The sequence below is a fragment of the Chiloscyllium punctatum genome, chromosome 20 (genome assembly GCF_047496795.1).
Source record: "Chiloscyllium punctatum isolate Juve2018m chromosome 20, sChiPun1.3, whole genome shotgun sequence".
Taxonomy (NCBI): Eukaryota; Metazoa; Chordata; class Chondrichthyes; order Orectolobiformes; family Hemiscylliidae; genus Chiloscyllium; species Chiloscyllium punctatum.
In genome coordinates, this window is record NC_092758.1 from 61,963,495 (window position 1) to 62,024,534 (window position 61,040).

At 42.1% G+C, this 61,040-nt stretch overlaps 2 protein-coding genes across 6 annotated transcripts; both read left to right on the plus strand.

The window, feature by feature from the left end:
• The first annotated feature begins 30,068 nt into the window (after positions 1 to 30,068).
• pttg1 (PTTG1 regulator of sister chromatid separation, securin) lies at positions 30,069 to 37,377 on the plus strand. 5 transcript variants are annotated; one of them, XM_072591002.1, is made up of 7 exons: positions 30,129 to 30,193; positions 31,012 to 31,065; positions 31,281 to 31,380; positions 32,938 to 33,143; positions 35,388 to 35,484; positions 36,382 to 36,540; positions 37,077 to 37,377. In XM_072591002.1, exons 3-7 carry the CDS (start codon positions 31,296 to 31,298, stop codon positions 37,157 to 37,159), a joined length of 630 nt encoding a protein of 209 aa, XP_072447103.1. In that variant the 5' UTR covers positions 30,129 to 30,193; positions 31,012 to 31,065; positions 31,281 to 31,295; the 3' UTR covers positions 37,160 to 37,377. The 5 variants fall into 5 exon arrangements, with proteins under 5 accessions (XP_072447102.1, XP_072447103.1, XP_072447108.1 ...); XM_072591001.1 differs by lacking the exon at positions 31,012 to 31,065 and having other exon boundaries at positions 30,069 to 30,193; XM_072591007.1 differs by lacking the exons at positions 30,129 to 30,193; positions 31,012 to 31,065 and adding an exon at positions 30,203 to 30,221.
• A 3,863-nt stretch (positions 37,378 to 41,240) lies between these two features.
• On the plus strand, positions 41,241 to 49,517 carry rpl26 (ribosomal protein L26). The gene is made up of 4 exons (XM_072591008.1): positions 41,241 to 41,352; positions 41,735 to 41,907; positions 44,078 to 44,218; positions 49,339 to 49,517. The coding sequence occupies exons 2-4, from the start codon at positions 41,740 to 41,742 to the stop codon at positions 49,465 to 49,467; spliced, it is 438 nt and encodes a 145-aa protein (XP_072447109.1). The 5' UTR covers positions 41,241 to 41,352; positions 41,735 to 41,739; the 3' UTR covers positions 49,468 to 49,517.
• The last annotated feature ends 11,523 nt before the right edge of the window (positions 49,518 to 61,040 follow it).

A 61,040-nucleotide genomic window follows, 5' to 3' on the forward strand; every position in this document is an offset into this window, starting at 1 on the left:
CATGCCTAAATAAGGTACTTTGAGGTCTGCAATCTTATCCAAATACATGGAACACAATCAAAGTTTTCATGCTATATTATAGGAATAGATTCTGCCAGTGAGCCAACACGACGGCCCTACACCACAAAGACCATCTTGCGCATCACAAAGTATGTTTCCGAATACTTACAGTTCAATGTAAAAATATGAAAGATTAGGTGAGGTTTTAAAATGAGTTCGCCTGATTGCATTTACTCAGCTGACAATTAGCGTTCACAATATAGTAGTCTTGATTGCATGAAACATTAATTCTGCATGTGTATTGTTTGACAAGTAGCTGATGAACCACAAACTGAAGGCAGATGGATGGCATTACTAAGTCACTGCAGTTGTGATTTTTGCAACTGCCACTAGGAGGGCAAATTCTAAACATCAACACCTGAAGACAAAAAAAACCTTTATATTTGCAAACTTTTAAATAAATTTCACACACATCACCTGCAGCATCAGCCAGTTTATGCAGTTATTGCACAGTTGACTTCAGGATCAAGATGGCAAAGTTCCAACTGTACCCTTTTATGAGTGATTTGTAGACTCTGTCTGAGGCTTAAGATGATCCCATCATACTTCATATTCCCTTTTGTGTTGCTGTGCCTGTGGCCTTTATACTCTTTCAGCTTTTCCATGTTTCTATGAATTGTGTTTCTACAGATATTAATGTCCCCAGTCAACATCAGATTCCATGATTTTGCAAATTTCTGTTTGCTTATTGGCCCCTACAGCGTATGCCCACATACAGACTAGTGACCAGAACTTGTGAAAACTTGTTCTCCCAGCCCCCAATAATCTAGAGAGGTCGGAACTCCTAGAATAGCCCTATTCACTGTAATCACTCCCTCAGCAACCTAATGCAATTGATCCCATCTCCAAACTTTAGTTGCCTGCATTCCCCAGGACTACCCCCTGACATTATTGACCATAGCTTCTGATTAGCCTGTGGCGGTGCGGTATCAAAGCACAGCCCAGCCTATGGAATGTTACTTCCACAGCACCTTGACTGTAGTGACCTTGGTGATTGGTTCTATCACCAAATTGCTGGACCTTGGGAAAAAAAAATCACCTGACCAACCAAGACCAACCCATTGGACTAGAATTAGACAAGTACCTTCTTGATTGAGGGCCAGCCCTGAATAGACACAGTCTTCTTAAGCCCAATGATTGCTCCTCTTTCGTTTCCAGACATGAGCATTTTGGTTCAACCACATGCAGTGCATTTGCCCATAAACTGCTGGCACATGCTGCAGGTGACATTGATGGAGGCCACAGGCATATAGTGACATGACCAGGCTCCTCGGATGCTGCCTGAACTGCTGTGCTTTTCCAGCACCACTAATCCACAATCTGGTTTCCAGCATCTGTAGTCATTGTTTTTACCATGCTCTTGCCCGTTCAGTGCTCTCCCTCTGCAGTAAAATAAGAGAGAATGGTACATGTGTGAAACAAGCTGCCAGTGGAAGTGAAGGTGGGCAAAATTACAACATTTAAAAGATATCTGAATGGGTATGAATAGGACAGGCTTAGGGAGATTTTGGTCAAATGCTGACAAATGGGCCGAGAATAATTGGGATGTCTGGTCTTTGTGGACAAGTTGGACCAAAGGATATGCTGTATCACTATGACTCTATAACTGAGCATTTATGAAACTTTACTCTAAAAAGCAATACCATCCAGAAAGGCAGCAGTTTCCATTTAATTGCAAAATGATTGAATGCTAAGAGCCATCAGGTGCATATTGTGTATATGCATGAAATGTGTGCACGCCTGTGTATAACTAGCAGAAATATGCATGCCATAAGTGCCCTGAACTCCAAAGTATAATGTTAAAGGGCCAAAGTGGCACGTGTCAATGTAACGGCAGGCATAATGTGCTGAACTTGTTCATCTGCCACTGCCAATGGGTTAAAAAAGATGATGGCATTAACATGCAGAGAAACAGCAGTGAATACACAGCTGAATTATTGCCAGGCCAAACAACCAACAAGATGTACCCAATGTGACTTATGTGCCAGCAATTTGCACCACCTAGTTTCTCAGAGAATGTGAGGACAAATGGAAGTGGCATAGAAACAAGATGAATTGAGCTAATAATGAGATGCAAATATGTGGAAATAAAGTAATTGACACTCAATATATTTTGAAGTCACAGCTTAAAGCGAAAACACAATAATGTTCTTGCTGTCGAGATTCTGACTTTTTCTACTCTTTCCACAGTGGACCAGGGCAGGAAAATTCTGCCCACCATTGACAAATAAGTTGGCTACTAAACAAGAGCGAAAACATTACCACAACCCACAGTGGCATAGTTACATACATTTGCTGGTAATCTCCTCGTGGGAGTCCATTAATCTTCCATTCAAAGTACTGCAACTAATTGCCTCAAAAATCTCTATCCACCCACAGAAGTTTTAATTGATTATTCTAAAAACTACAAATGTTAAGGTTTATGATACAATTTATGTTTAATGATTCTGAAATGGCATTAAATTCAGAGTCTGAATCACAAATACATAGACAACTTTATCTGAACCTACTTCAGCAAACTCTTCAATCAGTGAAAAGAATTATATGTAATGTCAATATATTTTGCTTGCATGGATGGTTAAGTTGAACATTTAATTGCAAACGTTTTAGGGATTCAAAGATATTAAGTTCAACACATACCAAACCTTTCTTCTTCTTGTCTTTGCTTTTTGCAGCATTGCTGTTAGCTGGTAAAGGAAACTTGAAGACATCATGGTTTTCTGCAGTGTATAAACACAAATATACCTAAAATTACTATTTAAGTGTTTTAGGCATTAACAATATTTGGTGTCTTCAATCCTTAAAATTCTACAATTAGCAAATACGCTATGCTGGATCAGGAATTGTATAACCAAAACAGTTACAGCTTACTGGAATGATTTTCTGCTGGTATTGTTACTGTACTGCAACATCTTGGAAACCACGGGGGGAAAAAAAAGTGTGTAAATGTACGTATTAGGAATTCTCCTCGACCTATTTAAAAATATTAGGTTATACTGGTATTTTCTCAGTTATAAATGGCAGAACATTGGTCTCTAACACTGATAGTAAAATTAAATAAGGACGAATCGTATTCTTACCAAAAATAGATACTAAATCATTTCCCTATAATCCGTTATACAATGTTAAACTCTGTTAAAAATCCACAACACCTGATATAGGTTCAGCGCTCTGAAAGCTATTGCTTCCAAATAAACCTGGACTATAACCTGATATGTGATTTTTAACTTTGTCCATCCCAGTCCAACACCTACAACTCCAAATCATGAATCCCAAACTCATACACAGTGAGTGAATTTCGTTATTACTTTGCACGATGTGAAATGAGATACGTCCAATGATGGTCTGCAGAACTATTTGTTCCACGATATTGTCGGTATCCGCATATCCACTGAAGCAGCCACCTTGAGAGAGAAAAAAAAACCTGTAGAGGTAGGAGACGTGTGAAAAATCATGATTTATAATTTCATGGATAAGTTATGACAGGAAACCAACCGTTATTTTGAGTCAATGCTCCTGCGTGAGTTTGTTCAAGCGATAACTCTGCTTGTTTCGTGTGCTTTGGCGGAGTGAAGGTGGCTTTTTTCTTGTATCTGCGACTTTTCAAACCCACATCCAAGCTCGCTGGGTCATTGAGGGGACACGTACTTCCAGCAGGTGAACACACAACACCCCGTTCCTGCAGCTTCTGCTCCTTGGCAGCGTTGTGCCCGAACCTGATCGCCGTGCCGGATAAATGTCTACCGAAACGGTTCACATACACGGCGCTGAGGAAGCCTTTCTTTCCCCAGGGTTTCGCCTTGCCGCCTTCTTCCCGCGCCATTTCGACAGTCTGCCGCGAAACGAAGCGTCAATACACACTTACAGATTCTGTTACCTCCAGTTCAATTAACGAACTCGATCGGACATAAACACGACCGTCCGAAGCACGCGCACCGCTTCCCGCCCAAAGCGGGATTGTGCTGTGATTGGCTGAAACGGCCCGCAGGGATCCCGGGGCTTAATAAAAACCCGAATGAACTTCAGACGTCGTAAATTATGAACAAAAAACAGCAATTATTGGAAAAGCTGAGCAGGTCTGACAGCATCCGTGCAAAGAAATCGAAGTCGACTTTTCAGGTCCGGTGACCCTTCCTCAGGCCACCGGACCTGAAGCGTTGACTTCGATTTCTCAGCAACGATACTGCCAAACCGTCAGAGCTTTTCCACCAACTTGAGTTTTCAATCCTCCTCCCCGCGCTCGGTGGGATGGGAATGAGTTGAGCTTTGATTAGTTGGCAGGCCCGGCCGGACTCACAACCCACGCTCTGATTGGTTTATACTCCCACAGAGTGTCCCACATTGTTTTGTTATTGGTCAATTCACCCCGCGTGCGCCGACACCTCAGCCAGAGTTCGCGCCATGGTATTCAAATAAAGCCACCATTGCGAGCAAGGCAATGCAGCAGCTTTTTAATTGTTTTTGAAAAGTTGAAAGGCTTCATTTAAGAAGCAACAATTGACATTAATTCCAGAAAAGATTAGGTTTTAATATCTCTCCTACTCCATAATCTGTAGTGAAGGGTAATTAGACTACTGTTTTCTCTCTTTCCAGATGCTGCCAGACAGGCGAAGCATTTCCAATTTCGTCCTGTTAATTCTGTTATTTTGTATGTTTGACTAATTCCGTAGTCCATTCAGGTTCAATTATCAGTCTGGATTGCGACAGTGGGAGAACTGATTTAAAACATTTTAGCAAAACTATCTTTGTCAGTAGCAGTGTTTTTTTTTATATAAGATCACTTAAGTTTAACATGCTGTCATGGGACTACTTATTCTGTTTGTTTCTTGTTTGTGACCAGAATGCCTTGCTACACAAGGACTTGATGAACTCCGACCAACCTTGCACTTGTGTCTCGGAACTGTATATCACTGAGTATAAATAGTGTGTGTGAAGTTAGCATATTCTACACCAGATGAGCATGAACGTAAGAAACTACAAGTCAGGGTTTGACATGTCTATGTTTACTAAGTAGCAGCATTTAGTATTAACGTACAATAAATAGTGCTACTTTGAAGTCTAAGCCCGAAGACCATTCTTGAGATTGTCTTCACCTCAACAAGTCTGTCTTGAACACAAACTCCATCGTATGTCACAAACCACACAATGAAAAAGGTGTGACTACCTCAACTCCCAGTGAGACATGCAAGAACAAAAGAGCAGGTCCAAATATTACAAACAGAAAATGCCATAAATACACTAACTTACCCTACACTGGAAAGCTGCTGCATTAGCCGCTGTGGTGAACTATGTGTTAGTAGACTCAGATTTTCTGGGGTGCAGGTTTTACATACATCATTCCTCGGAATCTGGCTCAATATTAGAATTTATCACATGTACTGAAGATGATCACTGTTCCTACAATCTAGACTACCTCTCCCATCTGAGCAGGAAACCAGTGGATGTTGGAAAGCATCCCCTTAATCTTCTGTTACTTTTCTATTAAAAATCCTGTAAAAACTTAAGCCTGAGAAATCTAGCGTGACTGGGTTCTTAACGGTTATTGAAACTGTTGCTAATCAAAATGGCATAAAATTGAAAGAACATATAATATGGTAAGGAATAGTGGTAAACTACAGGATTGGGAAAGTTTTTTTTCAAAAAAATCAAAAAGAGAGAAAAATAAACTTTGAGGGTAAATTTGCAAGTGATATCAAGATGGACAGCAAGAGCTTCTGTAAATACATAATAATGAAGCTAGAAACCGAAGTAAACGTAGGCTCCTGAGAGAATGAGGCAGGGGAAATAATGGGGAACCAAGAATTGGCAGAGAAGTTGAATAAATATCTTGCACTGACTTGACAGAAGAATACACTAACAGCATTCAAAATTACTAAATAATCAAGGGGCAAAAGGAGGGAGGAAATAAATACAATGAATATCAGTAGAGAAAAAGTACTGCTGAAAGTAATGAGGTTAAAGACTGATAGATCTCCTGATGGGACATATCCAAGGATATTAAAAGAGGTGGCTACTGCAATAGCAGATGCACTTTGGCTGGAAGATTACAGCGGAATATTATTTGAATGAAGGAAGACTATAGAAAGCTACAGATCAGAAGGATTTGGGAGTCCCTGTCCATGAATCACAGAAAGATGGCATCCAAATTCAGCAGGAAATAAGAAAGACAAAAATGATGTTGGCCTTTATTTCAAAGGGAATAGAGTATAAAAGCTGGGAGGTTTTGCTGAGACTATAATAAGCACTAGTCCAGTAAAGACTATACAGTCAGGGGAGGGGGGGCAGGCTTGGTGGCTCAGTGGTTAGCACTGCTGCCTCACAGCACCCAGGGTCCCAGGTTTGATTGGAGTGGAGTTTGCATATTCTCCCCGTGTCTGCGTGGGTTTCCTCCCACAGTCCAAAGATGTGCAGGTCAGGTGAATTGGCCATGCTAAATTGTCCATAGTGCTAGGTCAGTTCGTCAGTGGGGAAATGGGTCTGGGTGGGTTACTCTTCAGAAGGTCGGTATGGACTGATTGGGCCAAAGGGCCTGTTTCCACACTGTAGGGAATCTATTCTTATCAACACAGCCAAGAGAAGATTGAAATTGGTGGATATGATGTTGTGAGCATCACAGATGTAGCTCCAAAGGAATCAGGGAACCAAATATCCAAAGATAGATGGGCAGATGGAGTAGAATTCCTTCGTTATTAAGAAATGAAATGAAATTGATAACAAAAAATAATATAGTGTCAGAAGGCCTAGAACCTGTTTGTGTAGAGTTGAGGAATTACAAAGGGAAAAAGACCTGGATAGGAGTTATTTACAGGCCTCCGAGCAGTAGTCAGGATGTGGGCTAGAAAATAAATCAAAAGATAGAAAAGGCCCTGTAAAAACATTCATGGGGAATTAAGTGTGCAGGTGGATTGGAAAAATCAGATTCCTAGTAGATTCCAAGAAAGAGAATTTGTGAAATGTCTATGAGATGTTTTTTTTGGAGCAGCTTCTGGTATTGACCACAAGGAAACAGGCAATTCTAGATTATGGGGTATATAATAAGGCAGATTTGATTAGTATGCTTAAGGTGAAGGAACCCTTAGGGGGCAGTGACTATAATGTGATAGAGTTCACCCAGCAGTTTGAGAAGAAGAAATTTGAATCCAATGTAATGGTATTACAATTGAGTTAAAAGTAACTACCAAGACGTGAAGAGCTGACCAGAGTTGATTGGAAGGGGGTGCTAGCATAGAAGATGGTGGAGAAGCAATGGCAGAAGTTTCCAGGGGTAATTCAGGAGGCACAGCAAAAATGCATCCCAAGGAAGAAGAAGCATACTAAGGAGAGGATGAGGCAATTGAGACTGATAAGGGAAAATGACGACAGTATAAAAGCAAAAGAAAAAGTGTAAAATGTGGTGAAAATTAATGTGGGAAGCCAGAGGCTTGGGAAGCTTTAAAAATACACCAGAGGACAACTAAAAAAGCAATACGGGGATAAGTGTGAGGGTAAGCTAGCTATTAATATAAAAGAAGATTGTTAGAGTTTGGTTTAGACAAATAGAAGGTAAGACAGAGGCAAGAGTGGACCTTAGACTGCTGGAAAATGTGGCTAGAGAAGTTCCAAAGGGGAACAAAGAAATGCAGAGAATTAGGCACTTTGCATCAGTCTTCATGATGGAAAACACCAGGAGATTAACAATACCTGAAGAAAGATAGAGGCAGGGATGGTTGTAATGACAATCACTTAGGAGAAGGTGCTGGGGAAGCTGAAAGGTCGGAAGTTGAATAAATCATCCAAGTGGATGGACTACATCCCAGGGTTCTAAAAGAAATAACTGAGGAGATTGTGGAGGCATTTGTGGTGATCTTTTTGGAATTGGGGGAGGGTTTCAGAGGACTTGAAAGTGGCTAATGTAATAGCCCTGTTTAAGAAGATAGTAAGGCAGAAGATGGGAAACGACAGGTCAATTAACCAGACCTCAGTCATTGGTAAGATTTTTTGAGTCCATGATCTAGGATGAGATTGTGGAGTACCTGAAAGTGTATGGTCTCAGGATGGCTCCCTCAAGGGGACATCATGCCTGACAAATCTGTTCAAATTCTTTGAGGAGGTAATAAGCAAATTAGAAAAAGGAGAGCCAGTGGACATGTTGTATTTGGATCTCCTGCAGCCCTTTAACAAGGTATTGCATGAGAGGCTGCTAAATAAGATGAGCCCTTGCTGTTAAGGGCAAAGTACTGGCATGAATAGAGGATTGACTGACTGGCAGAAGACAGAGAGTGGTGGTATAGGGGATTTCACAGAGTAGATGCAGAAAGATTGATTCCCATTGTGGGAGAGTCCACAACTAGAGGGCATAATCTCAGAATAAGAAATCACAATTAAGATAGAGAGGAGGAGGAAATTCAGCTCTCATTTGGTAGCCAATTTGTGCAATTCCTTTCCACAGATGGCTGCTGAATCTGGGTCATTAAGTATACTCAAAGCTGAGAAAATACAGATTTTTAATCAGTAAGGGAATCTCAATAGTTAAAAGGAATATGAAAAGTGGAGTTGAGGATTATTAGATCAGCCATGAGCTCATTGAGTCTGTTCCTCCATTCAATGTGTGAATGGCTTACTCTGCTCCTATGTCTTATCATCTTATTCCTGGGCAGAAATACATAACTTTATGTTTGTGAAAATTGTCCAATGTCTGCATTATGATTTGTTAGTAGTTTTCAAAACACTTTTGAAAATAATATTTATGTTATTTCAATTCTACCTTCATGCAGTATGTATATTTCAATCTTTATTTTCTTCTAGTAAACTCAGAAAAATGATTTGATTTTTAATGCTTTTCTTTTCCTGGTTGTTTGCCAATGAGAATTGTTTAATATGATTGGCAGCTTCAAGAGCTTGACATAATTGCATGCAACCCCATACAGGAAATCCCATTCAAAAACACTACAAGCCATTGTATGCCAAGAGGACATAAAGCTGCCACCACATAAATTGGAGAAAGTGAGGACTGCAGATGCTGGAGAGCTGAAAGAAAGGCTCATGCCCGAAACGTCGATTCTCCTGCTCCTTGGATGCTGCCTGACCTGCTGCGCTTTTCCAGCAACACATTTTCACCACATAAATTGCTCAGTCTCTCAGCAAGGCTTTCTTTGAGATCAGCAGCAAGTACCCTTGATTTGCATTGACCACTAAATCCAAGCCACAGAGGAAGCCATTAGTATCCATTGTACCACAAATTTTATTCACAAACTTAAGTCAAAAGGTGGGAAAATAACTTCATTTTGAGTGCATTTTGATCAGCTACTTCATAACACTTACAAACTCCAGGTAGCTTGAGAGGGTCATAGAGATATACAGCACAGAAACAGACCCATCAGTCCAACTTGTCCATGCCAAGCAGATACTCAACATTAGTCTAATCCCATTTGTCAGCTATTACCAAATATCCTTCTAAACCCTTCCTATACCATCCAGATGCCCATTTAATGCTGTAATTCCATATACACACCACTCTGCATGAAAACGTTGACCCTCAAGTCCATTTTAAATCTTTCCCCTCTCACCTTAAACCTATGCTGTCTAGTTTTGGGCTTTCCTATCCTGGGGAAAAGGCCTTGACTATTCACCCTCTCCTTGCCTTTCTTGTTTTTATAAACTTCTGTAAAGTTACCCCTCATCCTCCCATGTTCCAAGGAAAATAGCCCCAACCTATTCAGTCTATCGCTATCGCTCAAACCCTCCAACCCTGGCAATATGCTTGTAAATCTTTTCTGAACCCTTACAAATTTCACAACATCTTTCCTATCCCAATTTTGATTGATGTGACAGATGTTTAAAAGTATATTTGACGCTTTCATTCACTCGTACTACATTTTCCTTTCATCATAGTTTTAAGTTTTTCCAGACCAATGTGAATGATGAGCAAACAATAAAATCAGAAATTAGCTACACTGGTAAGATATTTTATAATATGAAAGGGCAATACTAAACATCTTATCAAACTAAGAATGAAGAGAACTTCTGAACAGAGGCAAAAGGCAGGCCACATCTTTTAATATGGCGTTTTAAGCACAAAAAAAATTTAAAATACTGAAATCATTCAGAACCAGAATTGATAAAATATAATTCATGACTACGTCATGACCAAGTACATTGAGCCATTATGAGAGAAGATGAACATCCTGACAAAATACTAACAAATGACCCAGAGAGCAAACAAATCATGGAAGTGATATTTTGAATGACAGTGGCCACAATATGATCAAGTTCAATACAATCTTGGTTCAATAACAGAGAATTGGCAGGCAGGTATGTAAAACATCAACTTTATTGGAAATACAGGTGATTTACTATTGCTGGTTATTAGATGAAAAAAATACTATCGGTGATTTGGTTTTGGGAATAAAAAGCATTCAGTTGTGTGTTAAAGTACTTCTGAATATAACAAAAAAAGGCCAACTTAAGGAAATAAGTAAAATGTTTAATAAGTTAATTTAGGAAGTTTATTTAATAGCGCTTGACAATGAGTCAGAAAAAGTGGAAGATTCTTCAACATTTTTTCTCAGCCTAGTTGCAAAGGGTGCAAAGCATAATTTCAAAGTTACACTGTGAGCTATGTATGCTCTATTAATCAGAAAAGTGTTCATGTCTACATGCAGACTTTTTATTGCCAGGTGGCTGGGAAGATTGGTACACAAAGAAACAGTTGTGACTGCTTCAAACAAACTTGCATACAGTTATCTGTGGTGACAAACAAGCTGGATGACTTCAAAATGGAATCCAAAAGATTTCTGGATAGTGAAAAGGAACATGTTTAGAATCAGAACTAGGTTTTATTGACAGCTGTACTCAAGTACAAGGGCAGTGAAAAGTACACAATGTCACCATTCCTGATGCCATCTTAGATACAAAGGTAACTAGTTACAAAATCTTAGGTACAAAGTAGAAAAAAAATAAAGAAAGAAAGTTAAAAGTTCAGCATTACATTCCTTTTTTAGCCACAGGCCTGTAGATGCTCCACAGTGGGCTTTCCCTGTGAGGGCTTGCACTCTCCTCCATGCTGGGATCATCCTTGCACCCCCACTGGTCTTGATCTCTCCCCCCCCCACTGGATAGGCTCAACTCCCCCACACCCCCAGGCTCAATGCTGTCTGTGCTGCTGTCTCGTTGCCAACTGCAAACCAAGCTCACCAGCCGCCTCACTGTCAACTGCTATCCGGACCCACCAGGTGCCTTGCCACTGACCATTCCAGACCTTGATGGTGCCGCAATGCCACTGAACATTCATGTTCTGCCTGACTGACCATTTGCTGAGCACCAAGACTTTAGCCACTGCCACGCTCCAGGCCCAATGCTGTTGTCTCCAAAACCAAGCTCTCTCTCCAGTAGGTAACTTTAAAAAAAAACTAACTAAAAATTAAGAAAAGAAGTGGATGAGCCCTGGGCTCAGAGCCTGGACACTGCCTACTCTGCCACCCCCATCTTGCTATATGTCAGCAGTCAGGTCATCAATGTAGATTTAAAATATCATCTTGGATCTTTGATGTGGAGGAGCCGATTTTGGACGGGGGTAGACAAAGTTAAAAATTACACAGGTTATAGTCCAACAAGTTTATTTGGAAGCACTAACTTTCTGAGTGCTGCTCCTTCATCAGGTAACTGTGGAACAGGACCATAAGACATAGAATTTATAGCTAAAGGTTAGTGTTATGCAACTGTTGTAGATAAATGCTTTAAACATTGTGAACTTGCTCACCAGCTTGTGTCACTCACACCATACATTAAATTCTGGCCCAGATCACTTTCACAGAAGGGTCTTAGAGCATATAAATTCAGACAAAAAATTACAGTGAGACTTTTTCATTTCAGATTAGTTATGGGGGAAAGGGGTGAAACCGAATCTGTCCCTGGTCACATTTCGCAGCCACCCACATATTGGACTCTTAGGTACAGGTACTACCAAACTGAATCTTTAATCTTTTGTTTAAAAGGAAACATCTAAAAATGTACAGAAAATGGAATTCAGATAGATGGGTCCAGTACAAACACTAGGAACTGCACATTCTCAGTGGTTAACACTTCTGCCTCAGTGCCAGTCACCTGGGTTTGAATTCATCCTCGGACAACCGCCTGTGCAGAGTTTGTACATTCTCCCCATGACTGTATGGGTTTCCTCCAGGTGATCTGGTTTCCACCCAAAGTCCAAAGATGTGCGGGTTTGGTGGATTAGCTATGCTAAATTGCCTCATAGTGTCCAGGGTTGTGCAAGCAAGGTGGATTAGCCATCGTAAATTCAGGGTTACGGTGTTAGGGTGGAGAACTGTGTCTGGATGGAATGCTCTTCAGAGGGTTGGTGTGGACTCAATGGGCCGAATGGCCTGCTTTCACACTGTGAGGATTTTATGATTCTAAGGACCATTTGTGCTCTAATTACTATAAATATGCTATCACCTTCAATAAACATACTCCTTTGGTACATTTTGATCATTTTCATAGTCAGGGAGTTCTGTTTATGTCCTAAAGGACATATCTGCGAGACTGGATCTGCATTGGTGGTGAGGGAATCAACAAGAATGTAAAGCACACTTGTCCTCATCCTTACCAATCAGCTGGCTGCAGACACATCTGTCCTTGACAGTATCAGTAAGAGTGACCACCACACAGTCTTTGTGGAGACAAATTCCCACCTTCACATTTTGAATACCCTTCATTGTGTTGTATGGCACTGTCACCATGCTAAATGGAACAGACTTTGAACAGGTCTCGTAGCTCAAGACTGGGCATCCATAAAGACGCTGTTAGCCATCAACATCAGCAGAATTGTACTCCAGCACAATCTGCAACATCATAGCCCAGCATATGCCCTGCTCAACTATTACTGTCAAGCCAGGAGATCGACTTGGTTCAATGGAGAGTACAGGAGGGCATGCCAAGAATAGCACGAGGAATACTTAAAAATTATGTGTCAACCTGGTGAATCTATCAAACATGACTACTTATATACCAAGCAGCACAAGCAACAAGCAATTAGCAGAAATAAGCAATCCCACAACCAACAGATCAGATCTTAGCTCTGCAGTCCTGCGAGTCATGAATGGTAGTAGACAATTAGACAACTCACTGGAGGAGAAGCCTTCACAAAAATCTCTATCCTCAATGATGGAAAAGCCCCACATTTCAATGCAAAAAATAAGACTGAAGCATTCACAGCAATCTTCAGCCAGCAGTACTGAGTAGATGATCCATCTCAGCTTCCGCCACTGGTCCCCAGCATCACAGATACATCTTCAACCAAAAGAGAAAATGCTGGAAACTCTCAGCAGGTCTGGCAGCATCTGTAAGGAGAGAAAAGAGCTGACGTTTCGAGTCTAACTGACCCTTTGTCAAATCTTTGACAAAGGGTCAGTTAGACTTGAAACGTCAGCTCTTTTCTCTCCTTACAGATGCTGCCAGATCTGCTGAAATTTTCCAGCATTTTCTCTTTTGGTTTCAGATTCCAGCATCCACAGTAATTTGCTTTTATCCATCTTCAACCAATTTGATTCACTCCCTGTGATATGGTTGAAGGCACTGGAGAGTACTAAGTCTATTGCACCTGACAACATTCTGGTAATGGTTCTGAAGACTTACGTTTCAGAATTTGCTGCTGCCCTAACCAATTCCTCAGGTTCAGTTACAACACTAGCATTTAGCCCCCAATGTGAAAAGTTACCCATGTATTTCCTGTATAGAAAGCAGGATAAATCCAACTGGGCCAATTTCTTCCCCTTAGTTTACCCTCGATTATCAGTAAAGTGATGGTAGGTGTCACCAGCAGTGCTAACAAGCGCCACCTGGTCAGCAACAACTTGTTCAGAGACACCCAGCCTGGCTTTCAGAGGTGAGGAACAGCATTTGACATCAAGGCCTCACTCAACCAAATGTGGCAGCAAGGAGCCCTAGCGAAACTGGAATCAGGGGGCAAACTCCCCACTGGTTGAAGTCATGCCTGGCACACAGGAACATGGTTGTGGTTGTTGGGAATCAATAATCTCAGCTCCACGACACCTCTATAGGAGTTCCTTAGGGTAGTGTCCTAGGCTGAACCACCTTCAGCTGCTTCATCAACAACCTTTCAGAACTGGGAATGTTCATTGATCGCACAATGCACAACACACATGAAGCAGTCCATGTTTAAATGCAGCAATATCTTGACAATATCCAAGCTTGGACTGACAAATAACATTTGTGTCACACAAATGCCAGGCAATGACAATCTTGGGACTGTCCCTTAAAATTCAATGGAGTTACCATCACTGAATTCCCCCACTGTCAACATTCTTGGGGTTAGTATCAACCTGAAACTCAATGGTCTCGCCACATAAACACTGTGGCTATAATGAGCAGCTCAGAGGCTAGGAATACTTCAGTAAGTAAGTCATCTTCTGACTCTTCAGAGCCTGTCCATCAACAACAAAGCAGAAGTCAAGAGGGTGATGGAATACTTCCAACTTGCCTGGATGGGTTCTCCTCCAGCAACACTCAAGAAGCTTGACACTGTCCAGTTCAAAGTAGCTCGCTTGATTGACACCACATCCACAAACATCCACTCCCTGCACCACCGATGCTCAGTTGCAACAGTGTGTACTAGCTACAAGATGCAGTCAGAAATTCACCAAAAATCTTTAGATAGCACCTTTCAAACCCACAACCACTTCCACCTAGAAGGTCAAGGACAACAGAAACATGGGAACACTGCCACCTGCAAGTTCCTCTCCAAGCTACTCACTATTCTGACTTGGAAATGTATCACCATTCCTTCACTGTCGCTGGGTCAAAACCCTGGAATTCCCTCCTAAGGTCACTATTGGTCAGCCACAGCACATGGGCTGCAGGGATTCAAGAAGACCACCTTTGCAAGGGGAACTAGGATCAGGCAGCAACACCCACATTCCTATGAATGAATTTAAAAAATTAAACATGACAAAAGAAAGTAAGGTGATGCATTTTTAAAATTCAGTTTTAACTTATTTGAATGAAAGTTATTATTTTGGAATGTTGACAGTTAATGCTTGCAGGATTCCTAGAGGAAAATCTTTTGTCTCTAATTTACTGCTTAGTCTATTTTTGTTCTATTAAAATTTAGGTTTTGAAGTAGTTACATTTATTTTAAACTCTGATGTCATTTTCAGTGACAAAGACACTTAGCAGTTCAAGACATTTAAGAAAGAGATCAGACACAAAGACTGATCAAAGAAATGAGCCTAAGCGAAAAGGGAACAAGAGGAGTTAAATGAGATTCAGATAAATAGGAAACAGGAAAGATGATAATCAGGGAGAAAGGAATCTTTAAGGAGTGGATTGAAGGGGAAAAATTAGATTGGCATCAGGAATGGAAATACATTGACAAATGCTGATGAGGTAACACTGTCCTCATAGAGGTGACGTCAGAGCACTTTCCAAGCTTTATGCAATGTAAGCCAACACATGGTCTCAATCATGTGACTGGTAGCAAACCTGAAAAATGGTGTGTATTTCCTTCATTCCTCTCAGTTTCTGTACTCTTGTGCAACTGATTTTGGGTGGTACGTTTCCTCATTTGTGTACATAATTATGTGGAATAAAGCACAAGGAAAATGAAGAGATATGTTATTTTCTGACAAAACTTAATAATTACACTGAAACACTGACACCAACAGGATAGGCAGTGTAATAGCTAACAGAACAATGACAGAAAATAGTGGATATTTATCAGAATAGAGTCATTGAAATGTACAGCATGGAAACAGACCCTTCGGTCCAACCCGTCCATGCTGACCAGATATTCCAACCCAATCTAGTCCCATCTGCCAGCACCCAGCCCATATCCCTCCAAATCCTTCCCATTCATATACCCATCCAAATGCCTTTTAAATGTTGCAATTGTACTAGCCTCCACCACTTCCTCTGGCAGCTCATTCCATATATGTACCACCCTCTGCATGAAAATGTTGCCCCTTAGGTCTCTATTATGTCTTTGCCCTCTCACCCTAAATCTATGCCCTCCAGTTCTGGACTCCCCTACCACAGGGAAAAGACTTTGTCTATTTATCCTATCTATGCCCCTCATGATTTTGTAAACCTCTATAAGGTCACCCCTCAGCCTCCAACGCTCCAGGGAAAAAAAGCCCCAGCCTGTTCAGCCTCTCCCGAGAGCTCAAAGCCTCCCAACCCTGGCAACATCCTTGTAAATCTTTTCTGAACCCTTTCAAGTTTCACAACATCTTTCCGATAGGACAGAGACCAGAATTGCATGCAATATTCTAACAATGGCCTAACCAATGTCCTGTACAGCCGCAACATGACCTTCCAATTCCTGTACTCAGTACTCTGACCAATAAAGGAAAGCATACCAAATGTATTCTTCACGATCCTATCTACCTGCAACTCCACTTTCAAGGAGCTATGAACCTGCACTCCAAGGTCTATTTGTCCAGCAACACTCCCTAGGACCTTACCATTAAGTGTCACAACCATTATTGTTCAAATTTAAAAATCACACAACACCAGGTTATAGTCCAACAGGTTTAATTGGAAGCACACTAGCTTTCGGAGCGACGCTCCTTCGTCAGGTGATAGTGGAGGGCTCGATCATAACACAGAATTTATAGCAAAAATTTACAGTGTGATGTAACTGAAATTATACATTGAAAAATTGATTGTCTGTTAAATCTTTCATCTGTTAGAATACAGTGATAGTTTCACTTCTTTCATGTGTAAATCACAAAACCTTTTTTTAAAAGTTGCGTTCTCGGGTTAACTGTTAACAATGGTGATAGCTGGACAATATATTGAAGGTGTTGGCCGCCTGTGTTCTCTGTCTATGCCATACACACCCTTATAGACACACACACTCCCACACTCACACATGCACCCCCTCTCAGACTTAAAACACTCTGCACTCACTACACACACACACACCTTCTCACACTCACAGCCCCCACTCTAGACAGACACACACACACAGACAAAGACCCACATGCAGACATATATTTTGTGGGGTGAATTTGTACTTGCAGAGTTACATTGTACAGCACCACACTCTACCGCAAACCCACAGACAACCTCACAGTGCTACACTTCTCCAGCTTCCACCCAAAACATATTAAAACAGCCATTCCCTACGGACAAGCCCTACGCATACACCAGATCTGCTCAGATGAAGAGGAACGTGACGGACACCTGGAAGTACTCAAGGATGCCCTCACAAGAATGGGGTATGATGCTCAACTCATCAACCGCCAGTTCTGACATGCCACAGCAAGGAACCGTAATGACCTCCTCAGGAGACAGACACGTGCTGCAACTGACAGGGTACCCTTCGTTGTTCAGTACTTCCCAGGGGCTGAAAAATTACGCCATGTTTTTCATGACCTGCAATACATTATCAATGAGGATGAGCACCTCACCAAGACCTTCCCCACACCTCCACTACTTGCCTTTAAACAACCGCCAAACCTCAAACAGATCATTGTTCGTAGCAAACTGCCCGGCTCTTAGGACAACTCCATACAACACTGTCACGGTGGACGCTGCAGGATGTGTCAGATTGTGGACATAGATACCACTATTATGTGTGGGAACACCTCCCACCTTGTACATGGCAGGTACTCATGTGACTCAGCCAACATTGTCTATCTTATACGTTGCAGGCAAGGATGCCCGGAGGCATGGTACATTGGGGAAACCGAGCAAAGGCTACGACAAAGGATGAATGGGTACCGTACAACAATCAACAGACAGGAGGGTTCCCTCCCAGTTGGGGAACACTTCAATGGTCCAGGACATTCAGCCTCGGACCTTCGGGTGACCATTCTCCAAGGTGGACTTCGGGACAGGCAGCAGAGGAAAGTGGCCGAGCAGAGGCTGATAGCTGAGTTCGGTACCCAAAGGAAGGGCCTCAACCAGGACCTTGGGTTCATGTCACATTACAGGTGATCACCATTGCACTACACACACATACTCTCACATACCCACGGACACAGGTACACACAGACACCCACACACACCCTTATAGACACACACACTCCCACACTCACACATGCATCCCCTCACCAACCTAAGACACTCTGCAATCACTACACACACACACACTTTCTCACACTCACAACCCCCACCCCAGACAGACACACACACACAGACAGACAAAGACCCACATGCACACATATATTTTGTGGGGTGAATTTGTACTTGCAGAGTTACATTGCACTTTGCTCAAAAACTGCATACATTCATGTAGAACTCTGAGCTCAAAAACTGCATGAATTTATGTAAAACTCTGTTATCTCACTTTTTAGATTAGAATCAATCTAAACATCAGGTCATAGACAGAGGACACAGGGGGCTAACACCTTCAACATATTCGAGGAGAACGTGAGGACTGTAGATGCTGGAGATCAGAGCTGAAAATGTTGCTGGAAAAGCGCAGCAGGTCAGGCAGCACCCAAGGAACAGTAGAATCGACATTTCGGGCATAAGCCCTTCTTCAGGATGAGGAAAGTGTGTCCAGCAGGCTAAGATAAAAGGTAGGGAGGAGGGACTTGGCGGGGGGGTGTTGGAAATGCGATAGGTGGAAGGAGGTCACGGTGAGGGTGATAGGCCGGAGTGGGGGTAGGGGCGGAGAGGTCAGGAAGAAGATTGCAGGTTAGGAAGGCAGTGCTGAGTTCGAGGGATTTGACTGAGACAAGGTGGGGGGAGGGGAAATGGGGAAACTGGAGAAATCTGAGTTCATCCCTTGTAGTTGGAGGGTTCCTAGGAGGAAGATGAGGCCCTCTTCCTCCAACCGTCGTGTTGCTATGGTCTGGCGATGGAGGAGTCCAAGGACCTGCATGTCCTTGGTGGAGTGGGAAGGGGGAGTTGAAGTGTTGAGCCACGGGGTGGTTGGGTTGGTTGGTCCGGGTGTCCCAGAGGTGTTCTCTGAAACGTTCTGCAAGTAGGCGCCTGTCTCCCCAATATAGAGGAGGCCACATCGGGTGCAGCGGATGCAATAAATGATGTGTGTGGAGGTGCAGGTGAATTTATGGCGGATATGGAAGTATCCCTTGGGGCCTTGGAGGGAAGTAAGGGGGGAGGTGTGGGCGCAAGTTTTGCATTTCTTGCGGTTGCAGGGGAAGGTGCCGGGAGTGGAGGTTGGGTTGGTGGGGGGTGTGGACCTGACGAGGGAGTCACGGAGGGAGTGGTCTTTTCGGAATGCTGATAGGGGAGGGGAGGGAAATATATCCCTGGTGGTGGGGTCCGTTTGGAGGTGGCGAAAATGACGGCAGATGATACGCTGTAAATGGAGGTTGGTGGGGTGGTAGGTGAGGACCAGTGGGGTTCTGTCCTGGTGGCGGTTGGAGGGGCGGGGCTCAAGGGCGGAGGAGCAGGAAGTGGAGGAGATGCGGTGGAGGGCATCGTCGACCACGTCTGGGGGGAAATTGCGGTCTTTGAAGAAGACCTTCAACATATTGTCTAGCTATCACCATTGTTAACAGCTAACCTGAGAATGCAACTTTTAAAAAAAGGTTTTGTGATTTACACATGAAAGAAGTGAAACTATCACTGTATTCTAACAGATGAAAGGCTTAACAGACAATCAATTTTTCAATGTATAATTTCAGTTATATCACACTGCAAATTTTTGCTATAAATTCTGTGTTATGATCAAGCCCTCCATTATCACCTGATGAAGGAGCGTCGCTCCGAAAGCTAGTGTGCTTCCAATTAAACCTGTTGGACTATAACCTGGTGTTGTGTGATTTTTAACTCTGTGATCGTGGTGAGTGAAACACATAATTACCAATCTGCCTGCTGTAGATACCTATATCAGTGACAGTATCATTAGGACTGATCACCACATAGTATTTGTGGCAGTGAAGTCCCATCTTCCCATTGAGGATACTTTCTATTATGCTGTAGGATATTACCACCATGCTAAATAAGATAGATTTCTAACAGATCAACTGGGAGAAAGTGAGGACTGCAGATGCTGGAAATCAGTCAAAATGTGTGGTGCAGGGAAAGCACAGCCGATCAGGCAGTATCCAAGGAACAGGAGATTCATCATTTCGAGCATAAGCTCTTCAAGTTTATGCTCGAAACGTCAACTCTCCTGCTCCTTAGATGCTGCCTGACCAGCTGTGCTTTTCCAGCACCACACTTTTTGACTTCAAACAGATCAAGTAATTTCTGACTAGGTAACCTTGTCTGGATAATACTTTGAACCATCAGCAGAAGCAGAATTGTACTCCAACACAGGAATGATTTTATTAGCTACCAAAATGTGAGAAAATAAAATGCAACACAAATATACATGTATTAGAAATGAGAGGCAAGTCTAAAAATGTAGAATCTTTAAACAAAGAATATGTGAGTCATTCTTTCTCTTGTCTGTGACTAACCAATTGTAAAACATTGTGCCCATTAAGTTTTTGATTCCAGAAATGCTGACTTTGACAGTTAAGTAGTTATGTGGAGATTCTTGGTTCTGCTGTTAGCTGACAGTTGGGTATCTTGTTTCCTTAAACAATGACTAGTGACTTGACTTTTTCCAGCAATCAGGGGACTTTATTTCTTTTGCTGAAAATGTGTTGCTGGAAAAGGTCCTGAAGAAGGGCTCATGTCTGAAACGTCAATTCTCCTGTTCCTTGGATGCTGCCTGACCTGCTGCGCTTTTCCAGCAATACATTTTCAGCTCTGATCTCCAGCATCTGCAGTCCTCACTTTCTCCTATTTTATTTGTTTTGAGCTGTACACATAGGTATGGCTTGTGGAAATTCTTCACTGCTTCCCTTCACAGCACATTGGGACTCAAACCCGAAGCTAACACATACAAGCACTCTAATATATAGACACCAGGGGTTGCCATTGGTTTATAGTCCCTTTCTTTTTGTATTCTTGGAAGAGTAAAACACAAACTGTTTTTTTTACAGTTTGATTTGATTTATTGTAGTCACATGTACCTAACTACAGTGAAAAGATTTGATTTACAACATCTTTCCGATAGGAAGGAGAAGAGAATTGCACCAATATTCAAACAGTGGCCTAACCAATGTCCTGTACAGCTGAAACATGACCTCCCAACTCCTGTACTCAATACTCTGACCAATAAGAGAAAGCATACCAAACGCCTTCTTCACTATGCTATCTACCTGTGATTCCACTTTCAAGGAGTTATGAACCTGCACTCTTTGTTCAGCAACACTCTTTGGGACCTTACCATTAAGTGTATAAGTCCTGCTAAGATTTTCTTTCCCAAAATGCAGCACCTCGCATTTATCTGAATTAAACTCCATCTGCCACTTCTCAGCCCATTGGCCCATCTGGTCCAGATCCTGTTGTAATCTGAGGTAACCCACTTTGCTGTTCACTACACCTCCAATTTTGGTGTCAATCGCAAACTTATTAACTGTACCTCTTATGCTCGCATCCAATCATTTATGTAAATGACAAAAAGTAGCGGGCCCAAAACCGATCCTTGTAGCACTCCACTGGTCACAGGCCTCCAGTCTGAAAAACAACCCTCCACCACCACTCTCTGTCTTCTACCTTTGAGCCAGTTCTGTATCCAAATGGCTAGTTCTCCCTGTATTCCATGAGATCTAACCTTGCTATTCAGTCTCCCATGGGGAACCTTGTCATATGCCTTACTGAAGTCCATATAGATCACATCTACTGCTCTGCCCTCATCATGTTCACGCTTCTATATCCTCTGCCTGATGGAAGAATTTGGAATTAGAATTAGAATCCCTACAGTGTAGAATCAACCTCTTCAGCCCAAGAAGTTGTGTGAGAGCACCACTAGGATGGTAAGGGTCTTTGATTAGATTAGATTAGATTACTTACTAGATTAGATTACTTACAGTGTAGAAACAGGCCCTTCGGCCCAACAAGTCCACACCGCCCCGCCGAAGCGCAACCCACCCGGGCAATTTAGCATGGCCAATTCACCTGACCTGCACATCTTTGGACTGTGGGAGGAAACCGGAGCACCCGGAGGAAACCCATGCAGACACGGGGAGAATGTGCAAACTCCACAGTCAGTCGCCTGAGGCGGGAATTGAACCCGGGTCTCTGGTGCTGTGAGGCAGCAGTGCTTACCACTGTGCCACCGTGCCGCCCATGATGTTGGCAGCCTTTCCACAGCAACGAGAAGTGTAAATGAGGTTGACTTTCGTGATGGTCTGGGTAGTGCACATAACCTCATGTACTTTCTTACAGTCCTTGGCAAAGCAGTTGCCATAACAGACCATTATGCATTAGGATAGAATGCTTTCTACAGTGCATCTGTAAAAGTTGGTGAGGGTCTTAATGGACATGCTGAATTTCCTGAGCCGCCTGAGGAAGAAAAGGCATTGTTGTGCCTTTATGGCCATCGCATCTATGTGGGAAGTCCAGACAGATTGTCAATTATCATCACTCCAAGGATCTTGATACTCTCAACCTTCTCCATCTCAGCACCATTGATTTAGATGGGGGCATGTTGTTCTTCCTTCTGCCTGAAGTCAATAATCAATTCTTTTGTTTTACGACATTGAGAGAGAGGTTGTTATTATTGCATCACAACACCAAGCTCTCAATCTCCCTTCTGTATTCTGATTTATTGTTGTTAGATGTCCATCCTACCACAGTGGTATCATCAGCAAACTTGTAAATGGCATGCATTTGGAATTTGGCTACACTGTTGTGGGTGTACAGGGAATACAGCAGGGCACTGAAAGCACATCTTTGGGGCTCCAGTGTTGAGGGTTATCAGGAGGAGGTGCAGTTGTCCATCTTCACCGATTGTGGTCTGTGTGCAGAGGGTGGAGCTGTGACCGAGGTCTCAGAATTTTGAGATTAATCTGGAGGGGATTATGGGGTTTTGAAGATGGAGCTATAGTCAATGAATAAGAATCTTACATAGGTGTCCTTCTTATCCAGATGTTCTATGGATGAGTTTACAGGTAGAGAAATGGCATCTGCTGTGGACCTGTTTCATCAGTTAGCAAATTGCAGGGGATCGAGCCCACTTGCTTCCTCTCTGCAATCTGGGACACAACCCACATAAAATGGTATCCTACTACAAGGGTGGGTCATCAGCCCCTCAATATCTCTGAAGCCACAACAGATCTTATTTCATTTCTTTGAATGGTATCTTTCAGTACAAAGTGTTGCCATCTGAAGATTCCTTAAAACTCTGGGTACAATGTTACATGCTTTCTTTCCTCAGTGTATTCCATACAGTGATTGGCTAACATGGATGGGATTGTCCTTTAAAAAATAAATATAAACTGTATTTAAAACTTCAATGTATTTGCAAGTAATCTGGGTTATGATCCATTGTTATGACAATATCAAGAACCAATTGATCACACTGGAGCAGCTAATTCTATGGAATCTGACAACTTCCTATTTCTTGTTCTGAGGAATTTTCTCCAGAACTGGCTGTGCCTCTAACCAAGTTTAGTACCAACACTGACATTACCCAACAAACTGGAAAAATGTTTTGGTAAATCCTGTCCACAAAAAGGATAAATTAATCAATGACTGCCTTCATGTCATCAGCAAAATGATTTAAGATCCAAAAACATTGCTATCAAGCAAATCCCACTCATTAATAACCTTGTCAATACTCATTTCATCAGAAAGTACCACTTAGCTACAACCTCATCATAACATTGGTACAAATATGATCAAAATTCCAAAGATGAGGTAAAACTGCAAAATTGGAGTCATTGGGGATAAGGGAACGTTTCTTGGTTGTGTCAACCAGCACAAAGGAAGAAATTTGTGATTGAAAGATTGAAGATCAGCCTAGGACATCAGTGCAGTAGTTTCTCAGGTAGCATCCTTGACCCAATCATCCTCAACTGCTTCATCAATGACCATCACTTAATCAAGATCAAAAGTACAATGTTCACAATGTCCAGACATATTTGTAAGTTTTCAGATAATGAAGCAGTCTCTGCCTGCATGCAAAAACCTGGACAACATTCTGGTTTGGGTTAATGTTGGCATTTCACACTGGTGCCATACAAATGACAAAATGATCAGCAACAACACAGAATTACAGCACGAAAACAGACCCTTTAGTCCAACTCCATGCCAACCAAATATCCTAAATTAATCTAGTCCCATTTGTCAGAATTTGGTCCAAATCCCTCTAAACCCTTCCTATTCATATACCTATCCAGATGCCTTTTAAATGTTGTTATTGTAGTAGCTTCCACCACATCCCCTGGCAACTCATTCCATACATGCACCATTCCCTGCGTGAAAAGTTGCCCCTTAGATCCCTTTTTAATTCTTGCCCCCCCCCACCTTAAATCTATGTCCTCTACTTTTAGACACCCCTACCCAAGGGAAAACACCTTGGCTATTCACCCTATCCATGCCACTCATGATCTTATAAACCATTATAAGGTCACCCCTCAACCTCTAACTCTCCAGGGAAAATAACCTTAGCCTATTTCGCCTCTCCCTACAGTTCAAACCCTCCAACTCTGGCAACATCCCTGTAAATCTTCCTTCCTGTAGCAGGAAGACCAGAATTGCTTGCAATATACCAATAGCGGCCTAACCAATGTCCTGTACAGCCGCAACATGATCTTCCAACTCCTATATTCAATGCACTGACGAATGAAGGCAAGTATTACAAACACCTTCTTCACTATTCTACTACCTGTGACTCTGCTTTCCAGGAACTATGAACCTGCACTCCAGGGTCTCTTTGTTCAGCAACATGCCCCAGGACCTTACCATTAGTGTATAAATCCAGCCCTGATTTATCTTTCCAAAATGTAGCTTCTCACATTTATCTAAATTAAACTCCATCTACCACTCTTCTGTCCATTGTCCCAGCTGAATAAGATCCCATTGTACTCAGAGGTAACCTTCTTCGCTGTACTGCAGCGTTCCCTTCTTGAACTAAATATTTTTAATTCCATGACCTTCTCGCACAGGAGACTTCTAGTGCCTTCCAAAGATACACAAAGTCAAAACACCTGTATGTCCCAATACATCAGGCAATGGGACCCTGTGTGAGAACTTCTCTGGCCATGTTCAGGGCATCTTGAAACCCATTGTGCAAGGAACCTCCAGCTTCTGTCATGACACTACAGATTTTTTACAGAAACCCAGCACTCACAAACCAGTTGAACCAGAAACATTCCTTGTCACAATGAACATTTCGCTACTCTACACCGCATCCCCAAAGAGGACACCATCACGGCAACATCCTCACTACTCAATACCAAAACTGCCAATTTCCAGATGCCATCCTACAACTCATCTGCTTCATCCTCCATCACAATGTCTTCAACAACCAGTTATTTATCCAAATATACGGACAGCCAGACAGACCAATTTTGCACCCCAATATGCCAATAGTTTTATGTGCAAGTTCAAGCAGGACCTCGGAACAATGCTACACACCAGGTATATTGATGACATTTTCTTCCTTTGGAATCATGATGAGGAATCACCAAAATGACTACATTGCAATATCAACAAGTTTTATCCCATCTATTACAGGCCACACCCCATCAAACATTTTAAGAAGGTAACCCAGAACCTTTCCAATTGTTTTATGCAGATGTAAGGTGAATATTTCAGGAGCGGCGCAGCTAGTCAAACCACTCTGTTTCAAGCAAAACAGAATTTATTTACAAACGAACAAAGGAAAACCAAATTTAGAATAACATAACTATTTGAAAACGCAACTTAACAAAGAACTGTTCCAATTTCCTGCAACATTCCATGAACACACCCCTCAGCAAAAAGGTAACTTCAAACACAGGTTCTTACACGAGAGAGATGTCAGAGAGAGCAGATCAGCATGAATCTGTTTCTTTGTGTCCCCAGTAAAACACACCCAAACTTAGAAAAAAAACCCTGAACTCGGAGGACTGGCAACTCCCCTTTCATAGCACAAGTGTTTTTTTAAAAAAACTGAAAGCCTTTTCTGATTGTTGACTTAGGTAGCATCTATTTAAAGTTTATTAAAGTAGCCAATTCAGACATTTCAGCACCTCTGCCTTTATGACCCCTCTTGAAAAAAATCAAGGACAGAATAACCTCATTAAATCAGCAGCATCATCACACACCATCAGACTTGCCATGGACTACTCTTTTGAATCAGTCTCATTCTTGGGCACTTGCATCTCCATCAAGGATGGACATCTCAGTACTTTACTGATAACCTCACAATGCTGCACTTCTCTAGCTTCCAACCTAAACATATTAAAGAAGCCATCCCCACTGACAAGCCCTGTGCACACACAGGATCTGCTCAGATGAGGAGGAATCTGATGGATACATAAAGATTTTGAAGGACCCCCTCATAAGAATGGGATATATTGCTCAACTCGGTAAAAACAAGGACTGCAGATGCTGGAAACCAGAGTCTAGATTAGACTGGTGCTGGAAATGCACAGCAGGTCAGGCAGCATCTGAGAAGCAGGAAAATCAATGTTTTGGGCAAAAGCCCTTCATCAGGAATAGAGGCAGGGTGCCTGCAGAGCAGAGAGATAAATGAGAGGGGGGTGGGCATGGGGAGAAAATAGCATAGAGTACAATAGGTGAATGGGGGTGGGGATGGAGGTGATAGGTTAGAGAGGAGGGTGGGGGAAGGTAACAAAGCGTACAATGGATGAATGGGGTTGGGGATGAAGATGATAGGTCAGAGAGGATGGTGGAGTGGATAGGTGGAAAGGAAGTTAGGACAGGTCATGGGGACGGTGCTGAGCTGGAAGTTTGGAGCTGGAGTGAAGGGGGGGAAGGGGAAATGAGGAAACTGGTGAAGTCCACATTGATGCCCTGGGGTTGAAGTGTTCCAAGGTGGAAGATGAGGCATTCTTCCTCCAAGCATCGGGTGGTGAGAGAGTGGTGGTGGAGGAGGCCCAGGACTTGCATGTCCTCGGCAGAGTGGGAGGGGGAGTTGAAATATTGGGCCAGAGGGTGGTGGGGTTGATTGATGCGGGTGTCCCGGAGATGTTCCCTAAAGCACTCTGCTAGGAGGCGTCTAGTCTCCCAAATGTAGAGGAGACCGCATCGGGAGCAACAGATGCAATAAATGATATTAGTGGATGTGCGGGTAAAACTTTGATGGATGTGGAAGGCTCCTTTGGGGCCTTGGATGGAGGTGAGGGAGGAGGTGTGGGCGCAGGTTTTGCAATTCCTGCAGTGGCAGGGGAGGGTGCCAGGAAGGGAGGGTGGGTTGTTGGGGGGGGCGTGGACCTGACCAGGTAGTCACGGAGGAAACAGTCTCCGCAGAAAGAGGAAATAGGTGGGGAGGGAAATATATCCCTGGTGGTGGGGTCCATTTGGAGGTGGCGGAAATGTCATTGGATGATGTGGTTTATGCAAAGGTTGGTAGGGTGGAAGATGAGTACCAGGGGAGTTATGTCCTTGTTACAGTTGGAGGAGTGGGGTTTCAGGGCAGAGGGGTAGGATGTGGACGAGATGCGTTGGAGGGCATCTTTAACCACTTGGGAAGGGAAATTGTGGTCTCTAAAGAAGGAGGCTCTCTGGTGTGTTCTGTGGTGGAATTGGTCCTCTTGGGAGCAGATACGGCGGAGGCAGAGGAATTGGGAATACAGGATGGATTTTTGCAGGAGATAGGATGGAAAGAGGTGTAATCCAGGTAGCTGTGGGAGTTGGTGGGTTTGTAAAAGATGTCAGTGTTAAGTCATTAATGGAGATGGCAAGGTCCAGGAAGGGGAGGGAAGTGTCAGAGATGGTCCAGGTGAATTTAAAGTTGGGGTGGAATGTATTGGTGACGTTGATGAATTGCTCAACCTCCTCGCAGAAGCACGAGGTGGCACCAATGTAGTCATCAATGTAGCGGAGGAAGAGGTGGGGAGTGGTGCCGGTGTAACTACGAAAGATGGACTGTTCTACGTAGCCAACAAAGAGACAGGCATAGCTGCGGCCCATACGGGTGCCCATGGTTACCCCCTTTGGAGGAAGTGGGAGGATATGAAGGAGAAGTTGTTAAGGGTGAGGACCAGTTCAGCCAAACGAATGAGAGTGTCGGTGGAAGGGTACTGTTGGGGACATCAGGAGAGGAAGAAACGGAGGGCTTGGAGGCCCTGTCATGGCGGATGAAGTTGTAGAGGGATTGGATATCCATGGTGAAGATGAGGCGTTGGAGGCCGGGGAAACGGAAGTCTTGGAGGAGGTGGAGGGCATGGGTGGTGTCTCGAATGTATGTGGGGAGTTCCTGGACTAGGAGGGATAGGACAGTGTTGAGGTAGGTAGAGTTGAGTTCAGTGGGGCAGGAGCATGCTGAGACAATGGGTCGGCCAGGGTGGTCAGGCTTGTGGATCTTGGGAAAGAGGTAGAATCGGGCGGTGCAGAGTTCCCAGACTATGAGGTTAGAAGCTGTGGGTGGGAGATTTCCTGAGGTGATGAGGTTCTGTATGGTCTGGGAGGTGACAGTTTGGTGATGAGGGGTGGGGTCGTGGTTGAGGGGGTGGCAGGAGGAGGTGTCTTTGAGTTGGCGTCTGGCTTCAGCGGTGTAGAGGTCAGTGCACCAAACTCCCGCTGCACCCCCTTTATCTGGTGTTTTGATGGTGAGGTTGGGATTTCCAAATTATCACTGCACCACTCACTGATCACCAGTTCCAACATGCCACAGCGAAAACCTGCATCGGCCTCCTTAGAACCCAGACCCAGTATATGACCAATACACTACCCTTCATCTTCTAATACTTCAGCAGAGAGATATACCATGCTCTTTGCAGCCTTCAACATGCCATCGATGATGATGAACGTCTCACCTTCAAACAACCACCAAACCTGAAACAGACCATCATTCTGTATAACTACCCAGCCTTCAGGACAACATCGACCACAACACCACACTACCCTGCCATGGCAACCTCTCCAAGTTATGTCAGATTGATATGGATACTACCATCACGGGAGGAACACTACCCATCCGTACATGGCAGATAATCAGGTGACTCAGCCAGTGTTGTTGAACTCATACACTGCAGGCAAGGATGCCCTGAGACATGGTATATTGGTGAGAGCAAACAGACACTACGACAACAGGGTGAATGGACACTGTGCAACAATTGCCAGTCAGGAAGATTCCCTCCCAGTTGGAGAACACTTCAACGTTCAAGGACATTCAGCTTCTGATCTTTGGGAAGCATCCTCCAAGGCAGCCTTCAAGATTCACAACAATGCAGAATCACCGAGCAGAAACTGATAGCCAACTTCCATATCTATGAAGATGGCCTAAAATGTGACATTAGGTTCATTTCGCGTGACATGTTGACCCCACCACACTTTTGTATCTGTAAAATTTTCCATTCTGTCCTGTTTTGACATCATCGCTTTGATAAATTGTTATGATCTCTCTACCTTAGTTAGTTTGTACAGTTTTGGATTACTTTTCATTTTGGTTATTTCGGCATGGGACTCTTATCCATATCATGTTATTCCAGTCAAATAAAAACCAAAAGAACTGCGGATATTGTAAATTAGGAGCAAGGGGAGGGTTTGCTGGGGGCAAGGGTGGGGGCTCAGCAGATCTGGAAGCAATTGATATCAGAATTAATGTTTCGGGTCCTGCTGGGCTTTTTCAGCATCTTCCATTTTTGTTCCACGTTATTCCAGTCATTTGGTTTGTCTCCAACACCACTTTGTTTTTTTTTTCTAATTATCTCTCTGCTTCATTTAATCAGGTTACAGGTCATTTGGTTGTTATTCAGCTACAGACACTTTACTCACATCCTCTAACATCTTTGGCCATGTGCAGTGACTTATTATTTGACACTCCACTCAACACCATTTGTATGATCTTTTGACCTCTCTGCCCATAAGTTCTATGTGCTTCCCTCTCACTTCACCTGAAGAAGGGGCTACCCTCCTAGAGCTAGTGCCTCCAAATCAACCTGTTGGACTATAGCCTGGTGTCGTGTGATTTTTGACTTTGTCCACCCCAGCGGAACCCAGGCGTCTCCACATCATGGTCTCTTTGATTGTTTTGATGAGTTGTTCTTCAATCCTCCAAACTGCAGGGGTCGCCGAACTGAGCTGAGCATTAATTTAGTCGTTTAATTTAGTCCAATCAAACGACAGTTTAACGCTGCGTATCTTTTTAAAAATTGCGGTGGCAGTACGGAGTTGTTTCGTTAGTGATTGAGTGTTATTTATTTTTGTCGTAAGTCTGATAACTTGAATTTTAGAATGTGAGCGACTTGATCGAGCATATGTTTAAGTTTAGAAGGTTTTGTATTTTAGACCGCTTAATATTGTTTGAATTCAAGTAATTGGTAGTTGAGGGACAAACAATAGTTCGAGTGGTACATTATCGTGGTTGACATACTTTTTGTTTTTGTAACACTTTTACCAGCGATTAATTTGAGATTAATAACTTATTGAGCAGTATACCAAAAGTTCTAATGTAGATTCATTAAATTAAATTATATTCCTATTCTACTCCGGCTAAGTGAAAGCAGATAGTCACATGACTGAAATTCCTATGTTACCGGAAAACTCGAAGATGAGTTGCGATCGGTACCGTAAGTGAATAGAATTGTCATAAACGAGAAGTATCTTTCAACTTAATACGACTTGGGCTGATTTTTTTCGGTTGAATATCTTCTAAGGTGTACAACTCTATGGCTCTGTAAATGGACTCCTTGAGGAAAAGTCCATTGAACCTTCCTCTACTGAAGTAGTTGCATCAGAATTATGGCAAAATGACGCTGTTTTGCATGTCCCGCCAATAAGATAATGTTGATTCTTAACCAGTGAAGTTTAGTGTAGGGCTTCTTTCCCCTCTCCTCTTTTCTTCTCTCTCTCTTCCCCCTCCCTCCCCAGTTTTTGATTTGTTTTCACCCACATATTGAAACTTCCTCCTCTATTTTGTAATAGTAACCCCTTTCTTATGAAGCTACTTTACTGTTGCTTCGGTGTTGAGTTCTGACGTTTTTTCTCATATCCTTATCATTCGTCTTGTACGACAATGGCTTACAGTTTGGATTAGCCCGTGAACTAAGCGAAGGACCATCGCGAATCATAGCTGCTAGCGTAAGTAGCTAGTCTTCTCGACGCAGTCTCTTGCCTTGAATGTTACCAGTTATTTAGTATGGACGTATTTCACCAATATTTGCAAGTCTCTAAACTTGCAACGTAATGCTCAAGTTTAAATGTTTAATATACAACGAAGCTTACATTTCTGGGCTACATAGTTATCAATTATTATTTTTACAAAAACTTGATGAAAGCACTTTGTTTCGTTTTAGTGATCTGTAATTGATATGGCGGTGAGAATATTTGTCGAGAAGGAAAACGAGTTACTTAGTAACCATGCAAAGAACCATCCAAAGTTATTTTCTGGTTCAGGTAAATATGTCTAATTCAAACTTGTTTTTTTAATTGTTCACTTCAAGGTTTCATTAACTTCCTGTTAGATCATTAAAGCTGTAACCTAATGTAATTTTTGTACTTCAATTAGTGTATTAGGAGAGACATCGATCTTCACTTCCAACTCAAAATGTGTCCCAAGTTAGGGTGACTTTTTTTCTTGTGATGTGATAGTGTCCTTACCCCTGGACTAAAAGACTAGGCTTCAAGTCTTACCAGCTCCAGAGGCCTGTGACCAGTGGAGTGCCACAAGGATCAGTGCTGGGTCTGCTACTTTTTGTCACTTACTTAAATGATTTGGATGTGAGCATAAGAGGTCCAGTTAGTAAGTTGGCAGGTGATGCCAAAATTGGAGGTGTAGTGAACAGCGAAGAGGGTTACCTCCGATTACAACAGGATCTTTGTTAGGTGGGCCAGTGGGCTGAGAAGAGGCAGATGGAGTTTAATTTGGATAAATGTGAGGTGCTGTATTTTGAGAAAGCAAATCTTAGCAGGACTTATACACTTAATGGTAAGGTCCTAGGGAGTGTTGCTGAACAAAGAGACCTTGGAGTGCAGGTTCATCGCTCCTTGAAAGTGGAGTCTCATTTAGATAGGATGGTGAAGGTGGTGTTTGGTATGCTTTCCTTTATTGGTAAGAGCATTGAGCACAGGAGTTGGGGTCATGTTGCGGCTGTACAGGACATTGATTAGACCACTGTTGGAATATTGTGTGCAATTCTGGTCGTCTTCCTATCGGAAAGATGTTGTGAAACTTGAAAGGGTTCAGAAAAGACCTACAAAGATGTTACCAGGGTTGGAGGATTTGAGCTTTTGGGAGAGACTGAACAGGCTGGGGCTGTTTTCCCTGGTGTGTCGGAGGTTGAGGGATGGCCTTGTAGAGGTTTATAAAAATGAGGGGCATGTTAGGATAAATAGACAGTCTTTTCCATGGGGTTGGGGAGTCCAGAAGTAGAGGGCATAGGTTAAAGGGGAGAGGGGAAAGATATGAGACCTCAGGAGCAACTTTTTCACGCAGAGGGTGGTATATGTATGGAATGAGCTGCCAGAGGAAGTGGAGGTTGGTACAGTTGCAACATTTAAGGGGCACTTGGATGGGTATATGAATAGGAAGGGTTTGGAGGGATATGGGCTGGTTGCTAGATTGGGTTGGGATATCTGGCCAGCATAGATGGGTTGGACCGAAGGGTCTGTTTCCATGCTGTACGACTCTGAATCTGACTCTAAATGTGTAGTAAATCTCTGAACAGGATGATTAGAAACTGCTTTCTAACTGCTTCAAAATAGTGTATGAAGGCCCCAGGTGTTATAAATTGTTCTTGAATTGAAAGTTCAGATTTTAATTTTAAAAGCTCATTGTGTGGCATTAAGCCTTTTGAAATTCAATCTAGGATGTCCTGGATGATTACTTTACTGTGGCATTGTGACATTTTAAAGGATGACCAATAAGATCTTGTCTATTATATGCAAGCCAAAAACCTATACTATTACATTCACTCACTCTAGTTCAGTCAAAACTACTTCATCTTGTTTCAGCTCCAATTGAAACATCTTTACTACAGACTCCACGACCTGGAAAAGTGGTAACTACAACTCCTCACTTGCAACAATCTGCAAGAAAAGCTCTAGGGGATGTAAACTGTCCTTTGCGAGCAGGCGGTATACCTGGTCACTCTCTGAAAAAGAGACCAGATAAAATCCGCAAGAAGAAAACCAACACTCGGATCATAAATACTGCTAAGGTAGTTGACTGTGAAATGCTCAGTTTTATAGGTAACATGTTTTAACACTTGGGTTAGGCAAAAGTGGCTAAATTTTGAAGTTAAACTAAACCAGTGAGCAAAATTTTGTTTTAATCTTGCCTGTCTTGGTATAAATATAGTTTTGATGTACTGACTGGTTCCAGCACCATCTTGGAGGTAAGATGATTAAGTCATAGCAAATTACTACAACTGAGGAGTTCAAGTGTGAACTGCTTCAACCAATTCTTTTGTACAGGCCCTTACAGCTGCAATAAAAATAATTCTTGCTACATTAATATCTATTCCCATACTAACTAACAAATTTGTTTTGAGTTTTACTGAAACTGTCTCTTTATTGCTATTAGGTTTTTGGTGCATACAGTTCCACTATAAATACTGTCTTGAACTGAATAGTATAAGATCTTTCTAACTTTATTGAAACTAATTGTTAAAATTTTCTTTGTATGCCTGTGCAGGACATGAGGTTGCTTTAGGGAAGCTAAAATTTCCTACTTTTTCATTTCTAAAATGAGCAGGTGATGTGGTGCTAGAAACAGCACAGCAGGTCAGGCACATAAGGATCATGTCTGAGCAGAAGAGTCGACATTTCCTTGGATGCTCCCTGACCTGTGCTTTTTCCAGTGCCATACTTTATTGATTCTGACTCTGCAGCATCTGCAGTCCTCGCTATCTCCCTAGGTAATAAGGTGGTGTCTGTAGTAGCAACAACTGGAGTAGGACTTCCTTGTTGGAGTGAAATCTGTTTATTCACTGAGTTAGAATGAGTTCCTTGAATTGCACTTCTAGTGGTTTTCTTCTATCAAGTGTAAAACATTTGTCAGGGATGTAGATGAAGTCTGACATTTTCTTTCCCTTTTTTAAAGAAAATGCATACATTTTGTTTATATAGTATATTCTGATCATGTTGTATTCTTCAAGGTTTGCAAAAATTGAGACTTGGTTGTGCTTTTTGATTTTCTAGCATTAAGGTAGGAACAGGAACAAACAATCCAAAAGCAAGATTGAATTCTCTTTTTGGTCTTTGTTGTCTTGCGCATCCTTGGGCTGTGGGGGAGGCAGAAAACTGGGTAAATGTGCAAAACTAAGTTAAACTTGATTTGGAGATGCTGGTGCTGGGCTGGGGTGTACAAAGTCAAAAATCTCAACACCAGGTTATAGTCCAATAAGTTTAATTGGAAGCACACTAGCTTTCGGAGCACCGTTCCTTCATGTGCTGATTGGAGCAGCGCTCCGAAAGCTAGTGTCCAATTAAACTTGTTGGACTAAACCTGGTGTTGTGATTTTTTAAACTGCTGAACTTTATCAGCTACAAAGCAGCTCTTGTGGTGTTAGTGTCCTACCTATTGTCCTGAACACCTGGGTTCAGGCCCCACCTGCTTCAGAGGTGTGCTATAACACATTAACTAGGCTAATTTACAAAATGTGGAGGTGCTGGTGTTAAACTAGGGTGGACAAAGGTTTAAAAAAAAAACCTGTTGGACTATAACCTGGTTTATGTGGAAGTACAAGCTTTGACTACTGCTCCTTTGTCAGTAGCTAGTGGGGTAAGATCATAAGACACAGAATTTTATAGTAAAGATCAGTGTCACAATTAAACAATCTACGTTTGTCCAACACATTGTTTTAAAAATCACAACACCAGGTTATAGTCCAACAGGTTTTATTGGAAGCACACTTGCTTTCGGAGCGACGCTCCTTCAGGTGATTAGTGGAGGGCTCGATCGTAACACAGGATTTATAGCAAACATTTGCAGTGTGATGTAACTGAAATTATACATTGAAAAATTGATTTGTCTGTTAAGCCTTTCATCTGTTGGAATAGTTTCACTACTTTCATGTGTAAATCACAACCAGCATCTCCAAATCAACCTAGATTGCTGTGAGTTTTTAATCACTTAGAATGGGGTTGCAGGTTTTGGTTCACTAATGTAAATTTTGTACTTCTTTAGAGTCACATTCCTGACCTCAAGCTTTTTTAAAGTGACTTCTCAGCTCAGACACTGTATTAAAGGTAAGGTTAGTCTGTTGCAGAGCATCTGTTGGGATGCAGACAGTGTTAGCAACCCCACCTCTGAGCCACAAAGCCTGTCTTCACTACTCTCCTGCTCAATGTCATGTTCCTGAACATGTTGACTTTAGAAAGTGTACAAGCTTTCAAGTTTGTTGGAAGTGCCTTAAACATTTGACTATAACACTTCTGATTTTAAGAACTTTTCCTTCCAGCCCACAGAAAAATCTTCCATTTCTGAACCACCAAAATGCTCTGAAAAGTCTGAAGACTATCCTGAAATTGAGACTTTTATTCCATATGATCCCCTTGGTAAGAAACAACTCTCTGAATATGGATTAATGAATTGTGAAAAATAAAACTTGTGCACTGATTAGAAAGTTCAATTTTTGGGTTGGAGGAGACTTTCTCCAATGGTCAGAGGTTTTGTGTAGTGCAAGATGTTTCCATTGGATATATTGCAAACCAGATGTGACCAGTCAATTTACAACATTAAGTTTCTGTAAACTCCAATTCTGAAGGGATTGTGTTTTGAGGGAGTGGTTGACTGTGTGCTCTGTATCCCTTGTGTTCTGAACTTTTTTTGTTCCTCCCAATTTCCCCAAATTACTGAATAGCTTGTGAACATCAATTAAATTAGGCTTTTGTTATCTGTACAAGCATTGGGGTTTCTTAACTTAATTTCTAATTTGTGGTTGTGACTACAAGAGAAATTAACACCTAAGGGCTTAATGGAGAAGACAAATTAAACTTTTCTAGCCATAAATTGGGTCCAGTATCACCAGTATCCCTCCTAACATTATTACAAAGTGATATTAGATGTCTAAGACACTTTACAGATTTGTCTTATTGATTTATATTACAAAGTACTTCAAGGAATTACATTTTGGACCATAAGTCACTATTATAGATGCAACATCTGTCAGTTGTCTGTGTGAACATCCTGATTGAGAAACAAACTGAAACTTGTACAAATGTACACCCAAACAATTCAGCATTGATCTTCCCTACTAGTATGGACTCTTGCTAGAAGGCAATCCAATCCAATGCTTCAAAATATTGTACTTGTATGGACAATCCTGCTGCCTTCACTGATCCTAACAACTTGTTTTATGGATATGTTTTGAGTTGAGTAACAACATTTGTCAACATTTGGAGGAAGAAAACCTCTACTTATTTCCAAATGGTGTGTGTATATATGAATTACAGATTTTGAGAACTTTAATGTGCCAAAGGAACACAAACTTGATCACACTTGTCTGGCTGGTCTACCACTCCTCTGCCTTGAGAAGGAAGAAGCTTTAATAGAAAAGGTGCTGAACAAAATCCCTTCACCTCCAAAATGGCCTTCACTTCTACAAGAATTCAGTAAGTACAGAATTTTGCTTTCAGGCTGGTCTTAATGCCAATCAAGAGTCCAGTGTTTGCACTGAAGTTTCCTTTTGTATTGTCACTAAGCTCTCCACTGCTACCAATTGCTACAATGATCAAGCCCGGACACTGCCAACCCCCTCATTAGCAGCAAACTGGAAGGTTGTTAATGTCTGTATCCTATAACCTGAGGCTGTTCTTGCTATCTTACACAGCTCATCTTAACCCTTGCTTTGTGAGGCCTCTAGGGAAGGAGGAGCAAGGGTTAGTAAGCAGGAGGTAAATGGGATGGGGAGGAAGAACTGACTTTGTTTTTGTTTGCATTCCAATATAAATGTTTTCAATTTGCAGGACTGTTTTTAATGCTTAAGATACTGCAAGACCTCAACAAAAACCTCTTGTCTGTAATGAAGAAAATACAATTTTCAGGAATGCAGTTACAATATCTAACAAGTCTTTATGCAAAAGAATTGTTGATAATGTTGTCTTATATTTGGAAAAATAATTTTTTGCCTTTTGCTTTACCTTTGTAGGTTTGTTTGACTTCAACCCACATGCTGACATTTTGGCAGAGTTGGATGAAGTTGAATTACCAACAATTGAAGATGAATTATGAAGATTTAGGAACTGAAATTTCAGCTTAATTTTGGTATCAAATGTAAGCTGAAATTTATCTAGATATTGCAGTGTTTGGTTTTTGAATGCACTGTTTTAGTGTGGGAGAACTATTTACTTTTTTACTTTGAATAACGTACCCTATCCAATCTTTAAATAAAAATTGTCTCTGTAACATAGCATTGATATTTTGCTGTTAATAAACTGAATATAACTGAATTTTGACTACATGCTTGTCACTGTTCCAGAATCGGGCATTTTGGAAAACATGCAAATTGCATTCTGTCTGTGCAGCCTCTTAAAGCCTGAGGTTTCATATCAAGGAGTTTGGTTTTGGTTTTGTCCCACTTAACTATTTCTCCCTTAATCTCTTGTTGGCCTCTCCACTTGTTCCCTGTCATTATAATGTCCATTCCAATAGTTGCCCCAGTTTTAGCTTGAGACAATTGCTTTTTGCACTATAACATGATTATCCTTCATGGATCTCTGGGCCTTAATGTAGATTTAATGAGAATTTTCTCACTTACCATTGGGAAGCTCAAGTCTAACTTGCCCCTCCATTATGCAATTGGTTTCAAGCTTAATATCTTGAGTTGCACACTGCATTCCAACCTGAAGTGATCTTTCCTAGGTAACCCTTGTTTTATGCAAGCAAGTGTTTTGTTTTTCTTTACAAGTGACTCCATGTTCTGGAAATGATCTCAAATGCCTTTCTCCCTCAAGCAATACTGAAGACTTGAGGTGGAGAAATTGGAGGTATAACGCAGGACTGCATTTGCCATCAGTATCTTTGGGGGTGGGTGCAGTGTAGTGGTGTTATGTAGAGGTGTGGTTTTTTCTTTTCACATCACTTGGCCTTGGGCAGATCAGAAAAACATGTGAATTTTCTTTTGGCCTTTGGAAGGAAACTATACTGTGTCAATTATCATTTGAAGCTTCCCTCTTCAATATAGCCATTTCAACAATTGCCTTTTTTCTAAATATCTAGATGAGCCCCCAGCTCCTAATGAAATCACAAGTTAACTTCCTTGAATTTTTTGCAAAGGGTAGTTCAAAGTTTGCCTCTTTGACCAGTTGTCTTAATATTTTTGAGAATCTTGAATATTGATCAAAATTCACTTGTGAATACTTGCACCTCTAAGATGACAATATTCATTAATTAGATCTCATGAGTTTTTTCATGGAGGGTGGTATGCATATGGAATGAGCTGCTAGAGGATATAGTGGAGGCTGATACAATTGCAATATTTAAGACCCATTTGGATGGGTATATGAATAGGAAGGGTTTGGAGGGATATGGGCTGGGTGCTGGCAGGTGGGACTAGATTGGGTTGGGATATCTGGTCAGCATGGACTGGTTGGATCGAAGAGTCAGATGTACAGCATGGAAACAGACCCTATAAGAATAGGAAAGACTACTCTCCATTACCTGGGGTTTTAATTGAATTACACATCAGACTTCAATGTTTCTCCCACAGTCTCTTGGGAGACTGAACTAGTGAGTTGGGAAGTTGTCTTGGGCCACTTATTCTTTGGTATCTCCACCACAAAGTTGTTGTGCTTTGTAATTGAATCTACAATTCAAGTAACACTTTTGCAGATTACTTTTTCAACTGGCTCCAATTTTGTTAAATCTTTTGAACTAGTCACAGCAAATAGGGAAAATTTTTCTACAGATAAAAGCAAGCAGGTTTCAGCACTAAACTGAATAACTTTTATTTCAGAGCACAGTAGCTGTTCAAAGTGCATTAGTACTGTTTGAATTTGTGAGCTTCCTTTCCACATTACCTATTACACTATAAACACGTCATTAGGTTCCTTCCAGTTGATTTTTCCTCTTCACTTTTGCTATGTCATACAAACACATTGTGACAGTGAGTCTCCCATTATTGACCATTTAAAATTTAAGGCTTATAAACTCTATTGTAGTTTTTGAGACTACCTATACTGAAGTCTCTCTCTGACAAGTGAACTTCCAAAGATTTGGAAGATCTAAGTTGACTGGGTGGAAGGAATTAAACACTTGCCACAGTGAATGCAGGTGTGATCTTGGACAGACAAAGGTGCCGCCCCCCCCCCCCCCCCCCCCCCCCCCCCAGTTATACTCTTTTCCAACCTGTCAAAGTGCCCAAGCTAATCATTTTAAAGATTAAGTTTAGCTCTCAAACAGTTAATCAGCAATTGGCCTTGTTCATTTTCAATGTATTCCTTGCCTACTTTTGTGGCCTTTTTGTTTGGAAAGTGTAGGAATGCCATTCTAAAGATCAGATTGCAGGCTTTACTGCACTTATGTGGAAGTGCTGATGTGGACAAGATCAGAAGTCACATGATGACACCAGCTTGTAGTCTAATAGGTTTACTTAATCAAGTTTTTGGAGCAAGGAGTTGTGCTCTGAAAGTTGAGTCCTGTTGGACTATAACCTGGAGTCATGTGACTCCAGACTTTTTAAGTGAATATTACAGACCAGAGAATTAGTCTGCCTGTAGAGGGTGAGTATGCAGCTAGAAGCTGCTGGTTAAGGGCTGGAAGTTCACATTGTAAAAGTTATTTTATAAAGACAAGGAATTTAGACAAACTTCCAGCTTTAAGTTGAACTTGATACTTTCACTAGTAATCTTATTGTGAAGGACAGTGCTGAGATGGGGGGGTTGGGGGGGAAAGTAAGAACTGCAGATGCTGGAGTGGGTCAGTGTGGCACTGGAAAAGTACAGCAGGCCAGGTAGCATCCAAAGACCAGGAGAGTTGATGTTTGTTTGTTTCAAGCAAAAGCCCTTCATCAGGATTAGACAATAGAAATTATCAGACTGAGAGAACAGATGTAAATGCTTGATACTTAATGAATTTTGAGCAAATTCTAGGTGCTTCCATTAAGGGAGTTTTAATTCAGTGCTTTACAAATTAAAGGGGAGATATTACATTGTGGCTTTAAGGACTGATTGCCAATAAAGATGGTATTTAATCTGTGTTTGGCTGCAGAAAATCAGGTGGTGAGATTGTCTTTCTTTCACAAATTGGCTTTCTTTGTAAACGTTTTTCTAAGAAAACTGACATACTTTCAAAGCTACTTCAGTCATCTTTCAATAAAAACCATAATTAAGCACTAGATTTAAAATCGGAAAAAATCCAGTTAAATTAGGAACATGAAACAATTTACAAATAGATAAATGAAAGTGGTTGAGGGCGGAATAAAACAATTTTAAGGAATGATAGTCCTACAAGTGACAACAGTATTGCATTACATTTCACTTTTGCATTTTCCAAAAGCACAAGTAACTTTAAACAGGTTCTGGATTAGCGGTGCTGGAAGAGCGCTTCATCCGAGGAGCAGCGAAATCGACGTTTCGGGCAAAAGCCCTTCATCTCCTTCTGAAGGGCTTTTGCCCGAAACGTTGATTTCGAAGCTCCTTGGATGCTGCCTGAACTGCTGTGCTCTTCCAGCACCACTAATCCAGCATCTGGTTTCCAGCATCTGCAGTCATTGTTTTTACCAACTTTAAACAGGTTATCATTCACCGAGAAATAAATTTAAACAAGATGTATTCATGTTTGGAGGCTAAACCTCGGATGGATTGTATCCCAATGAAAAGATAAAGTCACCGGCGTTCTATCCGACTTTCACGCTGCCTTCTCATTAAAGATGAGTGGTTTAACCGGAGAGCCACAATGTTTCGGGTGAGGGGAGAGATTGAGCGCATCTTCATGGGGTCACCTCAGTCAGTGTGAGAATTGAACCTAACGCAATTTAAAATGTTTTTCTTAATTTAAAATTAAGCAATTTGCTTGAGCTGGGTATTTGCCCATGATTAAAGTGTACCCGCCAGACTCCGTTCAACTCCCTGATGAAGGGGCTTACGCTCGAGACGTTGACTCGCCTCAAATGCTGCTTGAAGTGTGCTTTTCCAACGCCACACTTTTCAACTCTCCGTTATACTCTGATAAAACTACAGGTACTGAAGGAACTATGCACGTCTGGCAGTAATGTAAATTCGGTCGGTTGTGTTTTGCTCTCTCTCCACTTTGGAGGTTTAACCTGAGGTAACCTGCGTGTAATAACGCGAGATTTGACATGATAACCCACGCACCGCACATGCGTACATTCTCTTTTCACCAGCGGCCATTGACGACTCAGCAGGAGGGGAAGGATTGAGCTGGTGGTATCCGTTAACATCTGACTGTTTCCTAACTTAACTGTGGTAAAGTGATCCTAGATATTGAGTTGGAGACCGAATCCAATGTCATATGTAGTAATATTTTTAAGAAATAAGTATGGAGTGGAGTTAGATGGGAAGTATAATGTAAGAATCGGTGGGGCCTACAAAACAGGCGGTAGAGGCAGGCGGGGACCTGGAGAGTCCGTATTCCCCGGTATTACCCAGTTCCTGCTGGGCTCACTGTCCCCCGGTGTCCCTGCACTGACCGGGAAGCTGGTTTCAGGCCCAATGTAATAAGTCTTCTGATTGATCTAATACTGCCTTACTTTACCTTGTGTTTCAAAGCTCTGGTCTGATTTCTTTAACTCGTGTTTTCCGAACGAACGAGCAGCTCGTTTAACTTGCGTGTTTCTTCTGTGTGCAGCCAACATGAAGTTCAACCCCTTTGTCTCATCTTCCCGGAGGAAGAACCGCAAGAGACACTTTAATGCTCCATCTCACATTCGCAGGAAAATTATGTCCTCTCCACTCTCCAAGGAGCTGAGGCAGAAATACAATGTTCGCTCAATGCCCATACGCAAGGATGATGAGGTCCAGGTAAGTGAAGCAGACCCTGGACTTTAATGCACAGAAAGTTTTTTTTTAAAACTGTGCACATTAACATAAATGCATGATTCCATTTATATTGTTACCCAGCCTTTCTGTTTCATATATTGATTGTAATGGGTTTCTAACATTTTAGCTTTTACACTTCATTCATGTCTGTGCAGATGCTATGGCTGTCATAATTATAATAGCAGAAATACAGGGAGGGGGAAAAAAGTGTGAACCGGCATCTATAAAGTGAATGTGTCTTAAGTGTGTGTTTCAATGGAACCGATGTTATCAGACTTCTGTATTTGGAATTCTCCCACTTTTTCTGAGAGAAAGTTAAGATGGTGCGGTTCAGAATTTCTTTCCTTTTTAACCTTGTCGCACTTTATTGGGTTTTTGAAGCATATTGATATAGAAGTATTACAGTGGATCTACAGTGTAATTTAGTATCAGAGGTAGGTAGTTTCTAGATTGAAATAAATATTGACACTAGTAAACGGTGGCACAGTGGTTAGCACTGCTGCCTCACAGTGCCAGAGACCTGGATTCAATTCCTGCCTCAAGCAACTGTCTGTGGAGTTTGCACATTCTGCCTGTGTCTGTGTGGGTTGCCTCCGGGTGCTCTGGTTTCCTCCCACAGTCCAAAGATGTGCAGGTTAGGTGAACTGTCCATGCTAAATTGCCCATAGTGTTAGGTGAAGGGGTAAATGTAGGGGAATGGGTCTGGGTGGGTTGCTCTTTGGAGGGTCGGTATGGACTTGTTGGGCCGAAGGGCCTGTTTCCACACTGTAAGTAATCTAATGTAATCTAAGTAAACGCTGTTTGGTTTTGTTTTCTTGAAAGGTCAGATGACCAATTGTGCTGCTTCCATGGTTATATTTATGTCTGTTGGTCCCATGTCTGTCTTTGCACTCATGTACAATCTAGTACTTAGGTTTTCAGATGCCCAGTTAACATTCCCAAATCTAGTCAGCGTTAATTTTATGTTTCTATTTTTTTTTTGTGAAGCTTTGTTCTGGTTGTTTTGAGACTTTGACCTGTCACCTTCCACTTGACCTAGGAATCTTGATAGTGTTTATCATGGATGAGAAGACTTATTGTCACTGCTTGGATAAATAAACTATTGCTGTTCTATTTTAACATATTCTATTCATCATGCAATTCCTTTATGTTTCCTTACCAGTATTTGCTGTGATAACCCAATATCATGAATTCCTAGGTTTAAATTCCTGTGTCACTACTTAGTACTTTCTCAGACCTTTGTTCTTTTGACTGTTAACTCTTCTGCATTCTCCCTTTGCTTCCTTATTGTTGACTGTTCCTCTGATCAACCAGTATGTGATTCTAGAATTTTATCCCTTAACTCCTTAATGAGTCACTTTTCTTGTGACCCTCCATCAAAGCTCACCTCTCTGGCTAATCTTTTTCCTATGCCTCCGAAAATTACCTTAATTCAAATTTCCCTTTTATCTGCTTCCACGAAGTACCTATGAATGTTTTCTTCATTAATTCTGCACATATTTATAAATTATGCATGTGTAATTTGAAAGTACAACTTGAATATTCATAGAATCCCTCCAGTGTGGAATCGGCCCATTTGTCGTATTGAATCCTCTAAAGAGAATTCCACCACCCAGTGCTTTCCCCTGCAACTCTGCTTTTCCCATGGCTAATTCACCGAACTGAATATCCTGGATCCTCGGCAATTTAGCATGGCCAATCCACCTAACCTGCATATCTTTGGACTATGGGAAGAAACCCACACCGACATGGGAAGAATGTGTAAATTCCACAGTCACCCAACGCTGGAATTAAACCAGGGTCCCTGATCTGCGAAGCAGTGCTAACCTCTGTTCTGCTATTTGCTATCAATTTTAGGAATTACTCAAGAACACTATACTTCTTACTTCCAAAGCCATCGGGATTCCAAGAATAATTGTTTACCTTAAAACAATGAAACTGTTTCATCACATAATCAACTTAAAGCACAAATATTTTGATTGATTCTGATACTTTGATCTTGAAAGAATAGAGTTCCCATTAATTGCTAAAAGACAATCACGTTGTTCAAATAAGCAACATTCAAATACCAGTGAAACAGCAAATTATAACTTGAATTATTATAATTCTAATATTTAAATTACATGTTCTATATTTATTATCTTGTATGCAGGTTGTCAGAGGACATTACAAGGGTCAACAAATTGGTAAAGTTGTCCAAGTATACAGAAAGAAGTATGTGATTTATATTGAACGTGTGCAGCGTGAAAAAGCCAATGGTACCACAGTTCATGTTGGCATTCACCCCAGTAAGGTAGGAATGACGGAATTTTTTCTGGTTAATATCAGCAAGTGAATCTGTCTACATAGTTATATGGGCAGTAGAGTAACTAAACAAATGCCCTGCTTTTGGGTTGATCGTTGTGAGGAGAAAATTTTCAACAATACGTTGTAAGTTAATTCAACAATATGTCTAGATTTGAGCAGGTAGCCAAAGCTGACTGCAGCGTTCCTTGTACTGCATTGAAACAGAGTTTGTGGTGCCAGCTAAGGATGAGATCTTGCCTTAATTGAAGGTCAGAAAAAAAATGTAATTTTTTTCTTGGATAGCAGCATGGAAGCTCACTCAGAAACCTAGCTAATATTTCCTCAATAAACTCTGCCATTTCTGGTGTGGGGCCTTGTCTGCGAATTAATTAACTTGTTGTTTTCAAGGTATATTTCACATTCCAAAAACACTTGAAATTTTGAGTCGTTGTGAATGTTCTCTCTTTCTACAATACTTAATGATCTTGGAATTTGTCATCCTCAAACTAACATCACTTTATAGTTACTCAAAATGCTGACGTTTTGAGTTTTTTGTATAAACTAGTGGGTCATTTCAGGTTAGATCCATTGTTTACAGTTGCAGTTTTTGTTTACTGCAGAATCCAGTTTGAGTAAGCAACTGAAGTATCCATATATAGCTTACACTTTGTTTTAAGCAATTTTGTGATAAAGCTTTTAGGGTACTGGCTAAAGGTTAGCTTCTATGGTAGTGGGTATCTCAGGATGATGAAGAAATTAATTTACTCAATACCTCGAGCTGAAAATAACTAAGTACACTGCTCTTATCGTTTCAACTCAAATACAGTCAGTTGCATTCTAGTACAACCCTGTGTTATAGAAAAAATCACGCTTTAGAAACAGTACTTGGCGATGTAATGACGTTACATTTTAAAAGTTTGCGCTTTAGAAATGGTGCCTCAGTTCGTCAATCATATTACAGCGAATTCAGGTTGATGAAACACACGTTATAGCAGATTGACCTGTATCATGCTCTGATGATGTGGGGGTGTTCACGAAGCAGCACTCTCTGTTAGTTATTTAATTGTCTCGGACTAACCCTGTTCTAGATTGGGTTGGGATATTTGGTTGGCATGGACGGGTTGGACCAAAGGGTCTTTTCCCATGCTGTACATCTCTGACTATGGCTCTGTAAGTAGGCCATTCAGCCCCTCACTCCCAGTTGTAACGATTGTAATCTCGAATTCAGCTTTCAGTGCCAGCATATTTCTGTTAGAGTGAAGGGTAAGGCTGGCAAGAGTAAGGGACTCTGGATGACTAGCTGTTGAGGCCCTAGTCAACAAAATTGAGTCATATAACATATATAGGCAGTTGGGATCAAGTGAATCCCATGAGTAAAGAGGGTGTCCAAGTACACTTGAGAAAAATCTGGAGGGCTAAAAAGTGATAATAAGATGGCTTTGGCAGGAAAGGGAAAGGAGAATGCAGGGATTCCCCAAGTCTATGGAGGGCAAAGAGTAATGAGGGAGAGAAGAGGGCTTCTTAAAGATAACAAGGTTGTCTATTTGCAGAGCCACAAAAGATGGATGAGATCCTAACTGAATATTTCTTGTCAGTATTTACTGTTGAGAAATGCATGGATGCTGGGCAACGTGGGGAAATAAACAGCGATGTCTTAAAGCATGTCCATATTGCAGAAGAGAAGGTGCTCAGTCTTATAACACATTATGGTGGATAAATCCCTGAGACCTGATGAAGTGTATCCCAGGATTTTGTGGGAAGCAAGGATGGAAATTGTGGGGCCCAGAGTGAACTGTACGATGATTGGGCTAATGATGTGCCATTATTTAGAAAAGCTGCATGGAAATGCCTTGGGAACTACAGACCAGTGAGCGTAATGTCTGTGGTGGCTGAGTTGTTAGAGTGGATTCTGAGACAGGATCTACAGGCATTTGGAGAGGCAAGGACTCATTCTGGATAGTCAGCATGGCTTTGGGCATGGGAAATTCTTACAGATTTGATTTGAGTTTTTTTAAGTGGTTTCCAAAAAACTGGATGAGGGTGGTGCGGTAGACATCTGCATGGACTTTAGGTTGTTGAGTAAGTTTAAATCGTATGGGATCCAGGTAGAGCTAGCCAATTGAATAGGAAGTTGGCTAGATGATCGAAGACAGAGAGCGGTGACCACACTGTGCCATAGGGACTAGTGTTCTTGAACCTCATAGAACCCATACAGTGTGTAATTATTGTTCATCATTTATGGGATATAATTGGATGAGAATTTAGAAGGTATGCTTAGTAAGTTTGCAGGTGACACCAAGATTGGTGGTATGATAGACAGTGAAGAAGGTTAACTAGGAATGCAGGGGGATCATGATCAACTGGGCATTGGACTGAGGAATGATAGGTGGAGTTTAATTTGGATGAATTCAAGGTGTTTGATTTTGGTGGGTCAAACCAGGGCACTGTTTACGCAGTCAATTGTAGGGCACTGGGTAGTGTTATACAACAAAGAGATAGAGAGGTACAGTTTCATAGCTATTTGATAGTGGAGTCACAGGTAAATGGGGTGGTGTAGAAGGCTTACGGTATGCTTACTTTCATTAGTCGAACCATTGAGTAGAGGAGTTGGGATGAATTGTTGCAGCTGTACAAGATGTTGCTGAGGCCACCATACTATAGAAAGGGTCTTATTAAACCAGAATAGTGCAGAAAAGATTTACTAGGATCTTACATAAACTGGAAGGTTTGACGTATAAGGAGAAAGTGAGGACTGCAGATGCTGGGAGATCAGAGCTTAAAAATGTGTTGCTGGAAAAGCGCAGCAGGTCAGGCAGCATCAAAGGAACAGGAGAATCGACATTTCGGGCATAAGCCCTTCTTCAGGAATTAGGAGGGTGTGCCAAGCAGGCTAAGATAAAAGGTAGGGAGGAGGGACTTGGGGGAGGGGCGTTGGGAATACGATAGGTGGAAGGAGGTTAAGGTGAGGGTGATAGGCCGGAGAGGGGTTGGGGGCGGAGAGGTCGGGAAGAAGATTGCAGGTCAAGAAGATGGTGCTGAGTCTGAGCGTTGGGACTGAGAAAAGTGGGGGAAGGGGAAATGAGAAAACTGGAGAAACCTGCATTCATCCCTTGTGGTTGGAGGGTTCCTCGGCAGAAGGTGAGGCACTCTTCCTCCCCGTGTGGCCTCCTATACATTGGGGAGACAGGCTACCTACTTGCGGAACGTTTCAGAGAACACCTCTGAGACACCCATACCAACCGCCCTGTGGCTGAACACTTTAACTCCCCCTCCCACTCTGCCAAGGACATGCAGGTCCTTGGCCTCCTCCATTGCCAGACCATGGCAACACGACGCCTGGAGGAAGAGTGCCTCATCTTCTGCCTAGGAACCCTCCAACCAGAAGGGATGAATGCAGATTTCTCCAGTTTTCTCATTTCCCCTCCCCCCCCCCCCCCCCCCACCTTTTCTCAGTCCAAACCCTCAGACTCAGCACCGCCTTCTTGACCTGCAATCTTCTTCCCGACCTCTCCGCCCCCACCCCCTCTCCGGCCTATCGCCCTCACCTTAACCTCCTTCCACCTATCGTATTCCCAATGCCCCCCCCCCCCCCCCAAGTCCCTCCTCCTTACCTTTTATCTTAGCCTGCTTGGCACACCTTCCTCATTCCTAAAGAAGGGCTTATGCCCGGAACGTCGATTCTCCTGTTCCTTTGATGCTGCCTGACCTGTTGCACCTTTCCAGCAACACATTTTTAAGGTTTGACTTGTAAGGAGAGGTTGGATAGATTGGGACTTTTTTTCCTTACAGTATAGGAAAACAGGTTGACCTAACAGAGGCCTCTAAAATCATGAGGTAGACAGCCAACAACTTGATAGGGGAGTCTAAAACTGAGGGCATAGGTTTAAAGTGAGGAGGGGAGAGGTACAAAAGAGTCGGGGGGACAATTTTTCACATGAGGTGACAAATGTATGGAACAGGCTGACAGAAGTGGTCGTTGAAGCAAGTACAATTTTGTCATTTAAGAAACGTTTAGACATGGACGGGATAGGTATGGAGGGATATGGACGAAATGCAGGTAAATGGAACTAGTTTAATTATGAAAACTAGACAGCATGGACAAGTTGGGCTGAAAGGCCTGTTTCCATGCTGTGGACCTCTGACCTCTCAAGATTCTTGTTAAACAAGGAAACATCGACCTCTGTCTTCTAAATTTTCACGGACTCTGCTTTATGAGCGTACAAAATCTCATTCAACTTTCTGTCTTGTTGGAAATGACCAAAGCATCTTCCCTTGACATTCAGTGGCATTGCGACAGTGTAATCACCTACCATTAATATCCCATGGTTTACCTTTGATCAGACACTTAACTGGACCCACCACATAAGCACTGAAGCTACAAGAACAAATCAGAAGTTTGTTACTCTGAAGCACGTAATCTGAATATTGATTTTTCTAAGGCTTTTCACAGACTTGCTTCTCTCCAAGTATTGCCAGACCTGTGTCTCTAGCAATTTGTTTTTATTTCAACTTCTCAGTACCTCACTTCTATCTAGGTTTAATGAGAGTTGGATTTGTCAGCAAAGTGCATTGGGCCAGTATTTGGGTTGTAAGGAATTTCCATCTTGAACACTTGGTTCTTAGTTCAGTATCTTGAAGAAACCATTTTATCTTTTAAAGAAAGTGATAAATATTTAATGCAGCTCATTTGTTTGGCACCTTTTTATCAGCAAAGGCAACATAAGTGACGTGAAGAATAACTTCCTGTTCTATAAACTTGATTCTCTTGATGTGCTGGCCAGCATTTCTCATTCACTCATTGTGAAAACAATTTTGTTTATGAACTGGCACTTTTGTTCATTCTCAAATCATGGCACTCGAAAATAAGCCATTGTATTTTGAGATTCTTTTCAGTTATGACATCTTAAGGAGTATGATTTTAACTAATGGATGATGGTTTTGTTCCCTTTGAGAGAGTGGGGGGGTGGGGGAAGTGGTTTTGGGCATGAGGGCTACATCTAAAATCTCATAGCTCCACATTTATTTACAGCTATTGACTGGCTGTTTCTGTCTGTTTCATACAGGTCTCTGATTTGCATTGTTAGATATGAAAAAACTAACTGCAAAAATTTATGTAATTTATTGCAGGTGGTGATTACCAGGCTAAAGCTGGACAAAGATCGCAAGAAGATCCTGGAACGCAAGGCAAAATCTCGCCAAGTTGGCAAAGATAAAGGCAAATATAAGGAAGAATCTGTTGAAAAAATGCAGGAGTAATTAAATGTTCCATTTATGCTACTTTCAATAAAGATTCAAATAACACCCTAGTTTTTTTTTAATGAAATCTTTTTTTCAGTACATTTTAGTGTAGATATGTGGATTGTATTTTCCAATTATTTTGAGAGAAATTATTCATTCTAGTTGGTCAGAACTGAATTCGCTTGTGGTTCCAAGACTAGAGTTTTCATGGGGATATTCTCTTTTCATGTGTGCAAAGTACCAAGTTCAGTTTAAGATGGCATTCCTTTCAAATTTTCCTTGCAAAAGTATCTTGCAACATTGTGGATATACCTACATCAAATAGGCCACATGATTCAAGTAGGGAATTCACTATCGCCTTCTCATAGGCAACTAGGGATGTGGATTAAATGTTACCCAGACAGCAATACCAACACCCTGTGAGAGAATAAAAAAAAGTTTCTGAAAATGTTCAAAAGCTTATAAATGCCAATATTCAGTTACTGTGTGTCAAGGCATTTGCAAATACCATACATACTAGGATGCTGTTGGACTGTGTGACAATGAGGAATTTATGGGGAATGGGTAGCATTCGGATTAAACTAATAGAAAAAGGAGAGTTAAATGAACAGTGCACGTCACTTGGTGCGTGTGTGTGTGTCCATAAGTCAACACAGAAGAACTGCAATTGGAGCAAATCCAGAAAAAGCAGAGTTAAAAGGTGTGTAATTTAAGCAGTGTGCATAAAAATACAAGGGTGAAGAAACCACCAGGGTGCAAGTATTGTGCAAAGAAAAAATATTGAGTTGAAGAAACCACTGAGGTGCAAAGGATAGTGCAAAAAGTATCAAGGAGACGGCCTCGAGACAGACAGTGTTGAGATGTTGTAAAAACCGCAAGCAAAAGAGATACTGGTTTGAGAGTACTGCATTAACAACCTTTGCTTGTTGGTTGTTGTATGTTTTGTATAAATTGTGTTTTTGTCCTCGAGATCTGGGGATACTTTGAGTTTAGTTTGTATCTTGGGAATGTATGATGACTTGAAATGAATGTGTTGTTTGACTATTAAGTTTGGAATATGCATGGTTAAAGTGCTGTCACTTTAAACGACGAGTCATGGTCATAAAAGTAAAAAAAACTAATGAAGTGTTGATTCAGAATTTGTCTTAAAGCATGGTAAAAAATTCTTAGAATTGGTCATGGTCAATTAACAATTAATTGAAAATCAAAAAAAGACACAATACTCATCCCCAAATGATCTCAAAACAAAACCACGTGCAAACAAATATGCATAGGAGAGGGAACAGAGCTGTCTCAAACGTATACAGGAGGGAATCTGAGGAAAAAGCAGATAAGATTGGAGATGATCAGAATCGCTGAGGTCCTGTAAGATCAATCCTATGGATAGTGTTTTTTAACAAAAGAAGCACTAATCAAGAATATGGCATAAAATGGATGGAGGAAACCGGTCTGGGTAAAATTTTAATCTCAGGAACGTTGTGTTTAAATTATAATGTTTGGAATTTCATTTTCTGGCCAGAATGAACTTCCAAACCTTGTTTTAACATTAATGGATCTTCAGTTCCAGATGATAAGATTTACTTATTGTAAATGTACTTTGGCTTAAAAACATCCAGGTGATAAGAACATTGGAATGTTGAAAATACAATTCTCTATGGACAGTGTTTTTAAAAAAGGGAGAATTTCACAAAAGAAGTTGACCTGCAGGTAGTTCTCAGATAACGTGCAGCACAATTTGCTGATCACATCATTGAGGAATTAAGGAACGGTATTTTAGAGAACGCTTACCTATGTTCATAATAGCATGATTCTAGCAGTGATTGTTTTGCAAGCTTCGTTCTGCGTGTGCGTTGATATCAGCTGCTGGGACACTGCAACTTTCTGAGAGATAGGAGTCAAGATTTTGGTGCTGGAAAAACGCAGGCAGTATCTGAGGAGCAGGAGAATTGATGTTTCGGGAATTAACCCTTTATAAGTAATCAGGCTTATGCCCAAAACGTTAATTCTCCTCATCTGTAGTCTCCAATTTCTCCTGTCTGAAAGAAATGCATTGAGCAGCTTCCTGTGAAATGTACACTACTAGAAAAGGCTATAGCCCTGGAAGAAAAGTTGATATTATAAAGTGTAAGAAGAGAATGTGATATAGCTCGTTTAGCAGGAATGGGGAAGTTTGTCGTGGTTGTGGGTATGTTTGCTGAGCTGGGAGGTTGATTTGCAGATGTTTCATCCCCTGTCTAGGTGACATCTTCAGCGCTTTAGAGGCACCTGTGAAATGCTGCTGTCCTGTCTCTTCTGGTATTTATTTGGTTCTGTTTCTGCTGCTTCTAGTTGCTGGTTCCAATTGTTCATTGTAGTGGCCAGTAGAGTGGGTCTAGGTTATTGTGCTTGTTGATAAGAGTCCATGGATGAGTGCCATGCTTCTTGAAATTCTCTGGCTGTCCTCTGTTTAGCTAGTCCTATGATCATTGTGTTGTCCCAGTCATCGTGTGTGGGGCTACTAGGGACAGCTGGCTGTGGTGTTTTGTGGCTAGTTGTAATTTGTGGATGCAGATTGAGTTGTGTCTGCCTGTTGCTTGTCTGTTATGGGCTGTCATGAATCCCAGTGGTTGGAGAAGTCTGGCTGCCATTCCAGAGATGTTTTTTATGCAAGGTAGCCTGGCTAGTGAGTTAGGTCGTGGCATGTCCTCGTCACGTTTGTCTCTTAGGCATCTGTGAATGAAGTTGTGGGGATCTCTTCTTGGTGAAGACTCTGTAGAGAAATTCTTCTGTTCATAGGCTGGGAGTGCTGAGGGGTGTTGTAGCCCTTTTGAACAGGGTCCTGTTGCAGCTCCTCGTGTGTGTTTGGGTGGTTGCTGTTGTAGTTCAGGACTTGGTTGGGGTGTGTGGCTTTCCTGTACATTTTTGTGGTGCATTCACCATTCCATGTTCTTTGTACAATCACATCCAGGAATGAGAGTTGATTGTTGGTTTCCACCTCTTTCATGAATATCATCCCTGGTGAGTATGGTGTTGATGATCAAGTGTGTGTTCTACATATGATGTCTACATATCTGATCCAAAGTTAGGGTTGGATTTGTAATAGGGCTGTTTGTTCCAATCTTTGCATCACTGCTTCTGCTATGACGTGTGTCGTCAAGTGGACGACAAAAAAAACACTAATAACCAGGATCGACCTACAAAGGATGAAACCAGAACGCAACAACATTTCTAGATTTTACGGATTACTCAAAGTACACAAACCAGACATACCACTCAGACCTATTGTAGCACTGCTGGGAATGCCATTACATAAACTGGCAAAAGAACTCAAACTAAAACATCTGATCAACAAATCCAAACTCTCCATGCAATCATCACAGGACTTCTTAGAGAACATCAAGAACACAAAGTTAGACAAGGACAGAGCAATGGTCTCATTTGATGTAATGGTACTGTCCACTTCAATTAACAAAACTCTAGCCATAGAGACAATAGCCAACCTCCTGGACAAGCAGAACAGACAACACAATGGGGAACCTATCAACAAGGACTGCATAATCAAACTACTAGGCCTGTGCTTTATGACACACTTCACATTCAACAACCAAATATATCAACAGACCAATGGAATACCTATGGCCTAACCCTCAATGGGCTCACAGCAGAAGCAGTGGTGCAAAGGTTGGGACAAACAGTCCTACCAGAGTTTCAGTTGGATTTGTGGATCAGATATGTAGATTACACTGTTATTACTAAGAGAACAGCAATCGAGAACATCCACTGGATCATCAACACCATACTCACAGGGATCAGATTTATGAATGCAGAGGAAACCAACAAGCAACTCCCATTCCTGTACGTGACCGTACAAAGAACATGGAATGGTGAATGTACCACAGAAGTGTACAGGAAAGCCACACAGTGACCAGATCCTGAATTACACACACGAGAAGCTGCATTAGGACCCTGTTCAAAAGGGCTACAACACACTGCAGCACTCCCAACCTAGGTCCACTTCTTTTAGTCGTTTATATAAATGATTTGGATGTGAGCAGAAGAGGTACAGTTAGTAAGTTTGCAGATGACACCAAAATTGGAGGTGTAGTGGATAGAGAAAAAAGTGACCTCAGATTACAATGGGATCTTGATCAGATGGGCCAGTGGGCTGAGAAGTGGCAGATGGAGTTTAATACAGATAAATGCGAGGTGCTGCATTTTGCGAAAGCAAATCTCAGCAGGACTTATACACTTAATGGTAAGGTCCTAGGGTGTCTTGCTAAACAAAGAGACCTTGGAGTGCAGGTTCATAGCTCCTTGAAAGGAGTCGCAGGTAGATAGGATAGTGAAGAAGGCGTTTTTAATGCTTTCTTTTATTGGACTGAGCATTGAGTACAGGAGTTGGGAGGTCATGTGGTTGTAGAGGACATTGGTTAGGCCACTGTTAGAATATTCTGTGCAATTCTGGTTGCCTTCATAGCGGAAGGATGTTGTGGAATTTGAAAGGGTTCAGAAAAGATTTACAAGGATGTTGCCAGGGTTGGAGGATTTGAGGTATAAGGAGAAGCTGAATAGGCTGGGGCTGTTTTTCCTGGAGTGTTGGAGGCTGAGGGATGACCTTATAGAGGTTTGCAAAATTATGAGGGGCATAGATAGGATAAATCGACAAAGTTTTTTTCCCTGGGGTGGGGGTGTCCAGAATTAGAGGGCATAGGTTTAGGATGAGCTGGGAAAGATATAAAAGAGATCTAAGATCAGCCTTTTCACACAAAGAGTGGTACGTGTATGGATTGAGCTACATGGGGAAGTGGTCACTGCTAGTACAATTGCAACATTTAAAAGGCATTTGGATGGGTTTGGAGGAATATGGGCCAGGCGCTTGCAGGTGGGACCAGATTGGGTTGGGATACCTGGTTGGCATGGATGGGTTGGACTGAAGGCTCTTTTTCTATGCTGTACATATCTGTGACGATGAAGGGAAGAAGAGTCTTCACCAAGAACAGAGATCCCCTCAACTTCATCCACAGATGCCAAAGAGACAAACAACGTGATGAGGACATGCCACACTCTAACTCACTAGCCATGATACCTTACATAAAAAATGTCTCGGAAATGGCAGCCAGACCTCTCCAACCACTGGGATTCACGACAGCCCATAAACCTCCAGCCACATTTAGACACCTCACTAGGACCAAAAATCTTATTATACCTATCATATGCAAGACAAACATAATTTACAAGATCCCATGCAAAGACTGTACGAAACACTATACAGGGCAAGCAGGCAGACAACTAACAATCTGCATCCACAAACAGCAACTAGCCACTAAACGCCATGACCAGCTGTCCCTAGTAGCCACACACACATGACAGGGACCACAAATTCGACAAGACGATACAATGATCATAGGGCAAGCCAAACAGAAGACAGCCAGATAATTTCGAGAAGCATGGCACTTATCCACGGAGTCTTATCAACAAGCACATTGACCTAGACCCAATATACTGGCCACCGCAATGAACGACCTAAACCCGATGAAGGCTTTTTGCCCGAAACGTCATTCCTGTTCCTCGGATGCTGCCTGACTGCGGTGCTTTTCCAGCACTACATGCTTGACTCAGACTCGAACAACCGGAGCCGGCAACCGGCAGCAGCAGAAATGGAACCAAATAAATTCCAGAAGACACAGGACAGCAGCGCTTCACAGGAGCCTCCAAAGCGCTGAAGATGTCACCCGGACAGGGGACGAAACATCAGCAAATCAACTTCCCAGCTCAGCAAACATACCCACAACCACAACAACCGGCACCCGATCTACAAAACCTTACACAAACCTGTAATGGGGAAGTCTATCTCATGCACCATAATGAGCCCCTATCCCTGCATTAACAATATTTTTTTAAATGTACTGTTTTAAATTTACTTTTGTTTCATTGATAAATATGATTTATACCTACATTCAGCCTGTGATGTGGTTTCTGTTAGAAGTTTGGGTGATTTTTGAGCGATCGTGAGTGATTTTTTTTTGCTTGTCTGCCCCTAAACCCACTTTTCCCATAGGCCCCATTATTTACATTAAGCGATTTTCAATTAACCGAGGTTTTGCTGGAATACAACTACGGAGTTATAGGAGAACAACCTGTATACTTTGCTAAAAAGTATAATACATTTATTTCTTTTCAGGAGAAGGAGACACAGATGATGTAATTACGTGCAGTTCAGATCCCCACCCCTTTTAAATCCATATTAGGTCAATACTAATTAATCCATTCTGCTTGATGTGGGATGAATGGATACTATTTATTTTTCAGAAATTTTGAGCCCATGTTTTACTGCTACTGAGTGAAGTAATCTGAAGAATATTGAAGTTTAGAGTAAAATATGTAGATTAACTGAAAACAAAACGTAGACAGTGTTCCGGTCACCTCACTCTGGTGGCCATACTGGAAGTGGAAAATTTAAAAGCAATGTCAGATAGACACAGAGTAATCTCCAGCCGGTTGCCAATAACAAGAGTAGAAAACAGACTAATACAATTAACTGAGGACAAATTTCAGAAATTAATCTCAGAGAAGCGACTAGTAGCATCCCTTGAAGTTAGGGGAAAGGATAACCGGATGTATAGTAATGCATTGTTAGACAGCCGGCAGTGCAGCATGTTAATAGATGTTGGAGCCTGTATCTCTATTAGAGATCTGGATTTACTATTAACAAATAAAACTGAAAGTACAAGGTCTGAGTGGTGGGACTCGACTGGCCACTCTCAGCCAACCTATTGAAATAAGAATTGTTGATCGTTTAATTAATGCTTTTGTTTATATATGCAAAAATACTGAAGGTACTGGGGGTAGATTTACCAGAGCAGTTTGGAGCCATAATTGATGTGCAAAAAGTCAACATTAAATGAACTCGTCAGTTTAGATTTAGAAAATCAAGGACTGCATGCCTCCTTAAGAGTATCTGTGCTACCTGGGCATTAACAATATCCCCCCCCCCCCCCCCCCCCGCCGTTAACACAACTTAGAGAGGTGACATTACATTCCCCATATAGTAAAATCTAGCTGTTGGAAGCTGGCAGACTGAGGTGTTACGGACTATTGGCGAGCCGTGGGGGAAGCTGCGCTGTTGCTTGGAGATAAGCACATTGAAGTGGTTGAAGACAATAGAGAGAACCCACAAGCTATGTCAGTCAGGAAGGAGAGACACATGATTAGATCCCCCTCATGGAGCAGGAAGACGAGAGACAGTGTCGAGTTGAGGTAGAGTCATTAAAGGGGCCAGATGTAAAATGTATGTTTGTAAATAAAGCACGGAAGTATTATGATGCTGAGGCCAGTACAAGTTGGGCCCTGGTTAATTTATAAGGGGAACTTTTGGCAGGAGGAAGGAGAGATAGATTTCTGCACAGGCAGCTGAAATAAAATAACTTACTACAACCCTGCAGTTAGGAAAAGGACAAAGGGTTAACATCTACACAGACACTAAATATGCCTTTGGTATGATCCAGGAATACATGATGGCATGAGCAGGAACACCACTTAAATTATGAAGATAAATGTTTGTATCTTTCCCACTTCCCTGATGGGTGTTTTGAATCAGAAATTCTCGCTTATCTCCCATCAATCCTTTCAGACCGTGGTAATATCAACACAAAATAATTCACTCAAAAAGAGATTATTGAATGTCCTTATAGTCATTATTCCCCCCATGTTAAGCTTGTCATTTTTTTCATTGTTCCACTAGAAGTCCTTGTCTTGGTGGAAGTCAGCAGAGCCCTTTTTTTGGCCTGTATTCTGTCCATAGTCATCATCTTCATTGTGGTAATACAGTACCTAAAAATAACGCCTGTGACATAAAAACAAAGACTATAGTAATGACAGGAATTACTATCCTCTGGATAATAGAAATTTCCAGGGATCCCAGCCACCTCGTGGCCCAACTCCATAGGTTCAAAACTGGGCATTGTTTCAGCTTGAATTTGACCCACCAAATCAGTAATTTCCTCAGAGTTGTGTGGGAATTATGTGCAATGTTCTCTGCCTTTAAGTGCTCATGTGCCTCCTTTTTCTGCTAGTAGTCAATTGAACGCCATGTAGTGCTATGGTTTGGATGGCAAACATTTCAGCATTAATCTTATCAAGGAGTCATTTACTACCTTTCTAGGATAGTTGCCATGTTAATAAATTCCCTGCTTAGCTTGACTACAGTGTACCAGGGTAACTAGATGGCAAAGAATCTGTTTCTGTAATGGTGCATTTGTGCTCTTTGTGTAAAGCTTTATCCTGCTGATTTCCATTTATCTCAGGTACTATTAATGTCCACCCAATATCCCCTGTATACCTTTGTATGTGCAGAAGATTTGTCAGCCATGTGAACCCCAGGCACTAGGGATTCATTTTGGCAAGTGATCCATTCTGTCACTTCCAATGCATGGAAAGGAATAGGTCTCCGAGGGATACTAGGTAAAAACAATGACTGCAGATGCTGAAAACCAAATACTGGATTAGTGGTGCTGGAAGAGCACAGCAGTTCAGGCAGCATCCAACGAGCAGCGAAATCGACGTTTCGGGCAAAAGCCCTTCATCAGGAATAAAGGCTGTGAGCCTAAAGCGTGGAGAGATAAGCTAGAGGAGGGTGGGGGTGGGGAGAGAGTAGCATAGAGTACAATGGGTGAGTGGGGGAGGAGATGAAGGTGATAGGTCAAGGAGGAGAGGGTGGAGTGGATAGGTGGAAAAGGAAATAGGCAGGTCGGACAAGTCAAGGAGACAGTGCTGAGCTGGAAGTTTGAAACTAGGATGAGGTGGGGGAAGGGGAAATGAGGAAGCTGTTGAAGTCCACATTGATGCCCTGGGGTTGAAGTATTCCGAGGCGGAAGATGAGACATTCTTCCTCCAGGCGTCTGGTGGTGAGGGAGTGGCGGTGAAGGAGGCCCAGGACCTCCATGTCCTCGGCAGAGTGGGAGGGGGAGTTGAAATGTTGGGCCACGGGGCGGTTTGGTTGATTGGTGTGGGTGTCTCGGAGATGTTCCCTAAAGCGCTCTGCTAAGAGGCATCCAATCTCCCCAATGTAGAGGAGGCCACATCGGGAGCAACGGATACAATAAATGATATTAGTGGATGTGCAGGTAAAACTTTGATGGATGTGGAAGGCTCCTTTCGGGCCTTGGATAGAGGTGAGGGAGGAGGTGTGGGCGCAGGTTTTACAGTTCCTGCGGTGGCAGGGGAAAGTGCCAGAATGGGAGGGTGGGTCGTAGGGGGGTGTGGACCTGACCAGGTAGTTACGGAGGGAGCAGTCTTTGCGGAAGGCGGAAAGGGGTGGGGAGGGAAATATATCCCTGGTGGTGGGGTCTTTTTGGAGGTGGCGGAAATGTCAGCGGATGATTTGGTTTATGCAAAGGTTTGTAGGGTGGAAGGTGAGCACCAGGGGCGTTCTGTCCTTGTTATGGTTGGAGGGGTGGGGTCTGAGAGCGGAAGTGCGGGATGTGGACGAGATGCATTGGAGGGCATCTTTAACCACGTGGGAAGGGAAATTGCGGTCTCTAAAGAAGGAGGCCATCTGGTGTGTTCTATGGTGGAATTGGTCTTCCTGGGAGCAGATACAGCGGAGGCGGAGAAATTGGGAATATGGGATGGCATTTTTGCAAGAGATAGGGTGGGAAGAGGTGTAATCCAGGTAGCTATGGGAGTCGGTGGGTTTGTAAAAAATGTCAGTGTCAAGTTGGTCGTCACTAATGGAGATGGAGAGGTCCAGGAAGGGGAGGGAGGTGTCAGAGATGGTCCAGGTAAATTTAAGGTCAGGGTGGAATGTGTTGTTGAAGTTGATGAATTGCTCAACCTCCTTGCGGGAGCACGAGGTGGCGCCAATGCAGTCATCAATGTAGCGGAGGAAGAGGTGGGGAGTGGTGCCGGTGTAATTATGGAAGATCAACTGTTCTACATAGCCAACAAACAGACAGGCATTGCTGGGGCCCATATGTGTGCCCATGGCTACGCCTTTGGTCTGGAGGAAGTGGGAGGATTCAAAGGAGAAATTGTTATGGGTGAGGACCAATTCGGCCAAACGAATGAGAGTGTCAGTGGAAGGGTACTGTTGGGGACGTCTGGAGAGGAAAAAACGGAGGGCTTGGAGGCCCTGGTCATGGCGGATGGAGGTGTAGAGGGATTGGTTATCCATGGTGAAGATGAGGCGTTGGGGGCCGGGGAAACTGAAGTCTTGGAGGAGGTGGAGAGCGTGGGTGGTGTCTCGAACGTATGTGGGGAGTTCCTGGACTAGGGGGGATAGGACAGTGCCAAGGTAGGTAGAGATGAGTTCAGTAATTCCGAGGGATACTATCCTTTGAACTCCTTGAATAGTTTGAATAGTTTGGATGTAAAGTTTGATCTTGATCTGAGTGGATCTCTATTGGCAGTCCATATCTAGTTAAAAAAAATTAAGGAATTCTTCTAAACCCTTTTAGCTATGATGTTGTTTAATGGGATTGCCTCTGGAAATCTAATCGACACATCCATTATTATTAATAAATACTTATTCCCACTTTTTGTTTGAGGTCAGGGACATACACAATCAATCAAGACTCATGTGAAAGGTTCCTCAAATGCTGGAATAGGTATTAAAGGTGCAGGTTTTTTCATTGCCTGTGGTTTTCTGATTAGCTGACATGTATGACACATCTAGCAAAATTCAATTATATCTTTGTGTAGTCCAGGTCAGTTTTCCTACATCTGGCTTTCTCTTAGCCCACCAACACTGTACTTTTGTGTGGCCCACTTTATTACAATGAAAACGCTGGAGCTTTTAAACTTCTTTCTCCCTCTCAAGGGTTTCTTTTTTACCCTGTGGTAAGTTATCCTTATGATCTTCACTGAGATCTACCTTTCCCTTTCCACATGAGGATTTCTCTTTGCCCCAGTTTCTATCCCTCATGGACTGAAATTGATTCTGGAAGCCAAACTGAGTTTTATGGTCCAGCTCATAATCATCAGCCACTTCAGCTGCTAACCTTGCCTTTTAACTCTCTGCTCTTCCACATGAGTTTGCATTACTTCCTCACTAAAGTTACCCCCAACCTTTATCTCCAGCCTGTTACACTGACTTTCCTTTTTAAGTATCAGTTTTTGAAGTTCAAATGCTCTCTCTTTTTCTCTCAGTTCTGCTGCTCTTTTTTCTTCCCTTCTGCTTTTAATCGTAACTCAAACTGTTTCATTTCCGCTGCCCTTTCCTTATTTCTCACGTCTAACTGAAGCTGCTTCATTTGCAATTGAATTCTTGCCATCTCTATAGATTCTGATGGTTTCTCCAGCAAGTTTAAATGCTGACCTACTGCTGTAATTATCTCTCCTTTCCTCACAGAAGCAGACAGTCCCAATTCCAGCTTCTGTGCTAATTCCTGTAACTTGCTCTTATTCACTTTTTGCAAAACTTCTGTAGTCACCGCATCCACATCCAGAAAACCTTTAGTGGCTGAAAGAGCCATTACTAACCCAAGCTTTGTCTACCCAACCAAACCAACACCTGAGATGTACCAAACTTTGAACCTGAGATAAAGACACTGGCACCTACCACTCACTGTTTAAAATCCTGCAAAGAACTCCCAATCTGTTATGGGCTAAGCCAG

Excerpts from the sequence above, each read along its gene's own strand:
- pttg1 (XM_072591001.1), top strand. The coding sequence starts at position 31,296 with ATGGCGGTGAGAATATTTGTCGAGAAGGAAAACGAGTTACTTAGTAAC. Across the intron at positions 35,485-36,381 it reads TATTCCATATGATCCCCTTG|ATTTTGAGAACTTTAATGTG; the intron begins GTAAGAAACAAC and ends TATGAATTACAG. Across the intron at positions 36,541-37,076 it reads TTCACTTCTACAAGAATTCA|GTTTGTTTGACTTCAACCCA; the intron begins GTAAGTACAGAA and ends TTACCTTTGTAG.
- rpl26 (XM_072591008.1), top strand. The coding sequence starts at position 41,740 with ATGAAGTTCAACCCCTTTGTCTCATCTTCCCGGAGGAAGAACCGCAAG. Across the intron at positions 41,908-44,077 it reads GCAAGGATGATGAGGTCCAG|GTTGTCAGAGGACATTACAA; the intron begins GTAAGTGAAGCA and ends TCTTGTATGCAG. Across the intron at positions 44,219-49,338 it reads TTGGCATTCACCCCAGTAAG|GTGGTGATTACCAGGCTAAA; the intron begins GTAGGAATGACG and ends AATTTATTGCAG.